This window comes from Mastacembelus armatus, chromosome 13, assembly GCF_900324485.2.
Source record: "Mastacembelus armatus chromosome 13, fMasArm1.2, whole genome shotgun sequence".
Taxonomy (NCBI): domain Eukaryota; kingdom Metazoa; phylum Chordata; class Actinopteri; order Synbranchiformes; family Mastacembelidae; genus Mastacembelus; species Mastacembelus armatus.
This window is the reverse complement of record NC_046645.1, coordinates 19265853-19319191: the sequence shown is the minus strand read 5'-3', so window position 1 is coordinate 19319191 and position 53339 is coordinate 19265853. Positions and strand designations below refer to the sequence as shown.

Below are 53339 nucleotides of genomic sequence, written 5' to 3'. Positions count from 1 at the left end.
GATTATATTGGGTGAACCTTGTAAGTTCTAAAACTATGTGTTTTGGGATAAAATACTGCAGAAGTCAGACAATCATCATACATTCATGATTGTAAAATGGAGAAGTGATAGTACATCAACATCGTTCTCCAATGTTGATTAATGGATGAACAAAGAGGCAGAAACCTAAACTATGTTGATGAAATGTTATGGTCTAAGATGTGGGCAAACTAAGTACAAAATTAATTATTTAAATCTGACTTGAAAACCTTGTTACATTTAACACTGTTCTCATGTTACCTGTCTGCCTCTCCTCTGTACATCAAATAAGTGTAAATATGCTCAATATATAATATTGAAACTGCATTAATTAATGTCAAGTGTGAACTATTATGAACTAAAGAACCAAATATTTCCTTCAGTGTGTGGAGACCAAAAACAGAGCTAAAAGAATAGTGAATATTTGAATTGCACTTGCCAGGTGGTCAAAAACATACCTTAAAATTATTTTTGCTCCATTGGATATGTAGATAAGCAACTATCTGCAATACATTTAGGTTTAAGGTGAGAATGTTTGTTGGGCCTGCTGCTAGTCCTGCTGCTCCCAAGTGGCCAAAAAAAATCATCTTTAAAAGAAATGAGTTTGTGTTCCTAAACTCAGATAACATCAGTTACACTTCAGGCCTCTTGATTCTCATTGCAAATAATAACTTTGTTGTCGAATGACCTTATGGCTTAAGGTAGCATTGTGAGGGGACAGTGCCAACCACTGCACTGCTATTTCACCCCTAAGGTAGGCTCAGCCATCCATTCATCCATTTTCTATACCCGCTTATTCCTTAACCAGGGTCACAGGGATCTGCTGGAGCCTATCTCAGCTCTCTTTCGGGTGGAAGAGGTCACCAGTAGGTAGGCTCATACATATATAATTTAAATACATGCAGGAAAAACATATCAATTCTCCTGGATGTCATAATTTAGGGCTTATCATAAAATTACAAAAATCTGCTTATAATACCGTTATCCTGACTGCAAAGTGATTTGCTATCAGTGTACTTGATACTGTTACAGTGTTACAGTGTTAAACCTTCTGTGTTTGTGAGGTTTCTCTATTGCAGATGTATTTATGACAGAGTTGCACACACTTTACTGTGGAAGATGAAATATTGCCTTTTGCCTTTTGGAGATGCCTACTGCAGAAGGTAATAAATTAGTTAAAGATGTTGCTTTCGTTGACTGCAAGGTCTTAATTAAACCAATGTGGGATAATGAGAGTTCACCTCCTCTCAAGCATGCACTGCACCAAACTCAGCTGACACAACAGAAAATTCACATGCAACCTTAGACCGGGGGGACAAATTACTCTGGCACCGGCCAGGCAGGGACTGTGCCGGAAGGTGAGCAGAGAATCAATACAGTTTTATAGACCTGAATTCTACCTAAATGTTCCTTGTAAGCTTTGCTACTTTCATTCATCTTTCTGTCTTCTGGTTGTTCAGGAGAGGAGAGAGGCAACACACACACATTTAGACTGCAGTGATGACGACAATTATGTTTTCTTTTCCATTCACTGATATGAAGTGTCTATTCTGAATTTATAGTAGATATAAGTCTATTCTACATTTCTTTGTAGCGTTTCAGGGTACAAATGTAAAATAGAAAACATACCTCATGCAAAGCTTGTGCAACAGGACTGTGTTTTGAATTACAGCTAAGCAAAACTCATGGCTGCCATCTATAGGCAGAAAATATAACTGAGATGTTTTTGATGCAAGTAACATTTGTGTCAGTTGACATGATAACACAACATCAGCGAACAACATCAGAATTTATTTAAACATCACACTTTTTGCTTTTTTTAACAATTTGCACACAACAGTGGTGGTCAAGACAATGGCCTGGCCAATGGCATTTTAGGTTTAGGTTCAATATCCTGCTCAAGCAGTGCAGCAATTAAATAGATTTACTCAAGCATTGTACATTTTCATCCACAGCATTTATTTGACACATTTAGTTACCATTTACTTTGCAGATTCAGATTATTATGAGAAAATATTAACAAAAATATTTTGTGTATATATTATTATATTTGTATATATAATATGTGGATATAGATTTAGTAATATACACTACCAGTTAAAGGTTTACCATTGAATTTGCATGACAAATTGAGTTTGTCCAAACCTTTGACTAGTACTGTATAAAGTAGTTTAATAGACCTGCTTTTACAGCTTCAATAGTAGTGATGTACACTGTGCATGTGGTGTACACATTCATTCCTTGTAATCATTTCTACACTGTTATACTTTTCTATTGTGAAGGGCAGTGTCACATTTCTTGTTGCATTTAAAAGAATAACAATTGCACATAGGGCAGGGAGGTCGGGGCCCTCAGAAATCTCTAGGATGCCTCTTGTGTATGCAGTGACTGCGCAACCAGTGTATTCCTGCAGCACGCCGTACTGTAGGTCTGCCCTTGTTAACACAGGCTTCAAAACAATGACATCGAAATCTAAAAAAGAATTCACACAATTGTAACGTTTAACAGAAGAAAGCATATTTCCCCCGGACTTATCAATACACACTGTTTAAAACAAGACTTTTCAGCACGGAGATGTCTTCAGTGTCCCTGAGTGTCCGCTCTGTCTGCTGCTGCCAGTAACACACAACATGACCTTCTTCTTATCTACACTGACTCAGCATTTGCTACTTAATGTAAAGTGGTTACAGCATGCTGTTGGTGACGCCCGTTGGGTGTAAGAGGCATTTGTCAAGCATCAGTCCAACATCGTCTTAACCACGTTTTAAAAGCCTTGAAAGTCCTGACACCATAAATCCCAACTATCTGAACGTACTGCTTAGAGGCTAATAGATTTCTGTAGTGAGTAAAAGTTAATGAGGAGGAATACACCTATATATACCTATATATTTTTTATATATATAAACCGATATATTTTATAGTATATATATATGTATACTATCAAACAGAAAGCCCATTAAATATTTTATCCCAATATTAATATTTGCAGTTTTTATCATTATAACACACTTTGTTTTGCAATTTTCCTGATAAATCTCAGATGTAAAGTAGATGGGAAAGTAGACAGGGTAAGGTAGGTAGTGTTATGCTTTTTTCACTTTTTATGCTCAGCGTCATAGGAAAGGAGGAGGATGTTAATGATCATCATACAAAAGGCAAAGGTTGGTTAGATGAACATCAAATTAACTTACACATACATCTGTCAAGGAGCTGAAAATGGTATAACTGAAATTTCACCAAACAAGAAAAAAAAAAGTAGCAGCATAATTACAATTTAAAAAAGCTATTTCTCAGCTTAACACAGTACTTTATGTGGTCTAATACATTACACCTTCCCTTTATTTTACAAGACACTCTGTATTTGCTTATAATTAGATTTTCATGTCAGGATGAGAGGGTCATAAACTCACATGCAGAGAATATGTGATACAGTGGGTAAGGTTAAAATATCAGGGTCAAGTTTCAGTGACTTGAGCTGCGTGGTAGAAAATAAAAAAACAGAAGTCATTGATAGCTTTCACATTTTCAATATTGAGTGGCTGCACAAGTTCAAAAAGGAATTCATGTTAATTTACAGTATACTAGACTGTTCATGTTCAGCTTCTTACAAATTAGAAGTAGGGCAAAGATTTTGTGGCCACTTTGGTCCAAATAAATGGATAGCCATGCTCTTTTGTACATTCATGGCCCCCAGATGAGCCTCTGATTTTTGTTTCTAACTCTAGCATGAGGTTCACATTTATGTATTTTGAGTTAAAAGTATGAAATTTGGTACAGAGAGTTTGTGCTATCATTATGAGTGTGCCAAAGTGCCAGTGTTAGCATTTAGGTTAAAGCACTGCTTTGCCTTTTGGACTGTTTAGTAAGCAGGGTGGTGTACATAGGACTGAGAATAAACTGCAGAGGCCATTTATGAAGATGTCACCAGCCTTATGCTTTTAAGAGCCTTATAGCATTTTTTAATCACTGATGTGACAGGGTGAAAGAATTATCAACTGAATCTGCAGCTTCCTCCAGCTTTATGGAACTTTATGGGCTGTCTGGTAAGATTTTTCACTGTAGAAGACAGTAGCACAGGCCGCTTGTTTGTTTTGAAAAGTTGACCAAAACCATCTATGGGATAATGCGTAAACGCATAAATAAACTTTCTGACCAAAGCTGCAACTCCATCTCCAGCGTAAACACTGCCTGACCAGACAACAGTGACCTCTGTCCCCACTGGTATCTTGGTTTGGTTGCCATGCACCCTCTCATTTTAACACACATGATTATCTCCTTATTTATAATTACTGACACGCTGCTGGCCAGTAGTCATTTAATGACATTTCAAATTCTGGAAGAGAAAAGGACTCAATACTTCTATTTGGAGATTTACATTCCTCTTAATAACACTGAGGTGGGGGGACATTTTTGTCAGTAAAGTTGGTCTGACTGGAGCCAGACGCAGAGGCCAGACAGTTTTATTGCACTCTGGGATTACTAGCTGGCTGAAATCAAAGTGTATCATCACAGCTACCAGACCCTGGATCTTCACTCCTGCTGCAGGGCCAATGCATGACCTCTAAAGGTAACATAGCCCAGGGAGAGTTTTACACAAGAACAAACACGTTCTTTGGCCAAAAGAAGAATGCCCCATGACGTACATTCTGATACCACAGCAGGAGACGTCCAGATATTCAACTAATTAGGAAAGAAAATAGCCCTGACCCCAGAATATCTCTTGAGAAGCATTATCTGTTTTAAAGACATAGTTAATATGGTAGCATACACAGTAGTCACACACACAAATAATTAACATCATTCACACAAAGAAACATAAAATCAGATGTGAGGAGCATGAAAGAGAAAAGCCTGACTATTTAGCGTAAACTGTAACATTATTAGTGGGGCATCTTTTTAATGCTGTCTAAATGCAGAGTATGTTGTAGTGAAGGAAGTGCAATTAGTTGTGTAAAAGCCAACACTGAAAATATTGTGTCTGAAAAAATACTTCAACCCATTCTCAGAAAACTAAAGGACTGGCAGCATCCTTACTATTAGTATTGAGTCCCATCCTGTTACAGAGCAATATTACCTACGTTTATGAAGAATGGGCTAGTTCCTAGAGAAGAGTAAAGACTTGACTTTGAGCATTTATGGTTAATTTAGATTTTGAATAAACTGAAATCTGTTTGAAAGATGGTAATAGCTAAGTTTGGATGGATTAGTGTATCATCTGCAAAAAAAAAAATTCTTTACTATAAACTTTGTGTCCTGTTTGGAAGACTTTTACCAGTTTCATATATTTACAATAAATAAGTACAACTTTGTCTTTCCACCAAAATGTAAAGTGAGGCCAAACAGAAATATGTGGCAGGTAAAAACACATCTGAAGCCCTCAGGAGGAAGTAAAGGTCAGAGGTCAGTATGTATATTCTTATTCACACTATCTGCTTCATCTGAACAGCAGGCATTACCATGTGATTGGTCAGTGGGGAGTAACCTTGGATCATTACTGCCAATAAACCTGAGTGTGCATGAAGGTTCAATCTGACAGGAAGGTGGAAAAGTGTAATTTGTTGGAAATCCATCTCATCGGAACCACGACTGGAGAACAGGATGAGGCCTCAGCTGCTTTTATCTAACAATCCAGGAGTGAAATTAAATTGAATCAACCTTTGTTATCAATCCTGCTGACAGAGACAATGGAAATGTTCTGTTTTGCCTTCAGCTTTCAGCTTTCAGTTTTCTCTCTTTCATTTGAAGCTGTGTGTGCAGCAGCCTCCAACTCCTGACCATCACAGCGTGAGTGCAGCACTGGCCAGTTTTAAGTCTCAGTAATTAAGACTTCACGCTGTTCGACTTTAAAAGCTCCTAAATGGGCCTCCTGCGGCCCCCAACCCTCTCTGTTAAAGTAATTTATTCAATTTGACATGAATTGTACTTCACTTCATCCTCACCTCGCTGGCAACACACGCCTGTGTTGTGGTGGAACAATAGAGTTCCTCTCCTCCTTTTGTCTCTATTTGATTTTGTCATCCCTGCCTCTGTATATGATCATGGTTGGGTTTAATTATGTCAAAAGCACAGATGATTAGGAAGTGAAGTGGTCAATCAAAAACAAGTCCAAGGCAAAGAGTGGAAAAGACACTCCCTGGACTTCCTTCCTTTGAAGATAATGGGTGATTGTTGTATCTCAGTCAATGGCAGTGATCCAGCTACTTAAGTTCAGTTTAGTTTTTAAGTATCAGTATAAAGTGACTTAAAATTAGGTCAAAGGGTTTCCAAAGGGTTACCTAATATCTTCATACATAAATAGGTGCAAGTCCTTATTAACCCTCTAGTAGGCACAGGCACCAGTGTAAAATTAAGCTGCTGACTCCCTGTTTCTCTGTGTTTTGTGTATGTGTTAGTAATTAGTTAGTGGTAAGGAATTAACACAAACCTCCACAGGACATATTCCTGACTCTATTCAAAACTCTATTAACATTTGTAGTGTTAACAACTTACATTGGAACTTTTGGCCTTTTGATGCGCTGATGTTGATGTGTATGAAAAGGAGACTCTCTCTGGGGCTGGGAGGAGCCAGGAGCAGCAACCAATCAGCTCCCGGGAAAACCCAATCATTCACTCTAATCACTATGAGAAATTCACTCACACACTAAAGCAAATTTATTTATTTTTTTTATTTTATTAGGTCCCTTGATATGTGCCATCTCTTTTTAAAGGGGTCCAGAAGCATTCACTGAAATACAAGCATACACACATAATACAGACATATAATACAAACAGAACAGCTAACAATGACATTTAAGAAACATTTTGCTCCTACTTTCACCCAACAACCCCTCATCCCCCAACAGACCTTAGAGTTCACTACATATTGCACAGATAAAGTAAAAAATGACATCAGAAGCATGTACAGTTTGCCGTTATATAATATGTGACAACTGAGGCTTTAAATATGTGATAAAAAGTGATAGATCTGAAGGATGAACAATGATTACCTCTTAAACATACACTGAGATGAGGAAACCACACATTTACTCTGTTTAATTTAACTGACAGTGGAAAATGACAGAGGAAGCATGTTAAAATAGCATGTCAAAACCTTTCAACAAAATGAAAATAAAATTACAAGCTTCAAAAGGAAAAAAAAAAGCACAACAAATGTTAGCAGTCTGTTTTTAAAAAAGAGAGAGAAAAAGATCTCCTAGAGAAAAACAAGCAGCAATAACAGATATAATAAAAATATGCTAATAAGATGTGAAATTCACAGGCCCCTATCTGCTTTAGATATGTGGATGCTCTGACCTGACAGTACAGAGCTATAAATCATATATGTTAAGCCTGCACATGTCCTGACTATAAACTCAGGCCCCGGTGATCCATCATCCAGCTGAACAGCTGAGAGTGGCAGGCTCATCTGTTCCAGTTCTGAGATGTCTGTCAAATAAACACTGAAGAGCAAAGGCTGCTTTATACAGGCAGCAAACATCAGAGCTAAACAGATGTTAAAACATTATTAAACACATACTAGCTGACTCTCAGTAAGCTGAGCTTGTGGGGAAATAACGTGATGTGAAGTTTAATGATCACTCATCTGCTCCAAGGACTCGGAACTAGCAACAACAGTCTCTGGTGGTGGTCTGCAGGCAGCAGTCACATGACCGGCACCACCACGTGCACAAGCGCACACAAGTCGGTGGAGAGTTGATGGCTGGTCCAGCTGTCAGACTGCATCCACACCAGCAGGTCTGACTGTTCACGGCCGGACCTTCTTATTCTTCAGCCTTGTAGAAGTCACAGACTGACAGATGCAGGCAGGTGAAGAAAACAGAGCTTTAACCCTAAAAATAACAACAGAGCACACAGAGACATGCAGACAGACAAGAGTCTATGGAAGTGATTAGGTCAATTTCGAATCTTTTTTTAGTTATGGCAGCATCACGGAAATGGGGTTAGTAATGTTGGTCAGTCAGCCACTTTTGTCAAGGATGGAACTTCTCAACAGCTGTTCAATGGATTGCTATGATGGTTTGTGGAGACATTTGTGGTCCTCTGAAGACTTTTGAACTAACTTTTCCTGGATACATTTTACTCTTATTCAGAGTAAAATGTCCTGACAACAGTTGAATATGTTCTTATGAGATGTACCACATATACTATAGCTTTGGCAGTAAGATATCACTATATGTGTCTGAGGGATTGGTACAAAATGTATTACCATAACATGGATTCTAATGACTTTTGTGAAATATTCATTCTTACCTCAATAACATTATCCCTTCAGTTTTCTTCTAGTGCCCCTGTTAGTTTGACATACTTTCATCTAGCTACATGTCTTAGGGTCTTGGTGTTCTCTGACACATGGTGAACATTATGCTTGCTTAACATCAGCATGTAAGTCATTGTGAAGATGTTGCCATCTTGTGATAGAAATCAATCCAAACTGCTGCTGTACCTTACAGCAACTTCACGTCTGCTGGCATGGCTGCAGGTTCTTGTTACTTACAGAAAGTAAACCTCCTCACATAGTCTTCCAACAGTTTTTCAAAGATTTAAATTCGGTCCATCCTAATTGTATTTTAGTGTGCTCCATTCAATTTTGTGTTGTTTTCTTTTTGTATACCCTAAGGATATTTCCCAGGGAACATTGCATTGTTTTGCGGGGATTAAAATTCACTAAAGATTATATCTGCTCCAGCACTGCAGAACAATGCTGAGGTGTCACAGCCCAGTAAGATGGCTGCCCACCCATTCTGATCAGAGCCTGTAGCGTGCCATGAGCCCAATTAAAGGTTGATCCATAAGAAAAACTCAGAGCCTCATATCTAAAACCATTTAACAGCCTGCCCTTTGCACTCTGCCTGGTTTTGTCTTTCAATGTGCGTGTTAAAGCAAAGGGCAGCTGAGATGGCCAGTTTGCCAAAAGGAAGAATGATCCAATGAATATTTTCTTACTGTCCTCACTATTCAATCTGTATGTTTATACCTTATTTATTAGGCCCCAGGGAAAACCACTCTATCATCTCAGTTTAATTTCATATTGTGCAATAATATATGCTGCTCTCAGTACTTTTCTTTAAAGTGTCTCTGGAAAACTATCTGAGTCAGCAGAGAGAAATGCAGCCTTACTGTGCTTCAGAGCAGCAGGCTTTTCCACTGAGGCAGGGTACGCTGGGAACAGCACACAGGATCTGATCTGTGAATGGCTTCCAGAGCAGTCTAGAGTAACAATGTGGCTCATCGATGAAGACCTTCATTGTCTTTACCCTTAGTCTAAGAGAAGTCGCTGCACAAAGGGGGGTTTGTCGCCATGCCCAAACTCTTGCCTGTACTTTTTTATTGCTAAAAGGTGATACAGTACTCGAAGGATAGTTTCTAAATATCTATATATGATTTGTATGATATGATATATGACAATATGTACCATTTATTCCTCCAGCTAAATTTAGGCAAAAGTTGGAAATTCCTTGTTTTCTGACTAGTGAAAAACTGCAAGGGCTTTTGGAGATCAGTGCTGCAGCACAAAGCCAATGATTGAGACTACTGACATTATGACTGTCATGGTGGTGATATACTGCATATTTAAATGTCCTCTATCACAATGAATACCTACTTTTGTGGGATGTGAATCACAAAAGGCAGATGGAAATAGTGGCAGTCTACAGCATTGCCCAACTTTTATTCTATATTAATCACTGGCAGTGAGTTCATTCATCAACTTCTTTACTCGCCAAGTTGTTTTTACCCAGTTTATAATGAAATTGTAGATGTTCAATACAAAATTATTTCTGGGCACTTTAGGGCCTAAGTATTTAACCATGGGACAACTCTATGGCCACTGGGGACAGAAACAAACAAAACACAAATTTGACATATTACCTGTGACAGCATGATGTTGTCACAGAGCAACGTTATCATTTACATCCTGACAAATTTAAGTCCAGTGTTCACTCCATTTTAGCTCTGTTTTGGTCTCTACCAACTCTTTAGAGAAAAAGTGCTTTTTAGCTGCCAGTTAGTCATTAACTCTGTCTGTCTGCTGTTGGTGCTGAACAGGTAGTCTACCGTCTTGCTAATGTAAGATTATTATTAAACTTACACAAACCTTGCTGTGAAACTGTGAACAGATAATACAATTTCAAGCTCAAAAACAGTTTCTTACTATTTATATAGAAGGACATAAACTGTGTGTGACTGAAAACGACCCCAGATTTTTTCCCCCTGGTGCATGGCGCCGCTGTCTCAGCTACAGGTGGCTGCTGACCTGAAGCCCAACACACTTCTTGTCAAAAAGAGGGCCAGCGAGACCATGGGCCATGTGACAACATTTTTGTTATAACTGCTCTGCACTCTCACACCATTTCATTATTTCCAAACCCCTGACCTCAAACAATCTCTGTTCAGCCCAGTCAGCCGTGGCCTTTGTGCTCCGTAGTGCATCGGCCGTGTTCATTAGCTAGCAATCAGTGATTTAGGAGAGGTGGTGGAGAGTAGCAGCACTAGTGACCATCTCTCTCTTTTTTTTTAGTTTGAATTAATAAATCAAAAAAGTAACAACAGGAAACAATGCTTGCCTTTTCACAGTAATAGTTTTAGAAGGTGTGACGCTAAACCCCCTCTCATCAGCTCCCTTAGGTGAGGTCTTTAAAGATTGTTGAAAGGACATGCTGCTGTTTTACGAGGTAACAAAACTAAACACATTTGCTGACGGATTCATTAAGTGTGAAAAAAGGCTCCTCAAAGCCATCTGCCAAAAACTTACAAACAGAAAAAGGAGATGTAACCTAAGCCCACCAACACTGCATTATTTACCCACACTGCCTGCACAAACATGCAGATGGTAGCAGTGATGGATTAGGCTGGGGTTATCCCAGTCAGGCAACACAGTGATAACAGACAGAGTGCTTTTGGACTGAGGCGACGTGGTAGCTGAAGTGATAAAAGTGAACACCAAGACGAGAGATTTCTGTGCAACATGCCACAGAGGATTACGTATCTGGTTTCTTCTGCTGCTCCTAATCTGGACCAGAGGGGACAATTGTCATTTGGCTAAACAACAGATACTGATAGTGTCCGTGCTACATCCAAAGCCAGGATAACACTGGAGATTAAACTCAGGCACTTAGAATGGGAGGGCCTGCATTAGGGATGCCGTTGTAAATTCCTTTCTAAATGTTTTAAGGGCATAATTTCAGTGTGAGAACTTCACAGTATTAAGGATACACAGCTTACTCTCTGAGGGCTAATGGGTGACATGAGGGAGTTGTGGGTGGTCAGCAGCCTTCCAGTCAATGCAGGTGTGACAAAACCCAGAGGCCTTGCTCACTTCACTCATGAAGGGGGTGATGAGTTCGAAAGAATGAAGAGTTGTGCGAAATGGGTCAGTTAGTTACTATCAGAGGTGTGGACAGTGAAAAAGTCTGAAGAAGACAGAGACTGATGGCAACTGGCCTAAATGATTTCTTCATTTCATGCAGTAGAGGAAAAGCACTACCTATCTATTATACGTTATATACGCCTGTGGATTTGACCTTTTACATTCTCAACTCAAGGGACTATTTAAAGGGTAATAAAATCTGACACTTAAAAGAGAACATCCAGAACTCTGATGCATTTCTTTCAACTAATAAAGTTCAGCATTTCAGCAAACTGCCCTTTTCAGGATAAAATACAGCATTCACCTGACACATGTTTATACCAACCAGGATAGGTGCTACAAATTTGGGGAATGAACTTCAGAAATCAAAGGACAAGGCTAAAGGAAGCCCCAGACCAAACACAAGTCGACATAAAAAAATATATAGTATAGACCAGAAAAATACAGGACAACAGTTGAAATAGAAATATTATTATAAGAATCCACAATACAAACTCTCAATTTTTCTGCCTGTAACTCAGATTATTAGTTATTAGAAGTTATTTTTTGGCTCAAATACTATTCCCTATATACACCCAATAAGCTAATTTATCTATCAAAATCAACTTTGAAAGCAGAATCCCATGACACATTTGGAGCAGTAATGGTGGTCTTTTTATTGCAAATGAAGACAAGGAAATACAATCTATCACACTTTCATCTCGGATTCCCATTAGACCTCAATCATTCAAAGCACAACATACAAAATAATTGGTCAGAACAAATACAAAATTGCAGTGAAAACAGGATCTCTCTCTATGTTATCATGAGACAACAGCTCCTCAGATAAACTAATACTCTGTGAAAACTACAGACCTCATACAAAAAAATAAGATTTTTTCCAATAATAATAAAAAACAGCCAGCATATTTACAGGACAATATTTTCTATGAACCTGACTTGCCTAAATTCCCAGTGAAACTTTACTTATTACAATTTTCTCAGTAACTAACTTGTTACATGTGTCCTTTCAAAGTGTATAAGGCATGACAATCAACCATTTGTCTATTCTGATGTTTTGATAACAGCAAATCTTGTAATACCAAGACCATGGAAGACATAAAGATATTTATCCTGTCAGTAATTGTCATTTTTTTTAGATTTCTGTGCATTGCTCAGCCCATCTAAGGCACCAACTTCAGTAGGGGAGTCCCAAATGAACCGTACACGAACATACAAATCAAACTGAGAGAAGAGCTAACCCTACGCTAACCAATTAGCATTATGTACATGTATATACATGAGTGATGAAAAATAATGTGTAGTAGGTAGTAAATAATTTACATGCAACCAACTGATAAAAATGGAGACAAAGACATTCATCACTTTAATTTTTTATCAAGCAGTATGAGACTGTCTTTAGAGACCAATGAAAAGACCATTTTTAGAGCAGCGACAGCAGTTAGCATGGGGCGACTTCAACAAATAAGTTGACAACTATGAACCAGTCAATAAAAAAACTCATGCATGCAGACATAGATGTGCTATATATCACTGAGCAAAGTGAGATGAGAAAAAAATACAACATAATTAAAAAGCTTAAGATTTGAGGTGAGGGCTGCTCTGTGAATGTGGGCTGCAGTGGCAGATGTGAGGTGGCTGGGTGCATGTGTGCAGTGTTGAGAGTGAGAGCGCGCTGAGGAGATTAAAGTAGTTTATTCTCAGACATCTAAACCTTTGACCAAAGCCCTGGCATGCAAAACTAAGGGTGGAGAAGGGTTAAAAAAAAAAAAAGAGAGAGAATGTGCACCCACAATCTTTAAAACTCCAATAAGAGAGAAGGAGACCTCAAAATATACCCAACCCCCTGTTCTGATCTTTCTGCAATAGACATACACTTTTCTTCCTTCTAGCAACAAACACTGACTGATAAATGGGGATATTTCAAAAAACTGCATGTTTTCCCTTTGATGTGAGTCTTTGCAGAGGCCATGTCGATCCATGCATCATTTCTAATGAAACAAAAGCAAGAAAAAAAAGGACGTGCAAGTTCAAATCAAGCAGGGAGATGAGATCACTGATTATGTCAGCTCTTTGTTTCAACTTTGACTTGGTTTGTTGTTTGTAGGAAAAAAGAAAAAGGTTCCTTAGGGAGGCATTTCACAGACAGCTCTAACGTAGATAATACATGAAGTGATTTTTTTTTTTTTTTCAATCATGGATTTAATTTCTAGTTTCCATGATCACTGTATATCCTCAGAGGAACTGCTGAGGAGCCAAACCCCACCATGAAAGCCTGTTATGTGATCAGCCACTTACACTGTTTCCAAGGTATCTGAATAATCATACTTCAAAACACATACAAACTAAAGCTGAAGGAGCAGTTTATTATTGCTCCTCTGTTTTTTTTTTCAGTAAGTATTTTGCTTGTTTACCATAATGAATCATGACTGCAGAGTGTTGAGTGGGAGCAGTGAAACTGTTGGTGGTTTATGGAGCCACATAACGTCAAATGATGACAGCTGTTACAGTTACATATGGTATTTATAACACATTGCTTTGATCCAAAGTTTAACTAAAAACTATAATGACCAATTGGTGTTAGTCTTGCAGACAGAAATCAGAGGATACAGAGGAGCAAAAATGAAAAAGAGTGATGCAGCCTGTTATCATGGCAAAGTGGAGAAGTCTAGGGCCTGATTCCTTTGATGTTTACTGACAACTGCAATAAAAGAGTTGTGCTTTTTCATTGCAAGAATATAACTGGATTAACACATTTGAATACTGTAACAGTGCATTTGGCTAAAAGTATTAATCCCAAGATTCTCATGAAATCGAAACCTATTGCTTTAATTATTCAGCAATTACTTCTCTGTAGCAGTTTTTATTGGTATTGGTGGAGTCTGTCATTTCTGTACTGAATTCACTGATCACCTAAATGCAAGGCAATTGTTTACAGCTTAAAAAAAACATGCATGTAATAGTGTCATTCTAATCAACCAGTTTACTTTCTGTATTAAGTTATTGTCAATGCAAGCCAGATATTTCCTGCAGCTATTTCTCATTATGAGCATCCAACTGGTGAAATACCAGGTTTCTTTTATTGTGAAGCAGCCACAGGAAAACACAAAGTTCATGTTACAACACTTAGTTACAACTCAATAAGCATGAATCATAAATGCCTAAAAAAAAAAAAAAAAAAAAACTTGACTGTGTCCTGCTATGGCATGAAAATGTCTAGTGTGCAGCAAGAAATGAGATTATTTGTGCAATTATTTTTCAACAAATTATCAAAATGTAAGTCTGCTTGGTTGCACTACACACTGATGCACAAGTTGCTTCTCTTTGATTTCTGACAAAGGAGCTGCTCCAGAGTGGTTGATGCAGTATTAAACCCCACTTGTTACAGTGGGCACAGGTGGCGTCAAATTGATTAATTAATTACAGTAATTTACAACCTGAACTAAAGCTGAAACTAAACATGCACAGGGAGTGACCTCCCTCTGCATCAGGTGAACGTCACTGAACATTTGTGAAAGATGGTGATTTTTTGCAACAAAGTACTTTAGCATCAGTCAGCTTTCTTTACCCTCAGTACAAAGCCTGCGTATTTCCCCCTTTTTATCATGTAACTTTCCCTTTAACTTGATGATATATATATATTTTTTTGTTTTGTTTTTAATCATGCAATATATTTTGTTTTAAATACTGGCTGCAGTTGTGATTTCACCTGTATGAAATTGTAAGCAATCAACAGACCACTTGTAAATGCCACAGATGTTGTGAGGTTTTATGGGAGCAGAGCTCAGTCAGGAATATAAATACTTCACTAACAAGGATCTGAACGCCTAACTGTGTTAAAGACAGGTGTAAACACAAACAAGAAGAATACAAAACCTCATTCACTTCAATTGAAACTTCACTGTATGCCAAAGCCTCTTAAGCATACACAAATAATATCACTGAGGCATTCCAGCGTATTTGTAGCTCCTTTGCTACAAGTGTAACACAATCCATAAACATGTCCTTAAGGTTAAGTGGTTACAATCAAGGCAGAGCAGTATTGTTCAAAGAGCTCATTGTGAAACTGAGCTGAGAAGTTTTCTTCATCCTTTAACTAAATGAAAGAACCTCTAATGTTAAATTATTCCCAGTCAGCCATTTGTCCATTTTTACTTTGCACATTTACTCAAACATACCACTCCCTGCGTGAGATCACAGATCCATCCATGTGAGACACATAGTCGCTGTCTGTACCATTGTCATAGCAGTCCTCCGGGAGGTAGGGGGAGCCATTGTTCACTATGGGGCTGTGCACAGGAGGTCCACAGGGATGCATGTTTTGGGTGTTGTAGTGATCGGGGTAGTAGTTTCCCTCCTTCAGCCCCCTGTGGGCATCCCCCCTGTCTAGCCAGTCATCCCTATCCTTGCGTTCAGGGGTGTAGTCTGGGTAAATGATGTCGCCGCCTAGTTTGGGTTTCAACTCCTGGCTGCCTTTGCTTGTCTTGTCTCCGTAGACCTCCTGCAATTCATGTGGTTGCAAAACATCCAGCTGAGACTCCTTCTGCATGTCAGAGGGTCCCAGGTACTGTTTGGTGTAGTAGTCCCCTCTGAAGGTTCTGCGTTGGCGCATAAAACAAGCCCCACCCAAAATCAGCAAGAGGATCAGGAACAGAACTCCACCCACTGCCCCGCCAACAATAGTACCCAGGCTGCTATCAGACAGGGAGGCCAGGGTTGGAAAGGTAAACAGGGCTCTCTGCTGGTCTGCTGCAGTGCCAGTTCCAGAGGTGTCATGGTGGAGGGATGCGGTGGTGCTGGGGGCAGCTGTGGTTGGGGGAGGATCTGCAGTATGAACAAGTGATGAAAAGATTTAAACCAGAGTGTAAGGACGGCAGATGGTGTGAGAAGTCATAAAACTAAAGAGGAGAAACTCTGTGCTTTATATTCTGTTCTTTATGTTGTGTAGCGACTCACAAAATGAGTGTGAATGGCCTTTAGATTAATTTATAACGACACTATGCAGTGTCAGAGCAGAGACCGGCCTCTCCTGAGACCAAACAATCTGTTGAGAGCTGTGCTATAGAACAAAAAAGAGGAGATGAGGTGGGCAGAATGAGGTTAAGTGCTCAAAGAGTTGTGTGTGAACATGAGAGAGAAAAAAGCACTCATGAACATCTGAGTGTGAGGACTCTCTCCTTTCTTTCTAAACCCTAGTATGGGGAGGTCATGTGAGAAGATACAACATTGATCAATGTGAGGTCCCTGCCCCTGATTTATCCTCTGCTGGTGTGTGATAGCAGCCAGAGCCAGAAAGAAAAGGGCTGTTTGGACCTCAAGGTCAGGATAAGTGTCTGCACTCTGATCTCCAGCCCCTGGGGCTAAGACAAGCCTGATACCACTAGTCAATTTCCGTAAAGGCACATCAACGGCCTGGCAACAAAGCAATATAAGTCACACTAATAAGAGGTCTGCATCTCCAGGAGGTTTTTAGGTGCTAGTTATCAAAACTGGAATCCCTAGAGAGCTATAATGATTTCCACAATTTGTGTAACTGAATAAGAGTCTAATTAGCTGTAATTATATAGTCTGTGTGAGCCTGAAGGGTCAGGGATAAAGTAAAAGCATGAGAAAGGATAATGGACACAGAGGTCAGTGGAATGTTAGATTGGCGATCGTCTTCTTCTTTTATCACCATTAATCCCACCCTGCAGTGGGATATTTGAACCTCGTGTAGTTTATAAGCATCTGCAACCATGTAGCTGATCATGTGAGAGACAAGCAGCCAAAACCACAGGTCTGCAGAGACAACTGGGAATGTGAAACAGCTACACTAAGCAGCCATGGAAGGGGGAGGGGATATATCTGAGCTCAAACTAGCTATCTCCATTGGGGAGAGAGGTGAGAAGCCACATGCCCAAGTCTTAATATTTGACAAGAGAAGCTAGATAATTGCTCAGTGCAAGTCCACCCTGGACAGGATGTCATCTGTGCTTTCAGTCAGAACAGGACTCCAAACCAGGCCTGTAGACAGATGGAGGCTGACGGCGTTATTTGGAGCTTCTCCAGCTCTATCCTCCTGACAGTAAGAAACCAAGAGGACTCTGTGTGAGTGTGTGTTGAGTCCATGTCCAAAAGCAGCAGTTGCTTTGTTTGGAAAAAGATTAAAAGAGGCAGAGGAAAATGAAAATAAAAAGGGATGCAGAGTTCTCAGGATCCAGAACCCAACTTTACAATAATGAACTCAAGTAGCAAACTATGGACAGAGGAAGCAGATGTGAGTAGTTTAGTATGCTTTTTTGACAAAGATTTATGTCAGTGAATCAACAACATTTAACAAATCCAAATGCAGGGAACCCCCTTTGTGATGTTCCAAGAACGACGCCTGTCAAGTTATTAATCTATGAAGTGTTGAAATAAACAAAATGACTTACATTTCATACCATACTGCTTTAAGAGTACAATATACTGCTGATTTCATGGGGTTCACATACATAATTCAGTGAGCTTCCAATCTGTGAACACTATTTTGTCCCACTGTTAAACCTGACCTTAAAAGAAAAAAAAAAAAAAGCTACACAATTGTTTTCCTACATGGGTAAACACTCTCTTCCTTATCTGAGAAATCTAATGTTGCAAAAACCACAACAATGGAAATGTTTGGTACTGATACTCTTTATCTGCACTCCATGCTCCTCTGTTGCCAGGAATGTGTGAAAGTGGATCTGGGCAGGGACACTTATATGGAGGCTCAGCTCTGCTGCAAATGTTGAACTGAGGGCTGATCGCACTCAGAGGGTAACCTTACATCAGAAAGGCACGATGAATGTCAGAAGGTAGGTAAGCAGATAAAAAGAAATATCCGATAACACTTCGGAAAACATAGTAAAGTCAAAACATACCTTGTACCCAGAGGTTTACATCTTGAGTGCGGAGACCAATGTCATTCAACACTTCACAGCGATATACTCCAGAGTCATTGTGCTCCAATGGGCGAGTGAAAGCAAAGCTATTGTTTATGATCTCAACACCATTAGGCATCAAACCATCCAACCTATGCAACAATGAAACATCACAAACTTTAATGTGCAGTACACCATACTCATACATGCATACAAAAAAAAAACATTTACACATTAAAACAGTTTTAAAAGACAACTTGGAAAGTATTGGAAAACTTATCTGTGGCTTGCAATGACATCACTGTGTCTCAGTTGGCCTATTACGACTATTTTGATCTTATGGCTACGATAATTTGAGTTGACTGCACTTCCATCAGTTGAGGGGAATATATTTGTAGATGAACAAAAAGTTTCAACATCAGGGCAAAAAAGAAAGAAAGAAAGAAATCACAAAAGAAAGAGCTTGGCTGTCTAGACTTCACTGGTACTGTCAGCCCAAATGAGACCATATTTCTTGTTTTCAAAGCAAGATGATAACAAAAAGCTGCCAATAGAGCAGTGCTGCTCTTATGCACGAACCGTTTGGAATCTTTTATTTATAGCAGGGACTCTTCCCAATGGGCGCAGCAGTGCATATGACAGCTCCAGTGTCCAGGCTCCAAAGTTATAATGGGAGTAATTTATAGACAGAAGATTATTTGCTGCTAAATTTAGTAGTGGTAGTATTTGCTATTAGTTACTTAACATCTGCCTGTTTGTAGCTGAACTGGCAACAAAACAAACATGTTTACAATTGTATAAACTTTGGTTGCAGCCATCAACGTATTAAATACTAGTGGTGAAATCAACCAAGTTTCAATATACCCCAGTAAGGTCTCAGTGAGATTTTATTTGAGCACATGATTGAAGCTTTTTCAGTGGCCCAGATCATATTGTGCAATTTAAAATTAGCTAATGGGAAACTGAAGAAAATGTCTTTATGAGTTGACTTCAAGCACTGAAGAGCTGCAAAGCATACAACTGTTTCATTTCTGCAATTTACAGAGAAAGCTGCCACATTTTCAAAAACAATTCTATTAAAATATGTCAGTGAACATTCAGGGGGTGACAACATCAATCAATACCTAAGACTTCTTGACGGATGCAGCCTCTGAATTAGGTTGTGGCAGCATCCCAAAGTCCAAATTTGTGTGTAGCTCTAGAGCAAGGGCCAATTTTTCCATATGTAGTCAAGTACTGCTTCCTTTCATAAAAATAACTTATTAAAATAACAAAGGACCAGGTTTAGACTTTGACAGCATCTAAATGTTGTTTCCAAAATATCCCTCTCCACAAGCTGGTACACTGTAAGCCAATAGAGAAACATAATTTTAAGTGACTTCTATATTAGCTTCAACATCCAGCCCCAGAGAAGTATGAATATATGCTATTAGTTATTGCATTTTCCTAACATGTTATGTTAGGATCCTAACATTAACCTACATACTGTCTCACCAATGGGGTGAAAATCTACAAGAAGAAATAAAATCTTAAACATAAAGCTTAGAATCTGTAAGTTTTCCCCTCAAGGGCATATTTTGGTCATACTGACCTGATCCATGTGAAGTGACGGGCAGGTGGATTAGCTTTGGCACCACAAACGAACTTCACATTCTCTTGACCCACATACCAATTTTTCTCAAGCCCAGTTATTGATACTATTGGTGCAACTGTAAAACAGAACAAAACAAAAGGTCGTAATGTTAAAAAATTGCATTATTTACAACGGACACAAAGTTTATATTTCATAAGACAGTTTTTTTCCATCCATTCAATAAGGTTGGTCTTGCTTGCTTGAGATAATGAAGTTTGTGCAGACCAAATTTTTGGGTTTTTTTATTTTTCACAAAGTAAAAGTCTGGGACTTAATAATCGGTCATAGTGATCCCAGCAGCCTGATGACAAATGAGCTCTTCCAGGAGGAACAAAGCGTGCATTATAAGCACAGTAGTGAGCAATGACAAAAACAAAGCCTGTGCAGGACTGAAGAAGGGTACACAACTTTCTGGTGAACATGAGCCAAAAGAACAAACAAATGACCCTGGGTTGGTGGAAAGTCAGGAAATGACAGACCCATGCAGACAGTAGATGTAGTCCAGCTAATAATAAACTCTACTGCTTCACCATGACAAACCCAGAGGAAGAAGAGAGGATGCCTAAATGAAGCCCTGCACATGCTACTGTAATAAAGAAAGGCAAACACTGACTTAGATATCCATTTTTTCATTTTGATTTCTCTGGAGAACAAATGAGGAATTTATTGCAGCACACAGAAAGGTGACTTGACTAATCATGTACAGTGACCCTTGTCAAGGAGTTCAACACTGAAATTGTGCTTCTTTTGCACTTAAAATCCCTTGTCTTTGCATTTGACATGATTTATTGAGCTGGAAAGCCCCTTTCTTCCTGTATTAACCTTTCTGTTTCTGCATTTCCATCCAGAAGCCTCCCACTACTTCTGCTGCTGCTGAGGCCTGATCAATATTTCATAAAATACCTTCATTAGCCTGCACTCACACAGTCCAAACACAGACTAGCCCTTAGTACTGCTCACCAAGGAAGTATGCATCAATAATTATAACATTAAGATGACTCGTAAATGGTCCCTTTATTGAAAAGCAGGGAAAGACTGCGATTCAGTTCTTCATAAATCAAGCTATCAGAATGGGCTAATATCAATAGGATATATTGTGCTTTTCAGGGCTGCACAATCAGAGCTATAACAATAATCATTTGAATATGCTGCAATAATGATTATTAACCTTGTTTTTTTCCAGGACCATGTTCATTTTTTTGTATTTGTAGCTAACATTAGATATTTAAAATTAAATTAAACTGAACTGTGTGTACACTATTTACTAAGCAGCCCTTATACTTAACGTTATTGGAAGAAATTTCGTGCAGAGAGTGAAACTTAAGGTTGTATCTCTGTGAATTTAAGTTGTTTCTGAGAAGTTTTCTATGTTTCTGTTAACTAACCCTATAAAAACACCAAAGCCAACACTGTTTCTCTGTATCTTCCGACTTCTCTGGCACTACTGTGACTCTCAGCTCTGTCCAGTTTAGTACTTTTGGACATTTTATTTTAAGCACCTCATGAATACATATATGTGCATTAAACAAACTACTAACACTTCAGCACTTACATTGAACATTTAGCATGTAGGGTATGCGGAACTCCGTTTGCAGTGCTGGGTGGCGCACCACACACATGAGCTTCTTTCCCTGGGCGTAGCTCTGGGGCTGCCACATGTATCGTACATGTATGGTAGTGGTGCCATTGGGCTCATTCTGACTTAGTTTCTCACTTCGCCCATACAACTCCGTCTCCCAGAAAACCTCAGCAGCAGGACGGCCACGCTCTGCTATACATGTGGCCACCAGCGACTCATTCCCGCCATCCAGCAAAGCGGTGGGGCCAGCAGACACATAAACCTTTGGCTCCACTGTGAAATGAAGAGTGAGAGAAGGGTAAGGGAGGAGTGGACAGAAGAGAAAAGATTACAAAATGGATATCGATCTTTTTGTGTATGTATATGAATAAATAATGTCCATCATGTAGTATACGCACAGAAGGAAGTGGCCTCACTGTGCTTAATTGCCAAAGTGCAGAGAATAACTTCTTCCATTTCACATATATGTGTACATTAAAAATTGATGAACCATGATATTCAATCATATGGAGGCATTTCAGTGCATTTAGCTGTCTTTATTGTCAAACATATATTGTGTGTCGGGAAAGGGTAATAAACAGCAGTGGCATCTATTGGGCTCCAGAGAACATAGTGGCAAAAAAAGTGAACCCTTTGGAAGTTCTATTAAGTTAAGATCATATTTTAACTATGAACAAACTATTTTAACAAAAAACACACAAATCAGTGTATTGTTCTTGTACATATTGAATACATTATTCAAACATTTACATTGTCTTTTGGAAAAAATATGTTATGGCATTAATAAAAGCTAACTGAAGTCAGGAATTACCAAACCTGGAGTCCAATCAATGGTGCGGGATGGAGCTACTTTGATTTATACAAAACACTTCAGAACACACATTTTGAGTTTCACAAGAAGCATCTGCTGATCTAAACCATGTCACACAAAAAGAGATGTAAGAAGACTTAGAATCAAAAACTGCTGATTTGCGTGAAGCCGCAAATCTACAAAGCAATCTCAAAGAGTTGAGATATTAATCATTCGACAGTTACAAAAACTGTCAACAAAATTAGTATTGTGGCTATACTCTTCCCGGAAGTGGGTGTCCAGATAAGGACAGGTTGCTCAATGTGATAAAAATATGCTAAAGGCTTAAAAGAATCATAGTAGCTTGTTAACAACCACTGTTCATGAGTCTACGACATACATGGAGACTGTTATCCAAAGCTGCCCTCCAAAACATTGTCATCTTAAAGAGTAAAACAATTTCTCAAGTTTATCATGATATCTTACAGGATAGTGTTGGGTTGGCTGTCCACCACTAGAAGATCAGTAGGGGTTGGGTGATGCAGCAGGATAACGTCCTATTATAGAATGACTAACCTAATACAATCCCCCTTCTGATGTTGCCCATTCAGAGCCCTTAGAATGACTTAGATGAAAATCAGATCACATTTTATGATCAATTAATGCAAAATACCAGGTAATTTCACATACTTTTTCCTGGTTTAGACATAACAAGGACTTTCAGAACAGAGAGGCAAAACAGATCTGTCCAAGAGGTACGTGACCAGAGTAACGCCATCCTGTTCCTTTTGTGCAGAGCAACACAACCGTCTATCTTCTGCTCTATTGGCCTACAAAACATAGGGGAACCTGTGTAATAATCAGAAAACTGTCATAAATGACACCTTAGAAATTTCAGTAAGACAAAGCAGGAAAAAGGACAATCATAGTAAACAAGATAATCTGCCAGAGAAGGGGAGGACACAATGGACAGGTAGTGATGTAAGCTACTACACAAGGTTACACTCATGTACCACTGCTCTTATACTCCTTTCTTGTTCTTGGTCTTGCAGTGTATCCCCTCCTCCTCTGTCCCTCTCAATAAAGCACTAACAGCTGTTCCACTTACTGACAGTTTTAAAGGCGGCTCGTCAGGGCACACACCAGCCTAATTCACAAGGCAAGGCAATCTCCTTTAAGACAACTGCCACACTCCTCCACGCCGGCCAACCAGGAGGCCCTAAAACAAATTGAAATAACTCCTGGCACCCCCATTTTCCAAAAATAACCCTGCGTCTCCAGTACCCAGTGCTGGGGTGGGGATGCTGTTCTCACTCATCCATCTCACATTTTTCACTCACTTCTCTCTGCCCCTCCTCACAGGCCTCTGACTATAAACAGTAGTTGCTCTATGTTAGTAGGCAAGTTGGCTGAAGCTTCAGAATAACTCAATCTGAGAGACGTGTTAATTGGGAGTTGCTGTCAGGAAGGGAGGGGAAGAGAGCGCAAATGCTTTGGGGGAAAGGGCAATGATTTTCCTTCAGCAAACTGGCTGCATTGGCCCTTTCCTGCCCAAACATACATTGATCCACATATGCACACCAAACACTGAAGTCAGTGGGAACCCCTATAAAGATTGTTGATGGTCAACAGACATTATTCCAATGGAATAAAGCATAAAAATGAGCATTTTTACTATTTGCAGCAGTTAGTTCGTTATGATGATCTATAGCAGTTCTAAACTGAGAAACCATAATTTTTGTTTAAGTTTCTGGAAACTGTGATACTAATTTTAGACAAAGATGAATTGCCCTCAAGCAAGATGTGCAAATAAAGCCACAGCAGACAAAAATGTATAAATCAATGAAATTGTCTGCAAGCCGACAATAATATCTCTGAATGATGCTTAGTGATAACAGAACAAGATATGCGATGTATAGCAACCTGTGTGGAAATTAAACTTTGTCTCTATATATAATACAAAACTGAGGAAAATCCAGCATTATTTCAATAGTCTGAAAGGTGGAATGAAACGTTTTTCACCAGAGAAATTATGACACTTCAGATTTTGGCTTGCATCAGTAAGTACCTTTAACTGTAGGGCTGATTTCTCAATTTTATGACTCAGCACAAAAAAGCTGCATTACTGGCCCTATGAAAGAACAGAGAATTTGAAAATAAATGCAGATCATTTATGAGTCAACTTTTAAATCATCACTCAAAACTTATCTGTTCCGTTTTCCACCTAACTCTCTCAACTCAAAAAGCAGCCCGTGATGTTCTACCACCCTCCGCCTGTTTCGTATTTGTTGCTCTGTCCTCTGGGTTTCCGTGTTTCAATTTACTTTTACTGTACATCGCCCACTTCTTAGATACTCTACACCTTTGCCTTTACATTTTGGCCCTCTGTTTATGTATTGCTGTTATTGTTGTTTTAATGCACTCTATGTATTTCATGCTGTATGCTTTCTTTTTCTCTCTGTAAGGTGACTTTGAGACTTTGAAAGGCGCCTTGAAATAAAATGTATTATTATTATTATTATTATCATGGTTGCCAGATAAAACTTGCATACTTAGAGCTAATGATGTTGAAGTATCTGAAGTAGCAATACTTTTCAATAACATCTACCTTGTAACTGTAATGTGTTTGCATGTTTAGAAACTCAATTGTTCAGCAGTTTTCCCAATGACCTCTCAGCGGTTTAAAACAAAAGGTTCACTCTAATTCATTACCACATATGTCATATTTTTTCCCCTCTGGTTCCTTCCTATTACTTATTGGTGGGGTCTTTTGACTCACTGCTGTTCCTACTAAACTGTTCCTCATTTTTAAACGACTGGGCCTTTTCTCTAACACAAAGAGGGAGAAGTGAGACAATTGTGGGCCAATACAAATATAGTGACGTGAGAGTTTCGTGATGGGTAAATGCAAGGCAGGGTTTATACCAAGAGTGTGACTATGGAAATTAAGTCAATGCCCTCTGAACCTGTTCTTTGTTAGAATGTGTGTACTAATGTTTCTACTATTCATGGGTTTGAGCCTTTTTTTTTTTTTTAAATTGCTCTTCTTTAGTTCATTTGAAAAACATTTGATTAGACTTTTCATTGCTGGTTTGAAAACTTCAATCTGCTCCCTTAAGGGCCTGTAAATGGGCCCTTTCAAACAAATATACACTGGAAAAACCTAATTCTCACATGACATGTATCAAATTGCAAGAAACACAAGGAAAAAACAAAAGAAAGAAAAAAAGTGCTCAAAAAGGAGAGCAAGGTGTAATTGACCTCTCTGAGGTCCCAGACACTGGCTGTCACAGCAGTACTTAATGCATCACTCATTAGTCATCAGTCTCCTACAGTCTCTACAGGAAGACTGATGACTACAGAGACAGAGCAATCTCACCTCACCTCTGCCTGAGTGCAATCAAATCACCTGTTAAGGGTTAAACACATGCTGACCACGGAGCAAGTTCAACATTCATGGTGCTCAGTAAGAAGAGGTCCACACAGTGTGAAACATGAACATGAATACTCAGATAATATAGTGTACGTATGTGACACTTAGAAAAACAAGAAATTAGCAAAAACAAAACAATCCTTTTTCACTTTTAAATAGAAAGCAATAAATTAATTGATGATGGTATAAGGTCTGCTTGTTGCCATGTATATTTCTTCTTTTTTTATGTAATATTATACTGAAGCCATGTGTTTTTGTTGTATGTTTTGATTGCCAAATTTGTGATTACATTTTTTGGTGCCTGAACTCTACAAGTACATTTACTTAGCCTGAGGTATGATAATATTCTAATTAGTAATTTTTTTGTATGCAGTCTGATTCAATGCAACTAAATGCCATGAGAGTTGTGCATCACACCCTGACATTTGGTGCATGCAACTAAGTTGCATAGTGTTGGGGCAGTTTAATCTTTGCATTTTTTTCATGTGTTTGTTAAATGAAGAGAGTTATTGTATTCCAACAGGTGCTGATGCTGTATGTGTGTATTTCATGTAGTGCGAAGAAGTGGACCTCTGGAAGATCTTATGGACACAGCATTTCTAAAAAGTAGTAACATGGTGCTTTGAATTTAAACCCAATGTAGCAGTTTTTCACAGTACGTGACACTGCATTACGTGGGAGGCAGCGGCCTCTCCACATCTCCAAATTACTCTAAGGATTTAAATGTAAGCAGCCTCTGTCCAGGTAGTAATTTAAAAAGTCTCGTGCCTGGAGGGAGATCTTCATTCCTACAGGGGAAACACTTAGTTGCTTAGTTGTCCCCTAAGTTTTGCCTAACACAACCAACAATGTCCTGCATTAAAAAGTGTGATTAAACAACAGCACAGAGAAGCACTTCACATAATGAAGATGGTAGGGAGAGAACTCTGCTTTACCTAATACAATGACATTGGTTGATGCTTGTGTGTTGCCCAGAGGAAATGTTGCCACTTTACAGGTGTAGACCCCTGTATCTGCAAAGCCAACTTCTTTAAGCGTAATGGTAGCATCTTGTATTGAAGGGGAAACAAACGAGATCCGCTTGGCATATTCTTGAGAGAATGAGGTTCCGTACTGAGGGTTGAACACAGCCAAAGTAATGGTGCCTGACGAAAGCCGACGCTCCCAGGAGCTCTGTGTGAGACTAAGGTTGGAGCCCACCTCTATTTTGCAACCCAGCGTGATGTTCTTCCCCAGGACTGCAGCCACTTTTTCAGGAACAACAACCTGGTTACTGGTGACACCTGCTGAGAAAAAAGCTGAGTTAAGATTCAGATAAACAACACACAATTATTGCTACAGTAAAAAGATTTAATTTCTCGTTGTAGTGTTAATTTTAACACTGTAGTTGCAGTGTTTTTGTGTGTCCAGTTTTTGTTCAGTGGTGCCTAGTAAAGGGAAGAAAATTCTCTATAAATCTAGATGTATTTTGTCAAACAGTAAATTCCTCCTAATCAACACCAACAGACAAGATTAGAATTTAAAGTGGATTCCCTGAGCAGAGGGAGAGAATGGAGAGAAACGTGCTGCGTTTCTGGGGCTGTGACCAGTGTTAACATTGGTTATGAAATCAATCTGAGTGCTTTCCCTCTTAATAAGCAACACACCTTCACCACAGGAGACCCCGACTGTCCCTCTAGCTAATTATCAAAGCACCCTTTAATCAAAAATGAATGAATGATTTGATGTTTTAGACCTTTTTGTTGTTTTTTTTTTTTTTTTTGAACAACTTTAACATGTAAACTTGGTTTTGAACAATAATGGCCATTTGAATGCTGTAATTCATTAGGAAATAAAATAATGACTACAGACTAAAGAGAGAATGTATGCTTCTTCATGATGTGCAAGCTGCAAGGATAGTAATCTGCATGTCCCAACATAGGCGACAAAAGAACAAACAAAAACAACTAGCACTAGTGGGAATGAATGCAGTATCTTGGAAAACTAACCTGAAATAAGTCCTAAATTACAGGTCATGGACATTGCTCTGAATGAAAAAAAAACATCTTAGTCGCAGTTTTGCTTGAGCATAATCACACAAATGAGTCATTGATAGAATCGTGTACATTCAAACAAGTGGTTGTACAAAGATTTACAACATTGGTCCAGACTGAAATGTAGAGTAGATCCACATTAAATCTTATGAAAATACTTATTTTATAGATATAAAGAAAAAGGTGATTTCATTCAAAACATTCAAACAGTATGTCTTAGTTTTTCTTGACATGGTTGCCATCAGATGTAGCTATATTTGGGAGAAATAAATTTCCACTTTGTATGTAGTCCCGGATGTGTATGGAGTAAAGCTTATAAAAGTGGTCCATTGGCTAGTATTTTGAGTCTTTGGCATGATTGTGAGTGGTAAGCCACAGCAATGCTATCTTGGTTTGTGAGAAGTATAGCCAGGGAGGCCGAGGCTCCTTGTGCTCCATTACGTCCCCTGTAATTTTAGAGATTTCACACACACACGCGCACACAGTTTCTGTCTTTTAAAATAAGGGAAAATAAGGACTAAGTGTGTGACCATGTGTGTAATACTCAGACATTTTGTTTGAATGGCTGCTGAGTTTTAAATGTATGTTGCCTTGTGTTGTAAGGTTTCATGTTGTGATATAATAGTTAGGTTTTCCTTTTTTTTCTATGCTGACCCAAATTTTCTAAATATTTTTCTTGTGTTTTTTTGCCCTGATGTGTAAACTAGCACAGTTCTATACCGCATTTAGCCTTTTAACCTGCCTTTTTTCATAATGCACTTAGAGAAACGCATAGGAACGTCACTTCGGGTTATTATTCATTTTCTCCACAAAAATTTAGGGATCGGTTTACATGTTTTTCCTGCCTTTGAATCATGACCAGCTCCAAATGTAAATAAATTAACAAATAAATAAATAAATACAGCACTATAATGTCTGTGTCCAAAACATGTGACCCTATGTTTTAGTGCAATCGTGAACTGGTGTGAGGAAGAATAAGGGCCATTGTGGCGATGTGAGTTCTGAATTCTCCACACCACAGCTATCTGAGCTGACACAACAGCTGTTTGTTGTCATCTTACTAGTACAACTCACTGTTTTGCTAAAAAAAAATATAAGACAATTATATTGCAGTGACAAAAGCTTGAAAAAAAAAAAAAATCAAAAACATAGTAGGTGGTGCAACAAACTGCAGCAGATAAAATCCTCCTGTAACAGTAGATGTCTAAGTAGTAAACTAACATGTTTGGCATGGGTGATACTGTGTTGGTGCATTCAGACATGTCACAGACCAGACTTCTGCTAACATGTTCTAAATACTGCAGCTACCTGACACAGCACTCCCACTGCTACCATACGTAGTTTATCTATCTCAGTGTGTCAGCTTTCAGTCCTGTCAAAGCATACAAAGAAACTGGACTCCATCCATTCTATGTTCTGTTTGTTTTACAGTAAGCATTGGGAGTAAGAAGGAATTGAGGGTAAGAAAGGGGGGGGGGGGGGGGAGGAGGGGGGGGTTGCTTAAAGAGGACTCCACCCTTACCATAAAAAAAAGGAGAGACAGATGGCCTCTACACAGGATACCTAAAGCCAGGAAGAGAGTGGGGAAACTTGGCATTGATAGCTGCGATCATGAAGAACACAGCCAGGGCTCACAAACTAGAATGCCATGAAATATTATCTAAAATACTGCAGGCAAATGAAATGTAAGCAGTGTGTTAAACAAAGCTGTCATGCTGTTTTATCAAGGAAACATACTGCTGGTGAGCTGAGGTACAGCTCAGGAATGTCACTAGTTTTATTACTTTTATCCATCTTGTCCAGTAAACAAATAATCTTAACATTTTTAAAGAATACACATTAAAAACTATATTTTTACTTTATTTATTTATTTTCTTTATGCTTTACCACCACTTTAGTCAACTCTAAATGTGACACCCTGGATGAAACGACAGGAAGAACCCTGGCCTGCAAAACTTAATTTGACCAAAGAGAAACAGGCTGCACTCTTGCCTCTCTTTCCCTGAGAAACCCAAGGAAAGGATGAACTCATGAGAAGGAAATGCTTGCCCTTTGAAGAAATGCTTCATATTTGTTTCTTTCCCTCCTGACATCATAATTGTGACAAGCTGCTCAAGACACAATGCTAAATCACAGTCTTACTCTTTGCCTGGCAACCAGCTCAAACATTCCACGTTGGCCACGCGAGAAGCCAAAATCTCCACCTACCCAGACCTGACCTCGCTTCAGCCCTGACCTCCCCAGAGGAGCCAGTCTCCTGGCTAGAAATCCTCGGAGTGAAGCATGCAGTTCATGTCTGAACTGTGTGAGACAAGAAGGATCCATATACATTCACAGGCAGCAACAAAACAGGCAATGTGTCATGTCTGTGTAGACAAACTCCATGCATAGATTATCATGTCAAACAGCGCTCACGAGGGACTGATTTGAAGACCTCACAGGAGAAGAATGCAGACATGAGATCTACACAGGAAACATTGAGGTTTCAGACTAAAAGAAGAGAAAATTCAGAGTTGAGCAGAGGATAAACAGGAACATAATGCATGAACAGATACAAAGAGGAAATATAGGCATGAGGTGGGCAGCAGACAAGACAAACAGTGCTGTGAACTACTTAAAGGCATAAATAAGTATCTGGGCTGGGACAATCATTTTTTATTTCAGGTAACAGCAGTCTGACAGAGTGGGTCAGACCAGCACCTTTTCAGCTGAACCAGGTCAAAGCTCCACACACATGGATACAGTATGCACTACCAAACCAGGATAGTTAATCAGACTTTCTGTAATCCGATAGTTCACTTCAGCAGCACAATTTACATAATTTAGATTTAGATGCTTTTTGTATTTTGGCCATTGTCTCCAACTGTTCTAAACTGTTTCTGTTTTAAACAAAGTAATTGCAGAAAATGAAAATTTCAGCAACATTGCTATAACAATGTCAGTGGGGGCAAAAAACCAAAGCAGTCACTGACCAAAGTCAGCAGTTCAGCTTTATTAGCCAGTTCATTGAAGGTTTTTATACAGGGTCAGTAATAATCCCTCACTGACCAGGAATTTGGTTTGTAAACTGTGATGGATGTTTACAATGGACATTTTGCCTCACTATTTTACCTGTCAGCTTTGTTTGAAAATGTTTATGTACTTCATATTTAAAAAAACGTGACCTGGTAGATGGTGGTTTTGGCTGTCACAAACCTGGGGTGCACCACACAATAACACAGTCCTCACCCTTTTCCGTGCTTTGGTAATTTTTCAAATGTGTGCGTAGGAGTTGGGTGCACGCTGAAGGGCAGTGTTTAATGAGAACTGTAATTCATACTCCTTCCAGGAACTGGAGTCCCTTACTCTAGCAAAGGCCAATGGCAGCATTAGCTGACTATTACACTTCCATCTCATTGTCAAGGTCACGTTTCTTAAGTGTTCATTGTCATGAATTTGAAAGCTACAGTGGGAAGCTCTGCTAACCTCACATTAGCATTGTCATATAAATATGTCCCTGAATATGGATGAATCCATGACTAAGGCCTAAACCTTCTATGTAGATAAGTGGAAAAATGTAATACAAATTAGAAAAAAAAAAAAAAAAATCACCTATTTGTTTGGAATTTGCAATGTTATTTGGAAATTCTATTCATAAATTTCCCACTGGGCCCTGTGTTTTTTCATCTGTGACTCTAAACACTGCAAATTCAATGAAGTCAATGAGCAGAGTAGAGTCATTTGTTTAGGTATTGTTAACCTCTCAAGAAGTGACCAGGGGTGGGGGGAACAGGCAATGCCTATAAGCCTAACGCAGGCCTTATTTTCTTTATTTTTGTAAAGCCTATAACTCTGTCTTAATCAGTCAGACAGGATAGGTCAAGTGGCGAATTGCTTGTTTTATAGCATGTTTTTATCATAAGAAATATTTGTGCAGTGTGAACAAAACAATGCCTTGACTGGTTTACATCAACCCCCTTCCTTCCTAGAATTGTATCCTGTGAGGGTGTGAGGTTTATTCTGTTGGCTAATTCATAGTGGAGAAAAACACAAGCTGACAAGCCTTTAAAAAGGGGCAGGCGGGCCCCTTTCACGTGTCACTGTCCTCTTCAGAACCTCTTTCTCTTTGCTCCCCCATTGCAATGTGAACTTCTGCACCCTTCTCAACCAAGTCACATTTGATTAAAGATCAGTGTTTAAAAGAAAAGAAAATCAATAGCGTTGACATACAATGTGTCAGTATAGGCTGCAACCTTTCATTAAAGTCAACTACTGCTATGCTGTAGAACCTGTGAAGGACAATGTCTGCCACTGTGTACCAAAGCGGCACAAACATTCCTTCAGGGTTCAGCCTTACCGTGTGGGATTTGTTATTGTTTGTTGTGGGGGTTTGTGGTATTTTTGTATTTGCACACAATGCTTTGGACACAAAGATGGGCAGCAATGTTATTTTTCCATGCAGGTAGAAAATGTATAACAAAATAGTTAAGGAACAGAAACAATTTGCACAGATGGTCACAATCTTTGAATCTGCTATGTGAGTAATGTAATCTTGAGCGTCTTTCTCAATTAGAGCTTAAGTGAATGACCTAACATGTAGATGTTAACACAGACTGCAGTGCACTCAGCATCATGCCTAAGTGGAACTGAAAATTACACTGGGGTAAAAGTGTCGTTCATGTTAGATCCTGCCAACTCAGTGCATCCTTACTGCTCCTGTCCTTTAGATAGCTGAGTGTTCTCAAAGAACTTTGATCTGACCCAATATATGTTTAAATGGTTTCAGTAAATTATTCATTGCATTTGCCACAATCTACTATTTCTGATGAAAGAATAACTGCATGTTGCATCCATACATTTAACGTAAGCATTTGTTTAACTTTGCCTTGCGGCATTTGTTTTGGCTATTGAATAACTGCAAAGACTGTAGTAATATTCTGTCCACAAACAATTGTGTGAAAACAAATATTCTTTTCATCACAAAGGCAAACTGAGCAACAATACATACAGACACACATATGGACAAGTTAGACGTCAAGGTCTTAAAGAATTGAGATGCTTTTAGACACTGTTTTCACTAAATTTTCATGTCACTGCCCAATAGAAAATATTGTATAGTAATTTCCCAATAAAAAAATCTTAATTTCCAAGCTCAATTTTCATTTATTAGGACCAAAAAAGATCAGGCCCTGAATTGTGGCAGTATACTGCAATGGGTGGAGCTTTTGCAGAGAATAGGTTCTGTATTATTCAGGCTCCACTGCTCTTGAATGAGTCTAAATGGGCTACTGTACTTTTCATTAGGCCGATCTAACATGATGGAAACATAGTTTCCCACATTCTATGGAGACCCCAGAGGGAATAACACTGTTTTTCTTTAAAATGATTCCCATCATTGTCTAATTTTAAACTGACGCCCATTGCTCCCAGTGACCAACAACATGCAGCTTTTTTTCAGTGGACCTGCATGAGGTTGGTGACTGCCACTGGTATGTAAGCAACACACAAAAATATAGGCCAAATCACTTGTTAAAAATTTCTGAACTTAGTCAGTATTCAGGCTTGCCATTTTGCCTCGCAAACCTCGTCAAAGCCAATTTCATTAATATATATATTTTTATATACTTGTCTATAAAAATGTATTGAATAATGCTGATAGAAGCAGCTACTCTAGACTTAAAAAAGCAGGACGAACTTGCTTCTGTACTGTGTATTTTCAGTGGTCAGTAAGAACAGTAAGTAGTTTGGTCAGTGTGGCATTTCACCAGCATTATCCCACTCAGAGTTCATTTTCCCGGCACACACAATCACCAGGTTTCTACAACAGATTAAAGCAATACCCCTTATTTACACTTACCACACACTTAGAACAATGAGAACAGAGATTTTGGTGTTAATGTAAAACAGAAATATAACAAACAATACTAAAACAGTTTCAATGTGTTTTTAATTAAAGAACAAAGGCCAGGATACATTTAAAATCAAAACTGACCAAAAGGAAATTGAGGAAGTGAGTGACTTTAGGTATTTAGGGGTCATTGTAGACTCTAAACTCAAGTTTGATGCACATATTAGGAAATTGGCTAAGATTATTAAGACAAATTTAAACTGTTTTTGTATAATAAGACCATGCATATCTGTCAAAGCAGCTCAAGTGTATATGCATGCTATGATTCTATCACATGTCCTACTGTGTGATTGTCTGGGGCCAGGCCTCCCAATCAGTTACCAAGCCCGTAATGGCATTATACAAACAAACTTTAAAAGTAATGGATCAGAAACCAATGAGATGGCATCACTGTCAAATTCTTCAAAAGTATAATTTGCTAAGTTTTGATAATTTTTTGAAGTTTTCATTCATAAAAACAATATTTAAGTGTATAAATGGCCTCACCCCTAATGTTATTTGTCAGCTGATACAAAAATATAATAGTGATGGTGTGAAGACCCAGGCATAATAAGTGGAAATTGTAGAGTTTGAAGATATAGAACTACTATGGGTTAGTCATCTTTTTCAGTAAAAGGTTCACAATTATGGAACATGATACCTATAGAATTAAAATCACAAACAGAATTCTGTGTGTTCTCCACAAGGCTGAATGTGAGCATTGAGCAGCTTGGGTGGATCACTGGATTCACACTGGTAAAGTTTGTGCTTTCTCACTGTGTGCACGGTGTCATACACTTTGTGTATGTGACTTGGTATGGAGTTGTATATGTCCATGGATGTGTCAATGTTTGTTATGTTTTGTTGCCTGTTTTTACAGGGACGGTGCACAGGCATTGTTGTATATGGGCAGCTGGTGCTGTGTGCCTGGGGCTTTCTGGCCAGTAGTTGGTCTGAAGCCCCTGTCCCTGATAATATTGATATGTTTTTTTAATATATATTTGTTTCTCTGATGTTTGTTTTGTTTGGATGTAAAAGCCTAACTAGGGATGGGGGCTGCAAATTAGCCTTGTGCTATATGCACCATGTACGCGGCATCGGTTGCCTATGTGCAGCAATGCTTAGTGTGTGGCCCCTGAATTAAATAAACAAATAAAATGTAAAAAAATAAGAAATAAAAAAACATCACAGCTGACTAAAGAACAGGTATAGTGAACTCAGGAAGATACATTGTGTTGTAAACTTTACATCTATCTCTAGAGTTTAACCAGAAAAATGCAAACAAACTCCAGGTTTGCAAAAGGTTACATTTATGTAAGTCATAACTACTAAATAAATTTCTGGGACTCTTACATGTTTTGTTTGATTAAGTGTTCCTATAATATGCAGTTCACGTGGATGTTTTATAGACAAGTATGAGAGTACACGAAGGCAGTATTACCCCATTTGTTGTTGCTCTAAAAACTCTTGCTCTTGATTGCAGAGTAAGAGTACTTTTAAATGCCTTCCTCTTAAAGCAATGTAAACTGTGCAATATCTGAAATTCTAACATTGCTGTTAAGCCCTAAATAGAACTGGCCACTTGTTTTGTTATGATCCCTTTCACAAAGCAAGTCAAGGCAGAAAATAGCAACTACACTGAATCATGTTTGTCAGTAGTGAGCAGTGATCTATGATTTTTTCCTGTGTGACAGTAACTGCTTTCAAAATAATAACATAATAAATTCTACCTTAGTTAATCGATACTAAACATTAACAAAACCTGCCTTCTCTGCTACATCTTAAATCAAAGAGGCCAAACGTATCAGGTCCGAAAATAAAGATGTGCACCTGGGAAGAGTAGCAGGGATGTCAGGGGAATACATGGTAATCTGCCGTGAACACCTGCTGGGTTTCAGTTGTGCAGAATACGATGCAATGGTGCAATGCAACTACTGCAACATATTTCCATAAAGGGCCAAACCAAGAAACTGGGTGAGGGGTTTCTTTCCCTGGATTTTTGTCTGACAATAACAGAATCACAATGAGAGCAGAGGGTGGGTGGTGAAAGCTAGAAAACCTGGACTCCAGTTTTGATAAAAGAGTGAACCCTCATCATGCCCGAGTAATTTTGTCACAGACAAAATGTGTACTTCAAATGATGTGATGTTCTTGATGGAATACAGGAATTTTAATGTAAGATACAATTTTAGATGGTCACTGAAAAGCAAGTTCATTATTATAAACAATGCCTGCTGTAATTGTAGGATAAGTCCAATGCTTTGTGTTTTCACAGCTCAGTTCAATAGAATGTCATGGCCAAATGTTTTAGATTATCAATATTTGTCGATAAGTTACTAGAGAGGCTTAACTTCAGAAGGCATGATTAACTTTGCTAGTTAATAATAAAAACTGTCTGATTTTGTTTAAACTGACCAGATGTGCTGAGCTAAAGCCTCACAGTCAACACACACAGCTGTTTTGGAAACTAAACAAACATTGTGGGAACCCAGTTGTAGGTGTGTGTAATACTGACTGCATACTACCAAATGAACATAAAAAGGGATCCAATTGCAGATATGGTGGAAAAATTGGTGGAAAAACAAGAGATCCTTTGTATCTGACACAGCATATTACATAGTCACCATCCAGTGTGTGTTACCAAATAAGACAACACAACAGCTCTAAAGTCAGCACTGTCCAGTATTTGGCGGGTGGATGTTAATAATCACCTACCTGGGTGGCAGGGGGTGTGTCAGTGTATACAACTGACTGTGCTCATCATAACCATCATGACCACCCAACAGCTGAATGCATGAAACAAATAAGAATGGTAAAAAGCAGCCACACCTGTTTCCCATAACCCCTGTGCTCCTCTCCTGGGGATTCAACTGCTGACTATGCACACCCTGCCTGTATACCTTTTTAATATGGACTGTGAAGCTTTTGTGTATCTCAGTGACCCTAAACTTGTGTATCATATACTGTGATCTGCTCTTTCAGGGAAAATTCTCGACTCCAGCGCAGCAGGCAAAAAACGTTTCAAAAGGTTTCCCTCTGTTCATTCACAGTAGGTAATTAACCATGGAAATATCTGGAAGCCATTTATACAGTGCAATTTCCTATGAGTCAGTGACTGAAACAATTCCTGTCTATGTAAGATCTATCCAGTAGTCAAGCCATATTAGCTAAACAATGAAAAATAGCACTGCTAATATTAGTACTGTCTTAGGTATTTTTCTATATTTTTCCCTTTTACTCCCCATTTTAAGCCTCTGGGGTCTGAGGGTGTTTTGGGGCTGTATGTTTATATATCATTGCATTTTTGCAAAACCAGAGTTTATGCATGGTTAGTGAAAAACTCACATTTTTAAGTCTGAAATAAGGCCATAAAACACATACAGAACATTGGTTCATAAGACTTCTGAGAACTAGATCTTGTAGCCTAGAGTGTTTGCTTCACAATGATGCAAAAATCTTGTTCACTCATTCACAGAAAACAATACACTCAATCTCAGCGAATACTTGCCTCAAAAACATGAGAAAAATATGCCTAGAAAGATTGAAATGTCTTCTTTTAAATTAAACTATTCAAGTTGAAAACAAATCATCTCTTTTTATGTAATTTTTATGTATGAAAGTAAGGAGCGGCACGGTTTCTCCCATCTAACCTCATTATAGCTAATGTGATCCCGCCTCGCACTGAGCGCACTGTTCATATGGAAATAATCTGAGGTAAACCAGGTAATTATGTGCACACCCCTGAGAAATAGCATAAAACGTCAAGCTTCATCATAGAATTTACTCACTTTTTCTGCGCGTTTGGATGATGGCACGCTACGCGGGCGAAGAAGCACTTCGTATGGTTCCAGACAGCAACGAAGAGTTTACTTTCTCATCAGAGGAAAAACGCGACTCAGATGACGAACATTTGCATCTGCTTTGCAGTGCATTGCAGTAATTCCTTCTCAGCCGCATTCCTGACTGAAAGGCTCATTATGCATGGGTATGGGTCTTTTGACTTCTCAGGTAAATCACATGATCATTCATGATCAGACACACCTTCCTGCATATGTCTTTTCTAAACAAAAAGTGTCTTCGAAAATTTAAATCAGTGTATTGTTTTCTGTGAATGAGTGAACAAGATGATTTTCACATTGTAGTGAAGCAAACACTCTAGGCTATTACCTCACATTTGGTGAGCTAGTTAGTATTTTTGGCTACAGCTGTGGATTGATTTAGAACAACATACAGTGGCCATGTCTACGCTAAACAGCAGACAAATACACTAGATATTACCCAGAGGAATGCTATGGCTTTTTATGGGCTTACCAGGCTTTTTATGGACAATAATAGAGGATTAGGACATATCAGGCTACAGTTACACAGCCAACACTTGTTAGCAGAAACTACGCACATTTTGTGTCATCTTTTCATGGGATTGGGATTTCATGGGACAGCAATGATAATTTGGTAAAAAAATTTTAGATTAATCTTCAGAAAACATGGAAAGGAAATCAAATTTAACACATTTCCATCCATTACTATTATAGAAATCTAAGAATTGGTTGTTCAGAAAAGCAGTAGGTGGCACTAATTCTCTAGTCAGGTGGCAACAAATCAAAGTATTTATAAGGAACATTATGTTCATTTCAGTTTGTCTGCCCTAATTTTTGTCTCTTCAGTTAAAATTAGGGATGGGTACTGAGGCCCAGATTAAATGACCCCCCAAAGCTAAATTTTAGAAGGCTACAATATCGATAAGCTTAAAGGGGCTGTTATCGGTATTCAAGTAGTCACGTTAAATGTGTAGGTTTAGCCCACAAATATCTGTCTACGTGTAATATATCTTCGCTACTTGCACAGAAAACGAAACACCTTACTCAGCACTTCACTAACTGTCCAACTGACAGTTAGCACTGACTGTCTGTCTGCTATATCTGTAAGTGAAGAGCAGAGAGGTGGGGCTGTTGTTTACACACACGCCACGGCAGCAGCAGATACATCAACTCTAGCTCAAGGATAGCGGACAGAGCTAAGAATACCAAAGATGTTTCAAAATAAAGAAATTCATGTTTTAAATTTCTTTCTTCCTCTAAGGGGTTACTCACACTAGGCGATTTGAAACGTGCCCGAGCGCGTTTGACCCCCAAAGCGCGGTTTGTTTGACTAGTGCGAGTGCTCCATGCCGACGTTTAGGCATCCCTGGCCCAGTTGGAAGAGGTGGGCCAGAGCACGGTTTGGTTGGGCTCAGGCACAGCACGCATGTAGTGTGAGCGCTAACCACACCACAGCATGGAACTGGAGATGTGACGTCACTTAAGCGACTGTTCCATTTAACCAACATGGCGGTAAAGGGATCACTTCTTGATCAAGCTCCTTCATACCTCAAAGACCTTATAGTACCATATTATCCCAATAGAGCACTTCACTCTCAGAGTGCAGGTCTAGTTGTGGTTCCCAGAGTTTCTAAAAGAAGAATGGGAGGCATAGCCTTTAGCCATCATGCTCTTCTTCTGTGGAACCAGCTCCCACTCTGGGTTCAGAATGCAGACACTCTCTGTACTTTTAAGGCTAGACTTAAAACCTTCCTTTTTGACAAAGCTCATAGTTATGCTGCTATAGGCCTAGACTGCCTGAGGATTCTCCATCTGTGCACTGAGATCCCCTACCCTATCCTACCCTACCCTAACCCTCCCCTCCCTTCTCCTCCTCTCCTCCGCCCTCACATGTATATTCCACCATTGAATATCACTAACTTTGTGCTCTCTTTCTCTCTCCCCTAGTTTGTGCTCTCTCTCTCTATATACCTTCTGCAGGTGTCCCTGGTCCTGGAGCTGCATATTGCTGATGTGCAGTTACTGGCCCTACCAATCTGCAGTGTCTATTTGTTGTTTATTGTTGCTGTTCTGTTCTCTCTGCTCTATCCACTCACCCCAACAGGTCGAGGCAGATGGCCGCCCAAACTGAGCCTGGTTCTGCTGGAGGTTTCTTCTGTTAAAGGGAGTTTTTCCTCTCCACTGTCGCCAAGTGTTTGCTCATGAGGGATTTGTTGGGTTTTTCTTTTTTGTAAAGTGCTTTGAGATGATTGGATTGTGATTTGGCGCTATACAAATAAACTGAATTGAATAGAATTGAACTGTGGTGTACAGCAGAGGTTCAGTGTTTACTTGGGGCAGATGAGTGTATACAGAAAAAACTGGATATTGTTGATATATGGGAACTGTAATCGGTTATTAAAACTGCGAACTCCTCGCTGAACTTCAACTGCCATCTTGCAAATATATGTGCAGCATGATTTTTGAAAATCTCTGAGCGAAAAAAGCAGCAGATCGGTTCAGCAACACAGTGTGAGAGGGCCGTGTCACCGCATCCCAAACAACTCAAAATAATAAACAACGTGAACACAGCAATGGACTCCATCATGCTCAGCAAGAACGCTTCTCTTACTACAAAACAATTGCATCATATTGACGTAAGCGTGCTCCGGCCTAGAAAGTAAAGTGCAATGTGAACGCTGGCCAGCGGGGGAGTATGGGGGGGACAGACGGACAATCGCACTCACGCTTGGTTCAAGCCAACTGTGTCTAGCGTGAGTGCACCCTAAAAGTATCGATAAGAGCACCATTAAAATACCGGATCGATAAGCAGTATCAATAAGAGTAGTAGTATAGTTAAAATCTTAACAATATCCATCCCAAGTTAAAACCCTCACTGTATTTCTTCTCATCATGATTGATTCATTAAGTCTGTTTCCACTGCAATTTTTTCACATTTTGCTTTTATAAATACACAAACTTTTGTCATTAATGCTTATTCCTATTGAAAGCAATGGGCTGAAAGCAATCAACAACTGACTGCAGTGTTGCAGGAAACAATGCTTTATTTATCCTGGTTACAGACAATCCCAGGGACATGATAAAGTGGGGGTTACAGCTCTGAATTCACTAATGGACCACAAGGCAGCAGCTTGCCATACACAGCCTCTGACAGTCACATCTGTTGGGGAAGAGAAGGCAAAGGGTGGAGTCAACAGAAATTGGTGACCACAGCCTGCTCCATGATTCCCAAACACAACCTCCATGTCCCACAACAAAGCAACACACTCATCTGTTGATGGCCTTCCTTCAAAAAGAAAGAAAAAAGAAAACACTGCATGCATTTAATATGATTAGGACTTTTCAGTCTGCTGCTTCACAACTGAGATTTAACATCAAATGAAAGGATCAGATGGGTGCAACAGCTGCAACCCACAGATGTACATCCAAATGCTAAGACTTACTTTAATATCCTTTCTTATATATAATCCCATAGCCAATGGGGATAATTAACACCAGTCATCAGTTAAACTTTGGCACTACAACATTAGAGTGGTCAGTTTATTTCACTAAATCAAGATTAAGAATAAGCAATGCTGATTTTAAAAATAAAGTGAAAAGAAAATTCAACCCAAATTTAATGTTGGGGCTGACAAAAAGCACCCAAAAAAGATGCTGAATTACATTTTTAATGACAAACCTACTTTCTTGGCATCTTCATCTCACTGTCAATTAATAACTACTGAAGCACTTTAACTTATATAAGGATCAAATTTGCTCAGTCAGTGCACTGCTTTTTAAATCTATTTCTGTTTTGAGTCTGTAATTACGGTGGCTCCATTACTGGATTATTTATTTAGTTTGTGAATCATGCGGCCCCAAGAGAAGAAACCACAAAACTATGGTCTTCAATTACAGACCTCACAGCCTGTAGGCACGCCTCAAATGAATCCCCTCCTCACAACCCCGTTAACACTACAGGGAATCTGAAAGTGACAGTTAAGGAAACTGACATCAAAACTGTTTTTTGTCACAAAGTGCCCCCTGCACACGTGTGCTTTCTTAAGACAGCACTCTGTCTAGACCACATGTGCTCCAACCATATTGTTATTGAGAGCAAAAAACCTCTTACACACACAATGCCAAAACTTCACTTAGTGGTTTGTCTTCCAAGTTAATAATTGTCTAATTTGGCTCTCATGGTGACTAGTCAGACTGAAAACATGCATGCACATAGGACCAAACACAATCCAGTAGTTTGCAACAGAGCATTGTTTATCAGGTCCCTGTGTTGATTTATGAACAAGTGTTTTGTGGCTACAGACAGAAAAAGTATGGTATGAAGAAGGCGCTAAAAGCATGTGTTACAAGGATGTGTGCATAAGCAAGACAGATGAGGCTGGTGGCAGGAGCAGAGGAACTACATACTTGAATTTGATTAATCTGTTGGGCCAATGCATCTGTCAATATGGCCTTGTCACACATACCGTGAATATCTTATCTGAAAATGTGTTGGATGATAAGTAACAAGAAAGTACAGTACACCAGCACCAAAGTTATGTTTGAGGTAATTTCATTGCAGTTTAAACATGCCAAAAAAGTGTCTATGTCTATGGACAAAAATATTGATAAAATATTTTTTGTAATGCATACCAAACATTTGAGCTTATGTGTTTATTTGAAAACATGAACATTCAAAGATCTGACACATCCTTATTGACCTTGGGCACCTTCTTTTTGCCTGGCTACATTCCACTAAAAAGAGACTTGGTTGTTTATTGATAAAAACAGTTGTGTTTTTGTTCATCAATAAATATATCCAAGTTGTGGACTGTTAGTCTGGGAAATTGAACATTTTTCATAATTTTCTTAAATTTTAGACACCACTAAGTGATTCATGTACAAAATAATATGCTGATAAATTCCAATAAACAAATAGCTGTTCACTGCAGTACTACAGAAAAGGTACTGGCAATGACAGCTTTGAAAAGCCTCTAGGCTGTTAAAGGGACTTCTGCCCTTGCATTGAGGAAAAACAAATGGTGCATTCCTGGGTAGTATTTACTTTAGTATCCATCTGTGTCTGGCCCTTCTTTTGTCTTAGCAGGCCTGTCATGTGTGGTAATCCCAGCTCAGGACTGCATATAGCAAAGCTCCACAGCTGCACTACTTGGGACAGTGTGGAGACTGGAAGGTGCGCTGGCTGGCATGCAGCCCAACTGCAGGTCAATACTTCCAGAGACTCTACGACTGCAGTGCCTCCTTTGAAATATGTCTTCATTTTCCCTGCCACCCCTCACGCCTAGAGCAGAGGAGTCTGCCCTGCCTCTCATCTCCTGGATCACGTTTAACCCCCCCCCCCATATGTAGCTATCCCAACACTTGGCAAACTTTTCACAAAGGAACTCCTCTTTGCTCCCCATGACTGACACCCTGAACACACCATTCCTTTCTATAAGTGTAAACCAGCAATCACTGCTGCTGCCTCTAAATGAGTTTGGGAGAGAAAGCAGCCGGTATTTTCCCCACACTATGAGTAATGTTAGCCCAGTCATGATGTGACATAGTGGTAGTACCGTTAGCTAGAAAATGTGCGCTTGATCACCACCAAATCAGTGCTGCGCCTAAAGTTGTCCCCTGTGCCGTGTGGAGGCTGTTTGGCTGGGAGTATGTATAATTAGTTAGCAGCTACTCTGCGGGTATAAGTTCACATTAACTATTGTTAGTAACGGAGTTCCATTCAGATGCCAAAGGCAAAGGAGGTTTAGCTAGCTAACAGTGAAGAGGTACCAGCAGCTACTTTCCCACCGACGTAATGTTAGGATAACTGTCCGCAGACCAGAACCGCTAGCCTACATAAAGCTAGCTCGCTCTGCATCCACTTCTACACAACAACGACTGGCCGGTTTTGGCGTTTTGAGTCGGAGACTAACGCTACTAGCGGCAGACAATCCGAACAGCTCCACCGCAACTTCTTTTACTGGGCTCAAAAGTAGCACAAAATGATAAAGGAACCGTTGACTCACAGGTAAGTCCGTATAACGTGAGGAGTGATGTTAAAAGTCGCAGTCCGTTAGACGGCGAACTCCTCCTCGGTGATCTTTTCTCCATGGTTCCTGCGTGTTTGTGCGCCCTGGCACTCTCTGCTCCGTCCTCCTCCTCGTCCCTGCTCACTCTGGCAGGCTCGCGCTCCTGGGGAGCTGCTCTCCATAGCGACCGAGCCGCGTGGGCTGTACCACTTCTGCAGGACAACAAACACAGACACGTACAGTCTACGTACTCACGCACGCACATGGTCCCAAAAATGTTTGATTTGATTTGTCCCCCCAATAGTCGTGGATTGTTCTGGAGTCAGTAGCTCCCTGGACACAGGCATGTCCCCCTGTATATACTATTTGTCGCTTTGCAGTGTAACTTTGTGGTTGCATCTCTTTGTGTTTGTTTTGTGGCCATTTTGCTTTTGTCGTCGTTTTAGGTTGTGTTTATGGACGTTTTGCACCGGTTTTGGATTTGTTTTGCATCACATGTTTTATTTCATTGTATTCAAATTGTGTTGCTCTTTGGTGATATCTCTTAGGTGCCATTTTGCATCGCTTTGTAGGTATTCTGTCGTTTGGCATGTTTTTGTAGTTGGTTTGGCTGTTCTACATCTATTTGCAGTCACCTTTAATCTTTTTGTAGTCATCCCATTTTGTTGTTTTTTTCTTATGAATCTCTTTGTAGCTGTTTGAATTTTAATCAGCCGCTTGATTTGATTTGTCCAGAAATTATTGAAGTAAATTTTAGTATCAAAGACTCCTGATTCATATTTTGATTTCTACATCCTCACCCAGGACTTTTGTTGCAGGGCAAAGAATAGAAGAGAAATGAGTATATAAGTTGAAAACTGTTTAATATTTAAACTAGTCATCAAATTCTCATACATCCTCTTAAAACAAATAAAATTAGAATTCTTAATACAAATGAGGAAGGGAATTCACTTGGTGGCACAAGCCCACTAAACTGCAATAAAAAAATATGAACTGCAGTAATAACCGTTTATTAGCATCATTATCTCGTTCACAACAGTGACTGAACACATAAAGAATCATTTTCTTGTCTCAAGGAGAAACTAACTTTATCTGTGTTTGGCACATCCAATTGGTGTTATGGGATCACTCCAACACCAGACTGGTTACACTGTAATGCGGGTTTTTACTTGTAAGTTGATATAAGTCTTGTTTTTATTTGAAATCTTTATAAGGACTCGTGGACTTATATAACAGTAACAGTAACTTCTATAACAAGGCAGAATTCTACAAGAATATTGCACCGTGATTCTTGTTAGAGACTGCACATTTTGTAGACAGTAATACTATTCTTAACCTGTGTGGAAAATACAAGGAAGTGAAAGTTAATATAAATTCCAAGATATCAGGTGCTAAAGGACAAAGCGATCACACGCAACATAAACTAAAGCATGATTTGTTTACAAAAAGTGATTTCCCACCAGCTCCAGCACAGACGCACTGTGACTACTCTGTGCTCGTAATGAAGTACTCTTGCATTGTTCTTTTTTTGAGATAATTACAGCTTTTATACATTCAGGAATCCACCGTCGTGTGCAGCACAGTGTTATTATCATCCACTGTAGCTTCAACTGATAAACCTATTCCTTCAGTAGTTTCAGGCGGACATCATATTTATTCAATGAAGATAAGCAAAAATGTTCATTTCAGTGTGGTTCCCTCACACTGAGCTGCCCATTTCTTTCTGCAGCGATGCCTTCATAGCCTGTATTAGCTTGGAGACCTCATCAGGGGATGTGACCTCTGCAGGGAACCTCCATCTCCTGCAGAATTTAACCCACTCTCTCTCCCAGCACTACAGTTCAGCTTTACTGTGATTAAAGCATGACCCATGATGTGTCAACACACTATACCCCCCGCCTTTATACCCTCTGGTGGTTTATTTATATCCTCAAAGAGCTATAAATCCCCAGGTGAAAGTGCTGCCCTTTTCACCAATCAATCTCAACTCTGGGCCACTTTGCAATGGAACTGTAAAGTCAGTGCAATGAAGAGTTTCATGTGTTTCGGAGATGATAAATCACATCTTGTTTTCTTTCATAAAACATTTAATATATTAATGGCATCACCAGATTCAGCGAGTCTTCATATCACACCAAACATAACTCGGCCTAAAGAACTGCTCAAACACACTCAGTAGCACTAAATTATTTAAAAAACATTTATGGCCCATGACCTTTGTAATTGTGGATACCACATCAAGGTTTTATGCTGCAAAAATACTTCTTGTTAAGCATTATTACATTTTTTCCAGGCAGACCGGGCCACACTGGCACCACCTCCCCTGTGACCAGGGGGTGCACATCCACATAGCCTGTCTGGGACATTAGGTTTTACAGTCTGTGAAAACAGCCTTTGTTAAACACAACATTCCTCACTAGTCACATTGGTGAGCCAGTCCTTGCACACCTCAAAACCTCCCACCCCACCCCACTCTCTATAGCCACACTCACACATACAGCCCCATCCCTTGATAAAGCTTGTCTAGCTAAAGCAGGGAGAGGTCACCTTACTGCCAACCTACACATTTGTGTTTGCAACTCCACACAGGTCTTCAACATGAGCTTCCCCTGAAATGACCCCCTACAGTACACAATGACCTTTGAGAGGCATATGTGAAGACACTTAAGTTAATGTACCTGTTACAGGACATTTTCACATTACTGAAAGATACGGCTTCTACACTGAGTAGATTTGCAAATAAATATGTAGATAAGATGCATATTTTTAAAGTGTAGTTTAACTTTCCCCAGTATTTAAAATCATGTGAAAAGAAAAATATAAGTGGCAGCTAAGGGGAAATTTCAGGAGAAGATCTGGAAGACCAAAAAAACACTTTCAGATGGGTTTTGCATACAACTGTATGTATATTAAGGGTATTCACTTTTTGGGTTTGCTAATAATTCAGGGTTTTAAGCATCTAATCACAACTACAAACACCAAGCAAAATCATATGGGCCAGTTTTATGGGGAAAAAAATGCATTCACGTAAAATATGAACTTCTGAAATACATAAATTACATGTGACAATATATGAAAATTGAAATGTAATAAATACAACTGAAGAAATAAAAATCTAAATGTGAAGAAATGGATTTAGATCACCCCCTGCTGGAATAATGCTTAAAAACAAAGGCAATTTAAAGAGGAAAGCGTTTGGTCAGAGTTAGCAGAATGACATTGTGATTTGCTGTCTGAAACAGTAAATCATATCTTTATTTCAGAAATTGCTCCAATGTGAATTTCATGAAAGTTATTTCCAAGCAACAAAGTCAGTCTGCCTTATATTATTTACAAATTTGATTACCTTCCCATATTTAAGCGCCATCATGAGTTAGAGAAATCTGCATAATCATCGGAAGCAAAACTGCCCAAATCTGAAATGATTCCTGTTTTCAGTGTTTTTGTTTAAAGATTGGAGGTAGATTTTTTTTGTTTTATTGAATGTGGAAATGAAAATGCTGCCAAGTGATGATAGCAAAGAGCTGAAAAATGGTCTAAAAATTCTACGGAGAAGAGTCAGGACACGGGTAATTTGGAGTGAAGGTAGAGCTGCTGAGTGAAAAAGGGCGATACGTATAACAAGCAACACTGCCTTTAAAGACGTTCTCAGATGAACATAGGAGTGGGAATTTAGGAAACTTAACTACGCCAACAGAAAAATGCAAGAAATGTGTTATTCAGCCGACTTCATGGTGTCTCTGGATTTTAAGGTGTTTACAAAGTGGCAGTAGCAAATGTGACCACAGGGGACATTTAGTTCACATAGCAGGTCAAAACAAATTTAGTAAACACTGGTTCCAAACAACTCTCATCCTTTGGCAAACATACAGTGGACACATTCCCTCTATTTTTAGCCTTAGTTAAATGTTTTTCAGTCATTTGGATCCACATGACATTCCAAAACAAAAAAACAATTAACACTACTTACTAGTCAACTCAGTAAATAAAGAGTGTTATGTTTTTAGAGTTTTTTTTTTTGTTGCCACAATGGATTCTGAGAAAACACAATGAAAAATTTGATGCTCATCAAATCCCAATATAATAAGCAGTGGAGAGAAAACAGTCTCCTGTACTGCAGACACAGTTAATAGTGTTTAAATTAACAGATTTATATGAGCAGATACTTATATAGGCTAGGCAGAATTATAGGCTCTCATTTTGTGTGATTCACTTGTTCAGTTTATATGCAGTTCTGATCATGTACATCTTAGCATTATTTACTACAAATGACAATAGGCAGATCCCACAGTCAGACAGACTAAACATGAAAGAAGACGTTGTAGAGATGATTTTTTAAAAGTTATTTACTTTGAAAGCTTATCAATCTTTTTTTAGGCCTTTTCCATTTTTTATTTCAGTCTTCTCTTAGGTAAGCCTCAGGCACCTCTTCCTCAGCATTATTACTCTCTAAGGAGGAAACATATTGTGCCATCCTTTCGATCTCCATTACTTTAGTCTCAGCCAATTTCTTATCTGCATCCATTGAGAGTTTCTGGGCCTCTTCCACCTGTGAATGCGCCACCTGAATGTTTGTCCTTACTGTGATGGAGGCATGCTCAGCTCCTGGAAACACACATGCAAACTCACAGTTAAACGTCTGATGTAACACCACCTCAAGTCCGGACATAAGGTGTGTCATGAAGCAGGCACTCCTGTCAATCATCTCCAGTTTGCTTTACACAAAGTCCTGCTGTGAGCAACAGCAAACAATCTGTACATTGTCCAAAGTGTACTAAACACTAAAAAGAATACAACAGAAACAGGTAAAAACATTGTACAAAGCTTTGATATGTTTGATAGCTTAACACCTTCAGTCCTCATAATAGGAGCCCTGGGAGACTTAACTCAGTGAAAACATAAGATCCCATGCATTCTGTCACGCAGCCATGTAACCACATCCACTTTTAGACATTATCTTTTACACACCTGATGTATATGCTGCCTCAGCTGCCATTTCACACAGCTTCACCGCACTGACCCATGTTGACTCAAAACGCCTGTATTCATCTTGTCTCTCATTAACCTGTCAGGACAAAGAATCACAAAACCAAGTGAGTCTCCAACAGCTCTTCAACAGTCTGTCTATTCGTAGGGTTTGTGAGAGTGCTGTCATATTTATGGTAGGACTATGATAACAGAAAAACTGAAGACTATGTTCAGAATTCTTTTAAAAACCCCATCTCTGTAGAGGTCAACATAAACCTACCTCTGCACGCTGACCAATGATCACCTGCCAGACTGAATCCTCTTCTGCTGGAGTCAGTTTGCCCAGGGAGGCCAAATACCGTCTTTGGAGAGCAATAAGTGTGTGCACAGCCTGATAGCAAGCATAGGGAGGACATTCATAGTTTACATTTAAAATGAAAGACACACTACCGAAGCACAGGAACATGGGGATCAATTTTGCTGAAGTATGGGCATTTTCTAAACTATTACAGTTTATATATTCAGACAAAAGTGGTCGGTACATCTACCACTAAAACTTATATGCACATTTTAGATATTTATTTCCCAATACATCATTCTGGACATGGACATCTTATTTCTGTATTTCTTATTAAGTGATTCTACACTGTACATATAAACATTAATAAGTATCCTACAATTGTTGAAAATTTACTTCAAGATTAAAACTTACTTTTGAGTACTCTGTGATGGCATCTATGAGAGCCAAGGTGGTCTGTGAAAGGAAAGTACTTGAACTGTCTGTTACGAGAGAGGCTGCTCGTCTGATCAGGGAGTCATGAGAGAGGTTATCAACCTGCAGGAGAAACAAGGAATAGTGAAGTAACAGTGAGACAAGATGAGAGTGTAATGTAGAAGATAGGGATTAGTTTGTGTTCCTACACCTGAGCATACACAAATTCCATGGCATATAACGTGCAAATGTGCCCCTTAGCTCAGCTCACAGAAAAACTACAAATCTGATAATTATATGAATGACATATTTAACAAGTCCAAATTTTTTCTTCAGTTGAACAAAAATAAAACAAAAAATATTTTTGAAGCCAGAGAGTGATTACAATTCATTGCTCAGCTTCACTCACTAATGCTAAATACCCCAATCCAAGCCAGAAATCTTTGTTAGACGTAAACACACACTTAAGATAAGCTCAGCCTACTATCACCTTAAGAAGCAAAGGACTTATGGCTCAGCATCCATCCATCCATCATCCATATCTGCTTATTCCTTAACCAGGGTCACAGGGATCTGCTGGAGCCTATCCCAGCTCTCTTTGGGTGAAAGGCAGGGGTCCACCCTGGACAGGTCACCAGTCCATCACAGGGCCACATAGAGACAAACAACCTCACACACTCACACTCACTCCTATGGGCAATTTAGAGTCACCAATCAACCTGACATACATGTTTTTGGACTGTGGGAGGAAACCAGAGTACCTGGAGAAAACCCACACAAGCACAGGGAGAACATGCAGACTCCACACAGAAAGGTCCCTGATGGGTTTCAAATCAGGAACCTGCTTGCTGTGAGGCAACAGTGCTAACCACCAATCCACCGTGCTGCCTTCTGGTCAGCATGAGTCATATGATCACATTATTTGATTGCACGCTTTTAATGCATATTTGTGTTTTTTTTTTTATATTGCCCTGCGTTGACTTTACCGTCTAATGTAAAGCATGGGAAATTACCGCGCTCATCCACCTGATACGCACCTGTTTGACAGGTACAGCACACAGCCCACCGCCGACTGTCAAAGTCGCTATAAGCCTGCTCCATTTCCCCGGTTTGTGGCCTGCGGGGTTTCTGCTGCTGAGCAGGACACGAGCAGAACTCCTGAACAAAACCAATTAAATGAATGAAAACCAGCGTTTCACGTTTATATGCAATTAAGTTACTGCAGCGTCCGGCAAAAGATTTGGATTTCAATAATATTAAAATCGATAATAGTCTGTTAGTTTAGTGTAGCGGCTGAGGGTTTCATTACAAACACACCCTTTAACAGAAAACTCAACTTTAACGCGTCTTACCTGAGAAAACTAAGGTAGGGTAACCCCCTCCGAAGCACGGCCATGTTGGTCCGCACAATAAAACGTCCGTGTGACAGAGTAAAGGTTCCTATGTTATGTATAAATCTATGGCTCTCTGCTCTTCCAATGGCAGAGACTGACCACTTCTGCCCTCTTGTGGGGGAAAATAGGATGTGAGCACTAAATTTCTCAGGCACAGTCCTGCATTTTCCATTCTGTCACGTAAAGATTTAACTTATGGCCTTTACAATCTCCCTGTGACCAGAGTGACGTGTCAAGAAAATGTGTTGAATATGATGACCACAAAAAGTAAACAGATTTGAAGCCTGATTAAAAAAGGATAAGATAAGGCAAGAAGAACCTTTACTCTCCCAGAGTGGGGAAATGAACATCGACACAGCGGCAAGTAAGGCACAAGATTAAAAATACCCAAAAAAAACAAGGTATTTATAATAAAAAATATATTTAAATTGGAAAAAATATAAAAAGTAAAATCAGACAATATTGCACTATTGTATTGTTTAATTACAATTTTTTACAGTCTATAGGTGATGAGTTCAGCTGGTGGTCGACTGGGAGCAGTGCTGGTTGTGCAGTCTGACATCAGGAAGGAAGGACTTTCGGCCCCAGCTCACCACTCCATTAAAAAATGGTTGATGCCACCACTGTGTCAAAGAAGGTCCTCAGGAGTGGTCTCCTGTACTACAAAAGACCTCAGTCTCGTCAGCAGGGGGAGCCTGCTTCTGGCCTTTCTTATAAAGGTCATTTGTGTTACTTGACCAGTCCAGCTTATTGTTGAGGTACTTATGAGAGTCCTTACTAGGTACTTACAAGAGTCCACTCCTCAATGTCCATTTCCTGGATGCTCACTGGTGTTGGTGAGGGGTGTCTGTGCCTGCGGAAGTCCACCACCAACTCCTTGGTCTTCCCTGCATTGATCTGGAGATGATTCTGCAAGCACCAGTCCACCAAAACCTGGATCAATCCTATGTACCTAGTGATTAATGTGAATTGAAGGGAAATCAGTATGAGAATCATCTTTATTGATGAGGTTTGTGCACATAAACAAGCTGTCAGTGTACAAAAAATAACATAAAAGTTAAACTGTATTCTCAAAGAATAGTTTCTCCTGAAATCCACTATCACCTCCACAGTCTTGAGGGGGTTTAGCTCGAGATGGCTCTGACTGTGCCAGTGGACCAGCTGTTCCACTTCGCGCCTGTATGGAGACTCGTCACTGTCCTGGATCAGACCAGTGACTGTGGTGTCATCCACATACTTTCACTTAGCTTATCACTTAGCTTATCACTAAACCACTTAACTTGTTAAAGAGGGACTTTACATTTGGTTCTTGTTGCATCATAATATTTTTACAATGATGTAGAATTACAGAAAATATTTTATCAATTAACTTCCCTTTCAGTGGTTGTGATATTTTATATGATGAATTATTTTATATATCAATATAATGTGTCATATCTGCAATACTGCATCTATGCACTACCACATTTCTGCATTTAAATCTACATCTCTGGTTGCACTGTGTACAATTGATAGAACATTTTAATCCAGGTTTTAATTGTTTAAATTTCTCTGCAGTAACAACACCATCCTTGTGACAGTAAAGTGGCTGAATCAGAAGGATAATTGGTTTGCAAGAGTGCTGAAACAGATAATAGAAACAGATCCTACATTAGTACAATTGTCTTCTTAAGGCTGTCTGGACACAGTAGACCAAGTGGTATAAAAAACACACACATCTGTTTATTTAATCTTTATTTATTTACTTATTGTTGAAGTGAAGCAACCACAAGGGGGTACAATCCAGTGTCTTCATGTGTCGGTCCCAAGTCCGGGAAAATGCCGAGGGTTGTGTCAGGAAGGGCATCCGATGTAAAATTTAAGCCAAATCAAACATGCAAATCACAAATATGACTTCCATACTGGATCGGTCGAGGCCCGGGTTAACAACGACTGCCACTGGTGCTGTTGACTTACAGAGTACCAGTGGAAACTGGACTACTGTTGGTCGAAGAAGGAGAGGAGGAAGGCGTGTTTGTAGGCAAAGAGAGAAGAGGAAGGGCAGGAATGTAGGACTTAGAGTAGGGACTTCGTCAGGGAAAACTAGAGAGTTGGCTGATATGATGGAGAGAAGAAAGGTGGATATCTTGTGTGTTCAGGAGACCAGGTGGAAAGGTAGCAAGGCCTATAGATTAGGAGCAGGGTTCAAGCTGTTTTATCATGGTGTGGATGGAAAGAGGAATGGAGCTGGAGTTATCCTGAAGGAGGATTTTGCTACGAATGTTCTGGAGGTGGAGAGAGTGTCAGATAGGATGATGAGTCTGAAGCTGGAAGTTGAAGGTGTGATGTTGAATGTTGTCAGTGGTTATGCCCCACAGGTAGGATGTGAGTTAGAAGAGAAGGAGAAATTCTGGAGGGAGATGGATGAGGTGATCCAGGGTATCCTAGTGGTGAGAGAGTGGTGATTGGGGCAGACTTCAACGGACATGTTGGTGAGGGAAACAGAGGTGACGAGGAAGTGATGGGTAAGTTTGGTATGCAGGACAGGAATGCAGAAGGACAGATGGTGGTAGACTTCTCAAAAAGGATGGAAATGGCTGTAGTGAACACATTTTTCCAGAAAAGGGAGGAGCATAGGGTGACATATAAGAGTGGAGGCAGGAGCACACAAGTTGACTACATCTTGTGCAGATGTAAAGAGATCAGTGACTGCAAAGTAGTGACTGGGGAGAGTGTAGCCGGACAGCATAGGATGGTGGTGTGTAGGATGACTCTGGTGGTGAGGAAGATGAAGAGGACAAGGGCAGAGCAGAGGACCAAGTGGTGAAAGTGGTGGAAGTTGGAAAAGGAAGACTGTTGTGT

General features: G+C 39.4%; 2 protein-coding genes across 3 annotated transcripts; both read right to left on the bottom strand.

The window, feature by feature from the left end:
* Nucleotides 1-13559: 13559 nt before the first annotated feature.
* On the bottom strand, nucleotides 13560-43646 carry nectin3a (nectin cell adhesion molecule 3a). 2 transcript variants are annotated; one of them, XM_026330404.1, is made up of 6 exons: nucleotides 43422-43646; nucleotides 26635-26985; nucleotides 21450-21749; nucleotides 19856-19973; nucleotides 18265-18416; nucleotides 13560-16207 (listed from the first exon to the last, which is right to left on the bottom strand). In XM_026330404.1, exons 1-6 carry the CDS (start codon nucleotides 43504-43506, stop codon nucleotides 15552-15554), a joined length of 1662 nt encoding a protein of 553 aa, XP_026186189.1. In that variant the 5' UTR covers nucleotides 43507-43646; the 3' UTR covers nucleotides 13560-15551. The 2 variants fall into 2 exon arrangements, with proteins under 2 accessions (XP_026186189.1, XP_026186199.1); XM_026330414.1 differs by having other exon boundaries at nucleotides 26635-26982.
* Nucleotides 43647-46412: 2766 nt separating this feature from the next.
* On the bottom strand, nucleotides 46413-50560 carry LOC113125711 (diablo homolog, mitochondrial). Its single transcript, XM_026299364.1, has 6 exons — nucleotides 50457-50560; nucleotides 50142-50262; nucleotides 49105-49227; nucleotides 48673-48783; nucleotides 48393-48489; nucleotides 46413-48029 (listed from the first exon to the last, which is right to left on the bottom strand). The coding sequence occupies exons 1-6, from the start codon at nucleotides 50498-50500 to the stop codon at nucleotides 47821-47823; spliced, it is 705 nt and encodes a 234-aa protein (XP_026155149.1). The 5' UTR covers nucleotides 50501-50560; the 3' UTR covers nucleotides 46413-47820.
* Nucleotides 50561-53339: the final 2779 nt, after the last annotated feature.

Excerpts from the sequence above, each read along its gene's own strand:
- nectin3a (XM_026330404.1), bottom strand. The coding sequence starts at position 43,506 with ATGGAGAAAAGATCACCGAGGAGGAGTTCGCCGTCTAACGGACTGCGA. Across the intron at positions 21,750-26,634 it reads AACCAATGTCATTGTATTAG|TGGAGCCAAAGGTTTATGTG; the intron begins GTAAAGCAGAGT and ends TTCATTTCACAG. Across the intron at positions 16,208-18,264 it reads TGTAAACCTCTGGGTACAAG|ATCCTCCCCCAACCACAGCT; the intron begins GTATGTTTTGAC and ends TTCATACTGCAG.
- LOC113125711 (XM_026299364.1), bottom strand. The coding sequence starts at position 50,500 with ATGGCCGTGCTTCGGAGGGGGTTACCCTACCTTAGTTTTCTCAG. Across the intron at positions 48,784-49,104 it reads CCATCACAGAGTACTCAAAA|GCTGTGCACACACTTATTGC; the intron begins GTAAGTTTTAAT and ends GCTTGCTATCAG. Across the intron at positions 48,490-48,672 it reads TCATTGGTCAGCGTGCAGAG|GTTAATGAGAGACAAGATGA; the intron begins GTAGGTTTATGT and ends TTGTCCTGACAG.